Raw genomic sequence first — 72,089 nt, 5'->3', positions numbered from 1 at the left:
GATAACGCCTGGCAGACGTTTAACCGGAACTTCAAGCTTTAGGGTTTGAATCTCCTACCAGAGCAATGATTAGATTGTCAGCTCACGTTGGCACTTCACAAATAAAGTGTGATAATAAATAATAATCCCCCCCCCCCCGCCCCCGCTGAGAAGGCAAACCTTATTTTGGATTGTTTTGCGATTTTCTGGAGGTCAGGAGGCCGGCGCTCGAAGGGTGTGAGTGAGCGAGCCGGTACGGTGAGGCTGACTCAGAGCGAACACTCACTGAGAAACACTTTGCTTTATCCCTCCCCTGCTGCTGGCAAATTGTGACACGTTCGAAAACAATTCCACTCTCACAACGACGATCCGCGGCGGGAAGCGACAGCGCGTCAGAGCCTCGGGGGGATATGTGGCGCCCTGGAATGTGATTTTATTAAGTGACGCACAGAAAAAAAAATGCAAGAAAGCCAAAAATGTATATATACTTCCCAAGTGTCCCTGTTCAGGATGGCCAGTCCCTCTTTCCTGCTCTGATATCACAGCGAGGGGATTAAACATGCGCGGGACAGACATACGGCTCCTGAATCTAAGACGAGACCAACGACTGAGTCTTTACAGCAGGAGAAACGGGCGACTAGACGGGGGCCGGATGGGGCCGATCTGCCTGCAGGTTCTGTGTTTCTATGTAGAAGTCATGCGGGCGGCTCGTGTCTCGGGAACCGCGTGTTCTCTGACGTCATGTATGCACTCGTCATAAACGAATAACTCACCTAGAATTATATTAATGATAGAAATAATATCCCGTTCTGTTACATTGGGGGCCGCACATTAACCCTTTGTGAACCACGTTGGACGGCTTTACTATATATTTGGATGTCGATGTTATTTTTATGGGGGATGGGAAAGTGTCCCCCCCCTCCGATACTAAACTAACCCATTGGGGGTGGTCTGCCTCCTGTCGCAACGTAGAGCCCCCCAATACACCCACAAGAAAAGAGTCAGGGGGTGTGCGGGGGGGAAGGGAGAGATACAAGAGTGACCCCGTCACTTTATTTGCAGCTGCCCCCCAGGATCTGCCCTGCGGGGGGGGGGGGTTTCTTTGTAGAGACCCCAAGCGCATGATCTCAGAAGGCCGGGGCGTGCAGCAGAAGAGACCCTACGGAGGTCTCCGTCGGCCATAGACCACCCCAATGTAACTGAGCCGGGTTACGCGGGGGTCTCTCAGGGGGGCTGATGTGCCAAATTATAATCTTTTTAATAAATATACCCCGATCTTCTATGACGTTCGCCGGGGGCACTATTACCTTCACGGGGCGTCTTTATAAAGAGAACCTTTTAATATAAAGTTTCCACGATTTGTTTCGAAACGTTTCAGTGGTGACGGAATGAAGAGATACATTTTATCCTCAGACCGCGCGATGCAGGCCGGACAGGCTCTTCCCAGACACAGGCCCGGGGGGCCGGGGGGGCCGGCTCTCCTCGTTTAATGTATGTGTCCTCGTAGTATAGGAGCGAGGCTGAATTAGCAGGGTGGGGGTAGCCCCCCCCGTGAGCGTCTGACTCGGCAGAGAGAAGGGGGGGCTTGGCGCGTTACCGGGGGTCTCCTCTTCGTCGCGCCGGCCGTCCTTTTATTATAAGCAGATCTTTTAATCATTTTCAGGATGAAGCCCCCCGCGCTCGGCTCTGGGGGGGTTTCACGGAATTTCACGGCATCACTTCAGGTGAATGAATTCTCTCTCGAGGCAGGAGTGTGAGCCGCGCGATGTGACTCACCCGCCGACTGTCACGGATTTCAGCTCCTGGGATCGATATTTGCCGTCTATTTATAGAGCTCGTCGTTTTAACTCCGAATGCCCCGAATGTTTCCGTCCCCGCAGGCCGTCTCGCCACAACGGTCTCTCTAATCAGGAGAAAAAGGGAAATCTGACGCGAACCGGGGGTTTCTGTGCCCCGGACCTGCGTACGGCTGTCAGCGTCACCGCATTTACAGATTATCTGCATACCATAGGAGCAGCTATCTTCCTATTCTCAGGATCTGCATGATTATTCCTCCTCATTACGTTATTTCTCCCCTGTTGTTTACTTGCTGATAGTTGGACTTGGCCAGATAATGCTGGTTCTGCCACAGGCTGCCACCGATCTCAACTGATTCGAACTAAATGGTGCGCATCTCTTTAGTAGTAGATGCAATGGAATGCGTCCAGGCGGCGTCACGCGGATCGTAACGGGTAATGTTCCCGATAACCCGGAAGATCTTTAACAAGTTCTACAAACTCCTTAATGTTATAAATATAATATAAATAACACGAGAAAGCCAAAAAAGGACACTTTTGGTTCAGTGGGCGTGGCTAGGGGCAGAGCTTTCGCTTTTTTTATGAGATTTATTTAGATTGATGCACTCATAAAGTAGGAAGTTTAGATTTTAACCAATTTCCTGCTGTTTCTATACACATTATCGGGGCTTTTAGGGCCGTAGAACCCTGCGATCCCCTCATACCCAGCAAACACTCTGACATCAGGGGCACAGGGGCATCGGGGGGCGAGAGAGGGGCATCAGGGGGGGAGAGGGGCATCAGGGGGGGAGAGAGGGGCATCAGGGGGGGAGAGAGTGGCATCAGGGGAGGAAAGAGGGGCATCGGGGGGAGGGGGCATCAGGTGGGGAAAGAGGGGCATTTCTTTCTTTCTTTCTTCTAAAATGATTACAGTTTGTGAAATCTGACAGCCCCAACATGCGCAGCACAGCGGCCCCCACGGAGAGAATGTGCGAGGGGCGAGCGCGGGGGTCACGCACGCTCCGGGTTTTCGCTTCTTTGCTATTTTTAGTGTTTTCCTCGGTATGATTTTTTTTCTGAGGAATAGTAATTTAGAAACGTCTGCGGGGGGGGGGGGACAGAAAGTAGGTGGAATTTCATCAGATTTGTGGCGCTCCGTGTCATCCGTCTCAGGAGATTTTACTACAGCAGGAATGTTTCGCAATTCCGGTGGACAGTTCACTTCCCTGACGTTTTGTGTTTTATTGCAATCACTTCCTACCTGGGAAAATAACTCATAAAGTGTTTTTTAACCCCAAAAAAGAGTATCCAGATTTTGGATTTGTACTAAAGATCTGATGAAAACAATAAAATGGTGAGTTGTGAACAAGCAGTTTATTGATTGCGTTATCGGGGATCTATTATATTCCCTTTATCGGAATCCGTGTGGGCGGTCCTGCTGACGAGGGTGGGAGGTTCCACTGACAGCTACCCGCCCCGTGGGCGGGAAGTGGGACGCGCTGTTACCCGCCTCCCGCGACCTGGAGCTTCCCGGAGGTGACCCAGAGACCCCGGAGAAGCGATGCTTGCACTCGGAGCCTCCGGGGAGACCGGGGAGAGTTCGCAGGTACGGTACCGTATTTATCAACTTTTATTTATCCTTTTTACCCAAATATTAATAAAAAGCTCTGCAGTGCTGTATGCGGGGGCCACCATCTTGCTGCCCCCGTGTTTAAATGCCCCGTCTCGCTCTAAGATTTGGGAGGGTTTGTTACTGGGGGGGGAAATAGTTATGGCAGCCTGAACCCCGTTATTAAGTGATATTTAATAACGAGGGCCCTTTAATGTTCATTATACAGCTGGCCATATGCGGCCCTTCGAGTCCTAAAAGGCCATCGTTCTCCCGAGGGCCGCTCTGGGTCTCCGTATCTCGTTCCGGGGGGGGGGGGCAGCCTTTATTCTCCGTGTGACTTCAGGGTAGAACTATGTGTTATCTCTTCCCCGGAGCCTGCTTATCAGCCAGCCCTCCTCCGACAGCTCACCAGCCCCCGGCAAGACCCTTTAAGTGATGAGAGACCGTGGAGATCTCACTCATCTGGTCCACTCGCACTCGCACATTCTACAACCGCCGGAATTCCTGCTCCTGCGTTCTCCAGCCCCGCGGAACGCGTTGGTTACTAAAATAATAGATTAGATTATTAATAATTTATTCATTAATATAAATAATATGTTAATAAAATGATCTGTTAATTATCGGCTAATAAACGTTAGCGGAAGAGGAAAAGCAAAGATCAACATTTTGTCTCCACTTTCCCTGCTTCTTTCCAGGAACTTAATGCCCGGGACGGCTCTTGAAATGTTTGCGTCCTCTGCCCTTGCATGGGGCAATTCTGCCGGACCCCCTTTCCATATCCACGTGCCGAGAGTCTTTATATCACCGAGGGCTCTGAACGCGGCTCTCGAGATCCCTGTTAATAAATAACCTCGTGGCAGAAGGACTGAGTCACAGAATCAGGTGATTTATCCCCACACGGCTCCGGCTACAACCCCCCCTCCCCCGCCACCGGCCTGCGCTTCACCCGCGGAGTTAACGGTTACTCGGTTACATGTCACACGTACTGACGGCGCCAATGGTCAGGAACATGTAAAATCTATACAACACGTACCGCCTGGAGGAGAGAGGGGATAAGAGAGTTTTTACTTTACAGAGTGGTCGATAGATAAGTGGAACCGCCTCCCAGCAGAGGTGGTAGAGGGCAATACAGCGAGGGGATTTAAACCTGCATGGGATAGACGTACGGCTCCTGAATCTAAGACGAGGGCTAATGTTTCTATTGCTGTATTTGATTATAATAGTGATATATATGATGTTAACCCTTTGCCCACCGATACTTTTCATACTGTATGCGTCCCAGCGTCACTTATAAAGTATCGTTTATGAAGATCGGCGTCGCCCCGGGTGATGCGGCGTGTGGAGCCTGTCATGGTTAGCCGCACGAAGGGTTAAATAGGATTGATTGAAAGGCGATTAGCGAGCAGGTTCTGTGTCCCGGGGATTTAACACTAAAAATAGTCGCAGGTGACCTGCTTTACTACAGATACCTCGGCTCTTAGTCTACAGAAACCGGTGATGTCACGGCTCAAACCCTCATCATCGCGGCTGACATCACCGGCATTACCAACCTCTTTGTCTGAGAGACAAATTAACCGATCCGAATGCCACACTTTTCTGGTTTCCAAATCATGTTGTCGGGGGTGGCAACCGGCCCCCGAATCAGGACTGTCCTACAAAAACCAGGTCTGTTGGAAGGTATGAGGGTGATAAACTGTGTGTGTCATTTCAGGAGCATCAGCTGCGTGGATATTTCCGGGACAACGGATTAAATAGATGCGTAATCTAACACAAGAGGGCCAGTTTTACTTTACTGAGAGGGTGGTAGATAAGTGGAACAGCCTCTCAGCAGAGGTGGTAGAGGGTAATACAGTGAGGGCATTAAACACGCATGGGATAGACAAACGGCTCCTTAATCTAAGACGAGACCAACGACTGATTAAGGTTCTCTCCCTTTTGCCCTTTAACTTTTAGGGGTTTGGGGGAGACTTTGAGTTTCTTACGAGGGGCGACCCCCCCCAGCCCTGTATAATGTATAATGTATAGTTTAAACACTGAGATGCGGGAGAAGCTCTCGTTGGTCGATTCTCAAGCTGTGAAGCCAGTGAGTGACAACGTGCAACAATCTTGCGCACTCTATCTTTACACCAACGTCCTCGGGGGGCCGCGGGAAGAGAGGAAAAGGTGGACCCCCTGCCTGCATTATGATGTCATGGCTTAAAGTGACAGATTGATGGAAGGCGTCGCAGCGTTCGGCGCGTGGGGTCCTCGCTCACGGATGGAGAGCCAATGCCACGGATGACGTGCCACAGACGGACGACTCGCATTAACCCCTTTCCTGCCAGAAACCTATTATTATCTGTATATCATTAACCCTTTACACGCCGGTGGCTCCCAATCTGGGCGCGAAATCCACATCACCCAAAATACGACGAGAGCCACAATACGTAAGGATCTAGAGCTTATGAGATGTCATTGGCACTGAAGGCGTTAACTCTTTGCATTGTGTTAACCCTTCGCAGGGCAGCGGATTATGTTTTAATCACCCCCATCATTTTATAAGGGACAGTTTAATGTCCCGGGCACCCCCTCTAAAGAAGAATTCATATACTCTGCGAGTACTTTAATATGCTTTCTTCAGAAATACTATACACATGCTTATTCCTCCCCACTATCTCCATGCGCTTGTTATGTTGCTGAATGTTGTTGATTGGTTCAGGCAGCGTGGGGTTAGGAGAAAGAAGAGAACTTTGGTACTTAATTAGAAAATGCTGGATCTGCCACCGGCTGCCACTGGTCTCCGCTTCCTTACGTCACAATGAATCTCTTCATGATAAAAGCCGTAACTATAAATCCCACAATCCCCGGCCGAGTCTGGTTGGGGATGATGGGCATTGCAGTCTTGGTTACCCATGCATTTGGAGCAGCCGGGAGCCGGGCTTTTTTTTATAACCCGTTATAATCTCTTATCGCTTCCTCCGCTGCCAGCCAGATCAGGAAGTTTGGGCTCCGGCCAGAGGGAGACAGATGAGGCCTCTCAGACGCCAAGAATTCTCGGTCTGAGCGTTTATTTTGGATGCAGAACCAACAGCGACAGCTAAATGTTGGAGCAATAAAAGTTTGCGCGTTAGATGGAGGGGCTGCTCCCGTTGGGGGTCCCCGGGTCATATAATACTGGGGCTTCTATACACATTATCGGGGCTTTTAGGGCTGTAGAACCCTGCGATCCCCTCATACCCAGCAAACATTCTGACCTCCTAGAAAAGAGGGGCATCAGGGGAGGAAAAGGGGGCTTCAGGGGAGGAGAGAGGGATAAGGAGGAGGAAAGAGGGACATCATGATGGGGAGGAAAGAGGGGTAAAGAGGAGGAAAGGGGGGCATCAGGGGGAGGAAAGAGGGATTAGGAGGAGCAAAGAGGGACATCATGATGGGGAGGAAAGAGGGGAATAAGAAGAGGAAAAAGGGTCACAGACATTTGGAGATCAAAGAGAGACTCTCTCTCCTAAATAGGGGCAGTTGGGAGGTATGCCCGGTCAGCCATGTTTAATCCCCATACGGCGGTGGGAATGGGGGGCATTAAGATTCCTGTAACAAGATGAATAAATTTAACGTGTAACCAGCCCAGCGCGGCGGCCTCGACCACGGCTTCATATAAATAAATATATAATATCTCCTCACCGGTAACTCCGATTATTATATGCTGCGCGCTACGTCCGGTCCACCCGCTGTACTGCGCTACGGAATATGCTGGCGCTACATAAAATAATAATGATATATATAAGGGATACTCCCAGCACTCCCAGACAGCCAGCCCATCGGATTCCATACTCCGCGGTGAGTAACGACTCCCAGCCAGCAGGGAGCTGCTTCCTCTTTAACGGCCGGGGCTGTGAGGACGCGATGATCGTTATTTGCCACGTCTCCGGTTGGGCCGCTGATTGTCATCAGGTGGTGAGTAATAAATCAGAACAGAAGCTGCTGTGACCGTTTTATTTTGATTCATGCAGCGAGAGGTTCAGTCCTTTCCGCGACTTTCCTGGCTGTTCTGAAAATGCCGGATCCTCCTCCCAGCCGCAGTGGCAGGTGGCTTAATTAATTGGTGGTAAGTATACGTACTCTCTATCCGAGTGCCCCCTATCTGTGCCCTCTAAATACCACCAGCCATAAAGACACCCAATCTATTGTCACCGACTGTGTGATGTCATGCTGTGATGTCACACGATCATACAGAGTTTCTCGTAATGTCGCATCTCCCTTTTTTATTGTAAAATATTGGCGGGTGGGCCACCATACCCACTTAACACAGATCCTGCCGGCAGATCGGCCCCATTCGGCCCCCATCTCATCGCCCGTTTCTCCTGCTGTAAAGACTCAAACCTTAATCAGTTGTTGGTCTCGTCTTAGATTCAGGAGCCGTATGTCTATCCCGCGCATGTTTAATCCCCTCACTGTATTACCCTCTACCACCTCTGCTGGGAGGCTGTTCCACACTTGCTATCAGAGTAAAGGCTTGCGAGGGCCTCTTCCCCTCCCGTATCTATCTGTGTTAAGGGATGTTGCTGTTATTGTCGGTTTGTATATTGCTAATTTTATTGTAAATGTTTATTCTCGCTAATTGTAACAGCGCTACGGTGTCTGCTGGTGCCATATAAATAAAATGACTGCAAACAGCGAGAAGGTCTCTATTTTTAGCTTCTTTGTTGCCAAGGAAACGGAAGAGATTATAAAAGGAATTCCGACTTTTTAACGCGACTAACAGGTTCGGGGAGATAAAGTGTTATTTCATTAAACTGAAATTACTCAGCCGTGATCTGCCTCGGCCCCCGGGGGCCCTTATATCCGGAGGGCTGAAGAGGTGACGTTCCAAAGAGAAACCCCCGGGAGCCGTCAGAGAATAAGTAACCCCCCCCAGGTGCCTTTTACAGAAACAACAACAACGCCGGACGTTACAAAATTACAGAATCCCCCCCCCCCCCGAGTCTTCGGGTTTTTGCCCCAATCTTAGGGGCAGATTCTCGGCATCACGCGGTCTGCAGATGGGATCATATTTAAGACTCGCATTTGGTGTTCTCCCTCCCAGTATGTTATGGTGGATTTCCCTGCTTGAATGCAGGTGATTTAATTACGTGTATCTTTAAACAATGACAAGTGACGGTTTCCATGACGACCGGCATTAGCATCATTTGGATACCACATCAGGCAAGTCACTGCATGGACTCCTCACGACGATGGGCAACCCGCTGTCACATAAATTAACCCCCGATATCACACGACTGGTGCTGGACTTGGGAGAAAGGAGGGCGGGAAATATTATAAACATTAACATAATAATAAAAACATCTCAGAACCTTCTAGATTTATTGGACGGATCATTATTTTTTAATTCACTACTGAACGACATAAAGGACCTGACAGGAAGGCGAACATAGACTCTGCCCGCAGATCGGCCCCCATCCGGCCCCCGTCTAGTCACCCGTTTCTCCTGCTGTAAAGACTCAAACCTTAATCAGTCGTTGGTCTCGTCTTAGATTCAGGAGCCGTATGTCTATCCCATGCATGTTTAATACCCTCACTGTATTACCCGCTACCACCTCTGCCGGGAGGCTATTCCGCTTATCTACCACCCTCTCAAAGATGTCAGAAAGAGTTCAGTTGCATTTTTTTGAGGATTTCCTAAAAGTTAGTTATTTTTAGGGTAGGACGGGATATAATTTCCATGCCCCCTCTATCCACGAAATACCCCAAGCAGTTAATTGCAGTGAGTTTTCTTGCGCTCGTCACAGATTTCCCGTGAAGCAGAGATCTCCCGCCGCGTGTAACGAGACGGCTCGAAATCATCCATCTGCAGAAATAACCACCGCAGAAAGCGAGGGGGGTTACTCTGATGCCCCTCTTTCAGAGACGGAATAATGAAGGGGGGGGCAGTCGGTGGCCCGGTGAAGGAGCTCATTGGGCAACTTTTTCCGATTTCATTAGAAATCTCTATCGTTACTCCCCCCCCCCCGTGTTCGCTCGTTGAACCTTTTCCCCTGTAAACTACATATTCTTTTTTTTAAGCTTTCTTTCATGTTTAGTCGAAAACTTAGCATGAGTCATTTATTAAAAAAAAAACCTTTTTTTGTATGTAAATTCTTATTTATTTAGCAATTCACGCATTTTGAGCGATTTTAGGGCACATAATAAGAATGCATCGATCTGAATTTGCAGGAAGCTCTCGTGCTGCGCTTTCGTTTTGGGGAAAACCTTTTTGGTCGGACGGGCTGGGCTGTCAAATAAATAACTCTTGGTTTTGTTTTTTTGGGGTTAGTAATTACCTTCTCGGATTTGGTGGCCTTCATTCAAAAATGGCAGGAGGGGGTCCCACGCTGTTTGGCATTCAGGGGGATTTAGGTGACCCCCCCCTTGTATATCCTGAAGGACGTTATACATCCCGTCCGGCTTTCACAAAGTTTGTAGAACTTTACCCCAATATCTCACTACGGCCATCGTATACACCTTAATACATATTATAGCAGCGCGGTCCCTTTACATTTTCATGGCGTCTCCCTTGCATATGGCTCTTTTGCCCCCTGCCCCCGCCCAGCTATTTTCCATGATATTTTTACCACCGCTCAACTCCAGCGGAGCCAGCGGAGGGGGCATTTAGACCCCCATGTGCACCTATGGAAAATGGGGGCCCATAGAAAGTTCCAGAGTATCCACATATTCCACATCTGCCGCTTTCACCGCCACAGATGATAACTCACCGGCAACCGGCCGAACTGGTGGCTCCCACGAGAATTCCATGGGGGTCTAACAATGACAAGCTGCCACTCAACTGAAGAGGGGCTTTATTTGCCGCTGATTGGCAAGGAGCCAAAGTGCGTTGTGAAATCGGGATCAGACAGGGACTGGCGTGCTGCAGCTTCTCCTAAAATACCAAGTGCCTTAATATACATTCTCCATCGGCGGGGCTGCACGGAACACTAGAATATCTATTTACTTATAACGCGCTGATTATTATCAGATCCTTTTCTGGCGCTCACCGGGTACTACGCGGATTTTTGTTGGCCTGAGTATCATTTTATAGACTTTTCATGCGTAAAAGCCCAGTTTGGGGTGGATTCTCCCCACTCTGTGGGTTAAACGTCCGGGCCTGCGAAGATAAAGCACCGGTGCAGGCGACGAGTCGGGGCAGATTTCTGCGGTTACTTCCTGTGACTCAGAACAGCAGATTCATCGAATTTGGGATCGAATGCATTCAGCGGAATAATCGCTCTCTGATTCTGATATATTTGGATTCCGTTTAATGCCCCTGACGCCCCCGACTGTAGGAGGATGGATGTTAAAGACCCTTTGAGTGACCCCGACCCTCTGTGAGTCCTTTCATATGCACTCACACTCCTGAGACAGAAGAGGCAGCCCTGCTGCAGCAGCTGCCCTCCTCCTCTGTGTTATGACTATTCTTGCCACTGATTGGCTACTTGAAGCAGCCAATCAGTGGCAGGAATCCGCACCCATTGCAGTCAATGGGAACCCTTTCAACACCAGCTCACAGAGGTCAGAGGTCGTATCTCCTATAATCCAATGTGAAAATTCTTTGGAATCCTGGATTCTGGGACTTTTGGGTCATTCTGAGTGACGGCCCCTCATCGCGTGACCCGCCCCCGAAGAAAAACGCCATTCCCTTTAAAATCATTTAGTAACTGAAAAAGTCAATTACGTTTCACCTTCCTAAATTCAGAAAATTGCAAAAAAAAATCCAAAATATAGGCTAACATTTTGTTTAAAGAGAAAAAAAAAAAAAAGATCCGGAAAGTTGCTAAATGTATTCCCGGATTAATTGTTGAACATTTTCTATAAAAAAAAATAAAAAAAAAAATAGTTTCTTCCTTTTCTTTTTTTTTCAAAATTGATTTAAGAATTCTCCATTTATTAACCAATTCTGTAATTATGTAATGGATCCCCCGTTTTATTAACGTCAAATCCGCAAGGATTCCTTTTTTTTGTTTTTCTTTTTTAAATATATATTTTCAGAAAAATGATCATTCTCAGCACAAAGATTTACCGAAAGCCCCAAAAAATAAAGACGCTGAATATGAATCCCTGACATTTTTTTCGTCGTTTCCATCGTTTTGCTCGCGGCTTCCAAATTTCTGGGAATTTTTTTAAATGTCATTTTTCAAACCGATAACAATGTTTTGATATTCGTTTCGACTTTTGACAAGAATTTTAGAAAAGCAGGCGGTGGAAATAGCGAGATCCCGCGGGGGGCGAGTAGAAAAGACGCGCCCCGCGTCACAGGCCCGTTAGAAGGAGCCGCGCATGGACACGGTGAGCGTTCCCATTTACGTCAATGCGGTGACTCTCGCTGCCGATCCGCGTCACGGCGCTGGAAGCCGCTTCGTCTTCTTTCATGGTGAGAATTGAAAGGGAATGAAGTTTTTTTTTTGTTACTCGGGGGAATTATCTGCTTTGCGTTCGGCACGATCTGCCGCGCCGGACCATTAGACGATTACTGGCTGGACTGGGAGAGAGCTCGGCGTGACTCACTCAATCGACGGAACCCGCACTTAGATCTAAAGACGAGGGACGCGGCACTGGAAGGCGCTCCAGCAAAGGTCAGGGGTGTAATTAATTTCCGTGAATTGGGGGGGGATTAACCCTTTCCCCGGCAACAACACTTTATTATGTGCGCTTCTGACTCTTGTTTCCATAAAATAATAATAAATATGACACAGTCACGCTATATATTTATATATACGCTATTTGAAAGCAGATGTCTTTGGTTTGGCATGCACGGAGTTAATGCTACAGTCGCCCCCACACCCCCCCAGTGCATCATGACGGCTCTGCGGGGAGACCCTGATCTCCTCAAGGACACCGAGCCGACTCTTCAAATATTGATGGAGAGAGGAGATTTTGGGATGAGGCTCACGTCCTGGGAGCGGATTTACAGCCGGCGCTCGCCGAACATCCTTCCTCCGTGAAATATTTATGTTCTCTGTACATTTAATAAACAGTCCTTCTTCCTCCCCGAATCGGAATTAAATCTCCCCGCTCTCCTCTCCCGGCGATGAGAATGGAACGGCACTCGGCTGCTCCGACACCAGCTGGAAACCACGGGCCCTGGTGTGAAAATTGCCCCGGGGGCCCCAACTTTACAACTTGTCTGTGCCTGCTGCCCCCCCCCGTCCAACATACAATCTGGCACAAATATGTAAACAAATATATAAACAAACACAAATTACACTCACACTCACTCATACTCACTAACACTCACATACACATTCATTCTAACACACACTCCAATTCACCCACTTACACCTCCATGCTCACACCCATACACACTGACACACACACACATACTAACACACACACATACATACTGACACACACACATACATACAGACACACACATACATACTGACACACACACATACATGCTCACACGCACACACATACTGACACACACGCACACCCATACACACTGACACACACACATACATGCTCACACACCCATACATACTGACACACACCCATACACACTGACACACACACATACATACTGACACACACACATACATACTGACACACACATACACATACATTATCCCACACAATTACACAGGGTAAAGCGTCGCTTCACCGGGTCATCACCGAGAAACGCCACACCGATTCCCCTACCCCTAGCCGGGAGACCGCCGACCGCAAGCGGGGGTTCCGGGAAGCTTGAGCCTGGATGTTCCCCGGTATGAGCTCTCCTTTTCTTGTAAATCGCTACAGGGGGCCAAAACTGGATTCTTTCTGTGCTCCTTTCTAGGACAATTCTCATCATCACAAAGTGATGGGTTTGGGGGCTGCTAGCCCATTGGGCTTTTAGAAACATCCCTGTCCTCCTTATTACAAAACGCAAATTGTTTTATCAATAAAGACAGCAGCCGCCAAACTATCTCACGCGTTTTTTGCCTATTTTGGGTTATTCGGAGTCCTCGGCCCATAAATCGATGAATCATAAAGGTGAGCGCGTTTTGCCTAAAATGTTTCAATTTGACCCCTGAGTCACCCCAACGTCACTTCTCCTTTCAAAAGTAACAAAGTGAAAGATTAAAGGGAAGCGTCACGAGATCCGAATGAATTACATATTTCTGTATAGTTTTCACTTTCCTCAAAAAATGCATTCCCTTATTTTAGATTGTAAGCTCTTTGGGCAAGGCCCTCCTTACTTTTTGTTTCTATAAATCCAAGGAGTTTAGCGATGCACTACTTGTCCTGCTTATCCATTGTACAGCGCTGTTGAATATGATGGCGCTATATTAATCACGATATAATATTAATGCGTTCAATAATTGTTGTTTCCGGTATTGCTTTTCGACGTCTGAGACGGGAAGAGCGAGGATTTCATACAGAACACAGGAAAGGAATGTTTGCAGAGAGGGCAGTAAAGGTACAGAATCCACTGCCGAGAGAGGGGGTTCTATCAGATACACCGGATGCCCCCCAAAAGGGTAAAAGCAGAACATACAGGGGTGAAAATGACAGAATAAACATTAATATCTTAGAGCTTCTCCATCCGAGGAGGAATCGGCCATTTCTCGCACTTTATGTAATCCCGTGAGATATTTTTTCAGGGTTCCGTCTTCCGGGGGGTCAGTCGGTGAGAAGCGGTTTGGATCAGGAATTCCCAGCATCAAAGAGGAAGCGAGAAAGACAGAAACCGAAGGAAGGAAGTGAAGAGGAGGCAGCCGGGGGACGGAACGGAAGAGACCCGCTTTCCGGCTGCGAAAAAAAAAAAAGAATAAATAAAAAAGAAAAATAAAAATAAATAAAAGAAAGCTGCAGGCGCTGCTCGCGTTCCACTGAATGGAGAGGCGGCCATTGAGAGCTTTTAGCGGCTCCGGTGAACGAGGCGGATAATTCTTATCACTCAGCAGCAACCAAAGACAATCACCCAAGAAATGACTGATAACACCGATTTATCTATACATTATACAGGGGCCGGTCACTGATTTATCTATACATTATACAGGGGGCCGGTCACTGATTTATCTATACATTATACAGGGGCCGGTCACTGATTTATCTATACATTATACAGGGGGCCGGTCACTGATTTATCTATACATTATACAGCGGCCGGCTCGCTGATTTATCTATACATTATACAGGGCATCTCACTGATTTATCTATACATTATACAGGGGCCGGCTCACTGATTTATCTATACATTATACAGGGGCCGGTCACTGATTTATCTATACATTATACAGGGGCCGGTCACTGATTTATCTATACATTATACAGGGGGCCGGTCACTGATTTATCTATACATTATACAGGGGGCCGGTCACTGATTTATCTATACATTATACAGGGGGCCGGTCACTGATTTATCTATACATTATACAGGGGCCGGTCACTGATTTATCTATACATTATACAGTGGCCGGTCACTGATTTATCTATACATTATACAGGGGCCGGTCACTGATTTATCTATACATTATACAGGGGCCGGTCACTGATTTATCTATACATTATACAGGGGCCGGTCACTGATTTATCTATACATTATGCAGGGGCCGGCTCACTGATTTATCTATACATTATACAGGGGCCGGTCACTGATTTATCTATACATTATACAGGGGCGGCTCGCTGATTTATCTATACATTATACAGGGGGCCGGTCACTGATTTATCTATACATTATACAGGGGCCGGTCACTGATTTATCTATACATTATACAGGGGGCCGGTCACTGATTTATCTATACATTATACTGGGGGCCGGTCACTGATTTATCTATACATTATACAGGGGCCGGTCACTGATTTATCTATACATTATACAGGGGCCGGTCACTGATTTATCTATACATTATACAGGGGGCCGGTTACTGATTTATCTATACATTATACAGGGGGCCGGTCACTGATTTATCTATACATTATACAGGGGCCGGTCACTGATTTATCCATACATTATACAGGGGCCGGTCACTGATTTATCTATACATTATACAGGGGGCCGGTCACTGATTTATCTATACATTATACTGGGGGCCGGTCACTGATTTAATACATTATACAGGGGGCCGGTCACTGATTTATCTATACATTATATACAGGGGGCCGGTCACTGATTTATCTATACATTATACAGGGGCCGGTCACTGATTTATCTATACATTATACAGGGGCTGGCTCACTGATTTATCTATACATTATACAGGGGCCGGTCACTGATTTATCTATACATTATACAGGGGGCCGGTCACTGATTTATCTATACATTATACAGGGGGCCGGTCACTGATTTATCTATACATTATGCAGGGGCCGGCTCACTGATTTATCTATACATTATACAGGGGGCCGGTCACTGATTTATCTATACATTATACAGGGGCCGGTCACTGATTTATCTATACATTATACAGCGGCCGGTCACTGATCAAACTATACATTATACAGGGGGCCGGTCGCTGATTTGTCTATACATTATACAGGGGCCGGTCGCTGATTTATCTATACATTATACAGGGGCCGGTCACTGATTTATCTATACATTATACAGGGGGCCGGTCACTGATTTATCTATACATTATACAGGGGCCGGTCGCTGATTTATCTATACATTATACAGGGGCCGGTCACTGATTTATCTATACATTATACAGGGGGCCGGTCACTGATTACACTATACATTATACAGGAGCCGGTCACTGATTTATCTATACATTATACAGGGGCCGGTCACTGATTTATCTATACATTATACAGGGGCCGGTCACTGATTTATCTATACATTATACAGGGGCCGGTCACTGATTTATCTATACATTATACAGGGGCCGGCCGCTGATTTATCTATACATTATACAGGGGGCCGGTCACTGATTTGTCTATACATTATACAGGGGCCGGTCACTGATTTATCTATACATTATACAGGGGCCGGTCACTGATTTATCTATACATTATACAGGGGGCCGGTCACTGATTTATCTATACATTATACAGGGGCCGGTCACTGATTTATCTATACATTATACAGGGGGCCGGTCACTGATTACACTATACATTATACAGGAGCCGGTCACTGATTTATCTATACATTATACAGGGGCCGGTCACTGATTTATCTATACATTATACAGGGGCCGGTCACTGATTTATCTATACATTATACAGGGGCCGGTCACTGATTTATCTATACATTATACAGGGGCCGGCCGCTGATTTATCTATACATTATACAGGGGGCCGGTCACTGATTTGTCTATACATTATACAGGGGCCGGTCACTGATTTATCTATACATTATACAGGGGCCGGTCACTGATTTATCTATACATTATACAGGGGGCCGGTCACTGATTTATCTATACATTATACAGGGGCCGGTCACTGATTTATCTATACATTATACAGGGGGCCGGTCACTGATTACACTATACATTATACAGGAGCCGGTCACTGATTTATCTATACATTATACAGGGGCCGGTCACTGATTTATCTATACATTATACAGGGGCCGGTCACTGATTTATCTATACATTATACAGGGGCCGGTCACTGATTTATCTATACATTATACAGGGGCCGGCCGCTGATTTATCTATACATTATACAGGGGGCCGGTCACTGATTTGTCTATACATTATACAGGGGCCGGTCACTGATTTATCTATACATTATACAGGGGCCGGTCACTGATTTATCTATACATTATACAGGGGGCCGGTCACTGATTTATCTATACATTATACAGGGGCCGGTCACTGATTTATCTATACATTATACAGGGGCAGCTCAGTCCTTCATAATCTGTGGGGTAACAAAAAGCTCCTCCTTCTAGAGGAACAAATTGTTTAAAGCGGTTACATTTTCTCGCCACACTGTATGCATTTAACAGACGCATGGGATGCGCCGAGCTGGGTGCATAAAGGGTTAACGTCTGCTCTTGTAATGTGAAAAGTGGAAATTGATTTCTAGCGGCAGGAACTCCGGGGGTTAAACGAGCCGCTGAGTGTCACAGATGGAGATGAAGCGTCAGCGTCTGAGTCACCGAACGCCCCCCGGGACTCGAAAATCCTCCAGATTTCTCTTTCCATAATCAATGGCGGAGCTTCAAGGACGCGCTGCAGACTCACGGAGCGCTGGGGGCGCATGAGGGCACGCGGGGTTAACCCACCCTGCAACTACCCCCAAATCTACCCCTCCAGAAATTACAATATCAAAGCTTCAAATATTTTATTTATATACAATGTATCGCACAATTATTCCTGCTGCATTACCACATCTCCCACGTGTCCCTGTTTATTCTCACCAGTCCCTCTTTGTACCCTGAATCCCTGATGCCCCCCCCCGATGCCCCTCTTTTCTAGGAGGTCAGAATGTTTGCTGGGTATGAGGGGATCGCAGGGTTCTACAGCCCTAAAAGCCCCGATAATGTGTATAGAAACAGCAGGGAATGGCTTTATAAATTATTATTATTATTATTATTAAACCCCATTATTCTTCTTCTAAATGCCCCGCTCAGTAACAAACAGCCCCAGCCTAGGGAAAGGTTAATTTAATTTAATTTAGAACATCGGGGTGTGCTGGGGAGTCTGGCCGCTCTGTTCCATTTATTAATGATTTAATGATTTATTCCTAATTGTGTAATTAGCATACAGTATGATGTAATATCAGGAATTACACCGCGGGTCCAGCAGGGGGGGGGGCGATTGTATTCAGGGGGGAGAATCTACAGCAACGTTATAAAGGAAATACCCAATTACAGATAAGTAATATTTATATAAATAAATATATTTTCCTTCCATATCAGTATGCATTGTTTTTGTTCAGATTATTGTTAATCCTAATCGATATAGCACCATCATATTCTGTAGCGCTGTACAATGGGTAACAGGACATAACGTAGTATATAAGCCAATTTTACTGTCACTGTTATATTATCGCTAACTTTCGGCATTGTTCCTTTTAACCCCTTCACGACAAAGGTTTAAGGACAACTCATTGTCATTAAGGGGTTAATTCTATTGTTACTTTTGTATATTGTTATATTTAATGTTATTAATTTTTAGATATTGTTATTTGTAACGTAATATATTTTTGTATATTGTTTTTACTTTTTTATATATTGTTACATTTAATATAATTCATTTTTATCTATTGTTATTTTTAATGTCATTGTTCATTTTTTTTTTCTTAATTTAATTGCTATTGTTCATTTGCCGCTCCCCTCGTATCTTTATGGTATCTGCTGTGCTCTATAGATAAAGCAGCGTGACACGGGCATTAATAAATCCGATTGATCATATAGAATGGCGCAGCGCGGGATTAACCGGTGACCAATCAGCTTTTAGCGATGGTTTTTCTGGCCGATCTCCACGCGCCGTGATGAAGGAGGTGTGACGGCTCTCCTCGTTTGGGAAGCCGGTGTTACTTTTTACGCGTGGGTGCCGGCGGCACGTTATGGGGTCACCTCCCTTTAACGGGTCCCGGAGGAAAGGAGAGTCTCCCGCAAACAATTTATTAAAGCGTAACAAGACGTGATAAACAAACGGAGGGTCTTCCTACAAAAGGCTGAGACCCTCTAATGAAATTCACACTCAAACAGCACATCGGGGAGGAAACAGGCAGTGACGTCTGATGCGGGGGGGGGGATGTCTCTCACCTTAACCCCCTGAGTTTTTTGGTTTATTCGGAAATCTGTTGACTAAAATCACTTGATTTAACCGATATTGACGCCCAACGAACAAATAGTCTCGGGGGAAAAAAGAAGGGGTTAACTGTAAATTTGTTACCTTGCAGGAAGGGCACGAAGACCCAAACCCGACGCCAGGTCTGTAGCATTGGATGGTTCCCTGTTTTTGTTCAGATGTGAAGTTCTTTTTACTTTACTGAGAGGGTGGTGGATAAATGGAACAGCCTCCCAGCAGAGGTGGTAGAGGCTAATACAGTGAGGGGATTAAACATGCATGGGATAGACATACGGCTCCTGAATCTAAGACATGACTTGTAGTTCACGTCAGCCCAGGGTACAATGGCTTCCAGGACCTGAGAGGGTTAATTGACTTACTTTGCGGCTGCTTCCTAAAGGAAATGCAGGAACGGGAGGCTAATTTGCATTTTTACCTGGAATACACACCTGGACGGGTATGCAAATCGCGGTCCGTGTGATTAATTTACCTGCTCGCACTTTATCTTGCTGCGACTTGGCCAAACTGAACAAATTCCTCAGGATTCACCCCAAAAGAATTCAATATATATAAAAAAACCCCAACTGCCTGCCAGATTTACCAATCTCTCTCTCTTATCTTCAATAAAATAATCGTCTCTGTGAAAGACAAACTTCCACCACCTTAAAACAAATAAAGGAGTCATAAACATGCACGGCGGGTTCGTCATGCGAGAAAAATCTGTTCGCTGCCCGTGTCGCAGGGTTAAAACCGAGACCCTGAAATATATTAACCCTTTAACGGCCCACTGTGAAGATTCTACGAGTGACTCGTCAAACGCGTGACCCAAATGGCTCTAATATCGGCCCTCATGGACACCTTGACTTGTCGTTATTTAAGGATACACTTAGTTGAGTCACCTGCATTCAAGCAGGGATATCAACCATAACATACTGGGAGCAAAAGCACCAACTGGGGGTCTTATATATGGTCACGGGGGGGGGGTAGGTTTAGGAAGGAGTCAGACTGTGTGACCGTCAGAATCTGCCCCTTCATTGGGGATTGGGGTGAGAGAGTGCCCAGGTATTGGTTATCTGGCCCAGCTGCCCCAGGGCAGGGCAACCCGCGGTCCTTTTCGTACAGAACACATGTAGTTTCCGAGTGTTCCCGGCCCGTCCGTGTAAAGTGCTGCCCCCTGTAGGATGCAGTCATCAATTACCGCTTCATACAAACTGAATTAAAGGGGCACTGCGGCCGTTAGATGCCTTTTAATGCGGTGTCCCTTTAAATGGCGGAGTGCCCACTGTGCCCACTGTGCCCACTGTGCCCAAATCCTTTTATTACAAACGAGTTAAGAACTTATGTGTGAAACTTTTTGCTAAAAACGTGCGCAGAACGCAGGAATGTTTTATTTCATGATGATTAACGCCGTTTATTTTTATTTCTAATCTTTCAGTTATCTCCACAATGCCACGTTTTAGGAATCTCAGTGGATTAACGATTTTTAACATCATTTTCTAAACACCCCTAGGACGCTTTTGTTGAGGGAGCTGCTTGGCTGGAGAGTGGCTGAAACTCGGGACAGTTGGGAGGTATGAGAAGCGTGTGTGTGTGTGATCAGCTGTTGTCGTGGAAACCACAGTGTCACCTACGCGGTGATTTCCACGAGGATTTCCAGTAACCGTTCGGTACGCGGGGGAAGTCGGCCCCCTGGACACCCAACTTTTTTTCTACCGAGAAGCCAATTTATCGGAGCAAATTCCCCGCATTTGCCCGGCGTCCCCCGCGTGACTGCAGCCACCATATCCCCTCGTCCATCGCATTATCCGTGTCCCACGAAGGACGCTAACTTTTTCATTTACAAGGAACTGAGTCCCAAATTATTTTTGCCCCGGAGTCTCAGGGTTTTTGCCCCAATCTCTGGTTGAAGGGGCAGATTCTGGAGGTCACACACTCTGACTCTTTCCTATTCTCCCCCTGCTGGGATCATATATAAGACTCCCAGTTGGCGCTTTTGCTCCCAGTATGTTACGGCTGATATCCCTGCTTGAATGCAGGTGGCTGAATTAAGCGTATCTTTAAATAACGACGAGTCAAGGTGTCCATGAGGGCCGCTATTAGAGCCGTTTGGGTAACACGTTTGGTGAACCACTGCATAGAATCTTCAAGGTGGGGTATTAAAGGGTTAATATTAAGAAAGTTGTTGATCCGGGGATTACTCGGACGGCCCTTACGAAATATTTGGGTTTTCTTGCTTCTGAGCAGAATTTCCCAATCGTTGGCTTTCGCTTTTTCTTTACATCTCGGCTTCTGCATTTACAATAAATCAGAAACGCGGTAATTCGACCAGGAAAATCCCGTAACTCGGAAATATCCAAGGTGTGTAAACAAAACAAAACAAAGACAATAACAATAAATAACGATAAAAAGAAGCATTTCTACCCCCATAGTGAAATATAGTTAAACGGGCCTAAAAAGTATCATTCTTCATGTTTGTTAGAGCTTTTTAGTGGGTTATATACCGCTGGCAATGAAGGGGTTACAGCGGGACTGGAATACTGTGTAAACATGCGCGTCCTCGCACCCACTCTGAAAATTGGGCGTTTTAACTCTTGCACAAATATTTCTATATGTGAATAAGTTTTACCCGCAACACTCCCTGTGAATCATGCGACTGCTCACCCACCCCACCACTAATGTGTAATGCCAACGGCAGCTGCGGGGGGAGCAGAGGATATTAACCATTACAGTCCCGCAAGCAAATATATAGATATCTGTGTAAAGGGATCCACATACACTATATAGATATATATTTTATATTTTTTATATATGTATATATACTGTATATACACACTTAATTTTATACATATATATTGCATATTTTTATATATGAATATTATATATATATATATATAATATTTTTTATATATGTATATTTTTATACATATTTTATATATTTGTATATACTGTATATATATATATATATATATATATACACACACAATTTTATACATATATATACATAATTCTCTCTCTATATATATATTTTTATATATTATATTTTATATCTATTATAGTTTTCTTTATGTATATTATATATATATATATATATTCTACACATCATTTAAATTTCTTGTACTTGAATTTACTTGAAATCCAGAGGAATTTCCACACATTTTTTTCCCGGCAGTAGTTAATAATTATTTCGCTTTTCTTGCTAATTTACAGATACAGTTAAACTTCTGAGGATAAATGCAGTTTCCAGCTAATGCAAAAGTTTGCCTCATTTAACCCCCGGTGTACAGTGCATTTGTTAATTAATTACTTATTAGTGCTGGTTTCCAAACAATATGTGAAATATCTAAAAAAAAAAAAAAAAAAAAAAAAAAAAAAAGAAAAGGAAATGGTGAGCCAAATGGACCAAAAGTCTGTGAATTCTAGTTCTGGTAGGAACTCCGCGAAGAGAATGTCTGATTATTATTATTATTATTATAATTATTATTACTATTAATTACATTATTATTATCTTTTATTTTTTTGTATTTCGAGACATAATCTGTGCCTCAAAAATAAAAAAGAACTGCGCATAATTATTTTTGGAAACACCCCGGAATGCTGTATTTCTCTGTTATGTTTGTTTTCCCTAAAGGGGAATATTTTAGTGAGAAAAAAAGCATTCTTTACATGCATTTACTAAAAAACACAGTAAAATTCTGAGTAATGTATTTCTGTTTTTCTGAAAATAGATTGTTTTTGACATCATTCTATAGTGATTTAGAAGATAACAGAGGGGTCTATTCACGAAATGCCATCTCAACTCGAGTCGGCAATGGAGTAGAATTTACATGGGAATACACACGCGGGGGCCACGGGGGCCGTAATGAAAAACCTACATATTCAGGAATGTCAGATGAACGTACAGCTCGACAAAAAAACACAACGTAAATCAACCTAACGAGGAGGACCCAGAAACTCACCTGTCCAGAAGAAGATGAGTCACCTAGATCATCGCGTTCTAAAACATTCTCTCCTTCAGCATAAACCCCAGCGCTGTATACAATAATATTAACCCCCCAGCGCTGTCTACAGTAATACAACCCCCAGCGCTGTATATAGTAATATAACCCCCAGCGCTGTATACAGTCATATAACCCCCCAGCGATGTATACAGTAATATAACCCCCCAGCGCTGTATACAGTAATATAACCCCCAGCGCTGTATACAGTAATATAACCCCCAGCGCTGTATACAGTAATATAACCCCCCAGCGATGTATACAGTAATATAACCCCCCAGCGCTGTATACAGTAATATAACCCCCAGCGCTGTATACAGTAATATAACCCCCCAAGCGCTGTATACAGTAATATAACCCCCCAGCACTGTATACAGTAATATAACCCCAGTGCTGTATACAGTAATATAACCCCCCAGCGCTGTATACAGTAATATTAACCCCCCAGCGCTGTCTACAGTAATACAACCCCCAGCGCTGTATATAGTAATATAACCCCCAGCGCTGTATACAGTCATATAACCCCCCAGCGATGTATACAGTAATATAACCCCCCAGCGCTGTATACAGTAATATAACCCCCAGCGCTGTATACAGTAATATAACCCCCCAAGCGCTGTATACAGTAATATAACCCCCCAGCACTGTATACAGTAATATAACCCCAGTGCTGTATACAGTAATATAACCCCCCAGCGCTGTATACAGTAATATAACCCCCAGCGCTGTATACAGTAATATAACCCCCAGTGCTGTATACAGTAATATAACCCCCAGCACTGTATACAGTAATATAACCCCCAGTGCTGTATACAGTAATATAACCCCCAGTGCTGTATACAGTAATATAACCCCCAGCCCTGTATACAGTAATATAACCCCCAGTGCTGTATACAGTAATATAACCCCCAGCGCTGTATACAGTAATAACCCCCAGTGCTGTATACAGTAATATAACCCCCCAGCGCTGTATACAGTAATATAACCCCCAGCGCTGTATACAGTAATAACCCCCAGCGCTGTATACAGTAATGCCGCTTGTTCCAATAAACTCTCTTTATCTGCAGATCTGGAGCCGCCGTCGCTGTCAGTCATGTAATATTTGGGTGACTTTCCCGGCTCAAACACCACACTGAGCTGATGCTTTATGGCGATGCTAATGAAGTCCATTCCTCCATAGACTTTCATTAGTCAGAGGTTGTGGCTGGGTGAATAAGACTGAGCCATTCTATTGTTCCCCACAGGCAGTATGATAAGGAGTCGGGGTGTTTAGTAGATCGGGGGTCAGATAACAGAGCGAGAATCATACAAACGGCTGATATGCAGCTGCCTGAAAACATTATATTATGGGGGGGGCAAAAAAACTACAACTATTTTCAAAAACAAAACAGCGGAATATTTTTGTTTGGTTGAGTGCCGAGTATCAGTTCTGTAACTCACCTGACTAGTTAGCACTCCCTTTTTTCAGTGAATGTGAAATGTTGCCCAGAGGCCGCATTACGGTAAATATGTTATTTATCAAACCCCACAAATACCGCTATTTCAGGAAAGGAAAGGTCACGCACTGTAGCACTTTGGTCAATAATCACAAAAAGTGCTAATAAACATAATAAAGCCGACATTAACTCACAGAATGTTATTCCTCCTCATTTACAGACATTTCATGTGATGTGAGAAGTCACGGTAAGTAACGCAGATTTTCTATTTTCGATGCGTGAAATTCCTGACCGATCCTCCGAGGAAATCAGGAGACGGCGGCTAAACTTGTGATCGATAAACAAACAAAACTTTGTATTTTTCCAGATTCTGTGCTACGTGACTGAAATATCGTGGGCTAAAATAAAAACAGGGACTGGTTAATAGTGGTTTTTATCATGAACCCCCCCCCCCGTCCTTACAAAGGCTGCCCGATCCAATCAGCAACAATCAGGAACTTAACAGCAGGGCAGGGATAACGCGACCAAATAATAATAATAATAATAAAAATGGAAAAATCTGCCCAGAAATAAATTCCCTGCTTAATGTCACAGAGAAAACATATACAATATATTAAAATAAAGAATGCATTGTAATGAAGTTAAAAATAGGTAACTAATTGTTGTGTTGTCATCGTTACATCATCAGGGGCGTGAGAGATCCATGAGATCTAATACGGCAACAGGCAAAAGAAAACATTAAAATATGATATTTAAAAAAAATGGAATTAGATACAGGTGACATAATTCAGAATATCTCTAACTCCGGACAAGTCGCGGTTTCCATAACGACCATTATTAGCACCATCCATTGGCTGCCACCATTTACGAAACTCCGCAATAGAATCTCTGTGATGAGTTGGACCGTGTAGGAAGTTATTATTATTTAATATTTATTGTTGTATATAGCGCCACCAAATTCCGTAGCGCTGCACAATGGGGGGGTTATCTGCGATACAAGAAGGATACATATTATGGCTCCACGAGTACTACGTTCACTCGCACTCCTCCTGCGTTTCATTCTGCAGCGACTCTCGTTCTCGAAACTTTGTTCTTTCTTTGCCTTAAATAACCTTTATTGAGATTTATTCTCGGCAGTCTTGAGTTCCCAGCAGCCGCTCGCCCCGCCGATATCCCCGTCACGGCGGCGGGGCGGCGGGGCTCGTTTATTGGGGTGAGCAGCGAAGTCGTAGTGGCGAGTCGCGCAATGCGGAGGTCATTCCGGATTCAAAGAGCGTCTCTGTGCAAAGAACTCAATTATTAGATCTTTTCATGGGAAGAACCCCCCCGGGGCTTTTTCTAATAAAAATTCACGGTGCGTTAGATATCAAAATCTTACAATTATGGAAACGTAGAATTGTGTTTCTCGAAACCAAACTGAAATAATAACTTCTGCTGGAAACATTGGCTGCATGGAACGGACTCGATGTGATGGATCCAGGCCGGGTCCTCGCGGGGTTTTAGGGCAGGCTAAGGTAATAAATACAAAACGCAAACTATGGAGAGGCGCGTTATAATAAAATATATATAATAATAATAATAATATATATAATAACGCAAATACAATCATAAACTTAAAAATAGAATCAAAGTAAAAACCCAGACTAAATTAATCTAGAATATTTGCCTCAAGATTTGCATTTATCGCGGTTTTAATCCATTGAACAGAGAAAAAAAGAAGAGACTTTTCTCCCAAAATATTAAAAAGGAACCACATTTCTGCAGGTTTGACCCAAAATATAAAGTGTGTGATGCAATAACAAGCCGAAGGTCAGCGCTGGCAAAAATTGATAATGAACCAAAATATTTCTTGGGATCATATTACTGTATACAGCGCTGGGGGTTATATTACTGTATACAGTGCTGGGGGTTATATTACTGTATACAGCGCTGGGGGTTATATTACTGTATACAGCGCTGGGGGTTATATTACTGTATACAGCGCTGGGGGTTATATTACTGTATACAGCGCTGGGGGTTATATTACTGCATACAGCGCTGGGGGATATATTACTGTATACAGCGCTGGGGGGTATATTACTGTATACAGCGCTGGGGGGTATATTACTGTATACAGCGCTGGGGGTTATATTACTGTATACAGCGCTGGGTGTTATATTACTGTATACAGCGCTGGGGGGTTATATTACTGTATACAGCGCTGGGGGTTATATTACTGTATACAGCGCTGGGGGTTATATTACTGTATACAGTGCGGGGGTTATATTACTGTATACAGCGCCGGGGGTTATATTACTGTATACAGCGCTGGGGGTTATATTACTGTATACAGCGCTGGGGGGGGTTATTACTGTATACAGCGCTGGGGGGTTATATTACTGTATACAGCGCTGGGGGTTATATTACTGTATACAGCGCTGGGGGTTATATTACTGTATACAGCGCTGGGGGGGGTTATTACTGTATACAGCGCTGGGGGGTTATATTACTGTATACAGCGCTGGGGGTTATATTACTGTATACAGCGCTGGGGGTTATATTACTGTATACAGCGCTGGGGGGGGTTATTACTGTACACAGCGCTGGGGGTTATATTACTGTACACAGCGCTGGGGGGTTATTACTGTATACAGCGCTGGGGGGTTATTACTGTATACAGCACTGGGGGTTATATTACTGTATACAGTGCTGGGGGTTATATTACTGTATACAGCGCTGGGGGGTTATATTACTGTATACAGTGCTGGGGTTATATTACTGTATACAGCGCTGGGGGTTATATTACTGTATACAGCGCTGGGGGGTTATATTACTGTATACAGCGCTGGGGTTATATTACTGTATACAGCGCTGGGGGTTATATTACTGTATACAGCGCTGGGGGGTTATATTACTGTATACAGTGCTGGGGGTTATATTACTGTATACAGTGCTGGGTGTTATATTACTGTATACAGCGCTGGGGGTTATATTACTGTATACAGCGCTGGGGGGTTATATTACTGTATACAGTGCTGGGGTTATATTACTGTATACAGCGCTGGGGGTTATATTACTGTATACAGCGCTGGGGGGTTATATTACTGTATACAGCGCTGGGGTTATATTACTGTATACAGCGCTGGGGGTTATATTACTGTATACAGCGCTGGGGGGTTATATTACTGTATACAGTGCTGGGGGTTATATTACTGTATACAGTGCTGGGTGTTATATTACTGTATACAGCGCTGGGGGTTATTACTGTATGCAGCGCTGGGGGGTTATATTACTGTATACAGCGCTGGGGGTTATATTACTGTATACAGTGCCGGGGGGGTATATTACTGTATACAGCGCTGGGGGGTTATATTACTGTATACAGCGCTGGGGGGTTATATTACTGTATACAGCGCTTGGGGTTATATTACTGTATACAGTGCTGGGGGTTATATTACTGTATACAGCGCTGGGGGTTATATTACTGTATACAGCGCTGGGGGTTATATTACTGTATACAGCGCTGGGGGTTATTTCTGTATACAGCACTGGGGGGTTATTAATGTCATTATTTAATGATACACTTAATTGAGTCACCTGCATTCAAGCAGGGATATCAACCATAACATACTGGAAGCAAAAACACCAGTTGGACGTTTCACAGTGCGTGTGTGTGTGTGTGTGTGTGTGGGGGTAGAATATGAAGAAGTTGGCTCCAGGCTGTATGGTTCTGAGAATCTGCCCCTTCACCCTGACACTGGGGCAAAATCCAGAGTATGGCTATTCTTACCAACTCCAACGACGGCCAAGATCGTGTAACAAAAGAAAAAAATAATCTACAGAAAAAAGATTTGTTTTTTCTTCGTGTTTAATCCATAACGCTCGGTGATTCGCTGTTTGGATAAATAATAATAATAATAATAATAATAATAAATAAATAAATAAATTAATAATAATAATAATAATACATGTATAATAATAAATATATAATAATAATAATAATAATAATAATAATAAATAAATAAATCATTCGTTGCTCTCGTCTCAGATTCCCTCTGTGGGGGTACGAGCCGGAGGGCCGCCAACTGCGCATACACCTAAAGGGTTAAATCCCAAAGAGCTTTTCTCTGACAGACGATGGTGAATGCGCAGCAGAGAGAGCCGGACGTCTCCGAAGCCCAGCTGTCTAAAAGGAAGTATTAAAAGTTAATTCGGTTAGAGAGGAACTCGGCGGTCTGAGCGATTCGAGGCTCGAAAACACGAGACGTCACCGACGTTCATTCTCCTCCGTCTCAGACAGGACCACTAACCCCCCCCCGCCAGTAATGAATAATACACGGGAACACGGAAACAGATTTACCCACCCCCCCATCTCAAATCATGTCATCAGCGTCAATGTAAGGAAGTTTTACTTCACTGAGAGGGTAGTAGATACGTGGAACAGCATCCCAGCAGAAATGGTAGAGGGTAATACATTTAAACATGCATGGGATAGACATACGGCTCCTGAATCTAAGACGAGACCAACGACTGATTAAGGTTTGAGTCTTTACAGCAGGAGAAACGGCGACCAGACAGGGGCCGGATGGGGCCGATCTGCTGAGAGGTTCTATGGGAGTAATATCTAACATAACAATTTGACTTACAGAAACAACAGGTGAGGGGGGGGGTCCTGCTCATAAGAGCTTACACTCTAGTTTTACGGGTTTTGACAATTTCTCTAACATTTTGTTAAAATGCAAAAATGGGGAGAAAAAGTAAGAATTCCTGCAGTTTGCAGCGATAGCTGGCCTTTGGCTGTGGCTTGGGCCGTGTCCGCCGTGGACGGTCCTCGTGCGGCCCGGGGGTTCGCTTCGCGGTCTCTCCGGATCCTGGGCGATTAGTGAAACGGGGGCGGGAAATAAAAGAGCGTAATGACCGCAATGTAATGATTTCCCCAAATAAACGAGGAGCCGCTGCGGCTTCCTGCCGGGACGAGCGCCTCTTATATAAAAACCCAATTTTCCGAAGTCAATGGCTGCTATTGTAAGTCGCCCTCCATGCCGGGGGGGGGGGCGTTATCGTTCATACAGAGCGCAGGGCGTTATATAAGAGCGCGGCTTGTTGTGTGACTGTCATCAATGGAAGAAAAGAGACGTTTATAAAAGACGCCTTTGTTCCGTGCCCCGTGGCAAGCGGCAAAAATTATTCTCGACGTAAGAAACGGCAAACGGCATACAATAAATAAATAAATAAATGATGTTTGGTACTCGGGGGGGGGCTTCATTCACAACATCTCCTCTTGATTTAGCCATTTATTTTCCCAAAAACTACATTTTAAAGTATAAAATAAACCTGTGTTTACATGTTAGTATAAGCAACGTATATATATATATAATCTACGGTTATTCCTCCCCGGTTCATAATGTCTAGGGGCTAATCATGGGCAGAATCTGAAGGAGTCATCTTTGGATTACATTGAAATATATAATGCACATTTAGAGTGTAAGCTCCTTTGAGCCGGTTATGCGATGCACTACCTGTTACGTCCCCGTTTCCGATTGTACCGCTCTGCGGTATATGATGGCGCTATATACACCTATAACTCATCATATATAATAAACGTTTATAACGGGAGCCAGCAAGTATCTCTGCCTTTGCTGATATTCAGCATCAATTATTCTTGCAAGTATTTGGTCCCCTACGGCTGACCGTGCATGATGGGAGTTGTAGTCAAACGGAATACGATTGTTTTTTTTTTTGTACGAATGAAGGTTATTTTAGGTAAACGATCAGAAGGAGGGTTTCAGGGAAGGTTATATTCCCGTTAGCGTCCACGATTATTGAATGATGGAAGGAAGCAGGAGGCGATGATCTCCGCTCTGTTACAGACAGAATCTTAACCCCTTAATGGCTTCGTTTTTTTTTACACTACAGGACCAGAACATTTTGTGTGTGTTTTTTAGTGAACCCACACAAATTATATCATGTTCTTTTCGAAGAAAAAAAAACCCTATATCTTTTTATAATTAAAATTTTAAAAAAATAGGATTTAAAAAAATATATATATTTTTTTCAGTTGTATACATATATAAATGATACACAGGAAGTATAAATGGGAAAAACACATTGGTTAAGCTGATCTGGAAACCACCCAGTGATTGCGGCGGCCGCTGACATCGTTGGTCCTGTAGGGACGTCTTTTCATGATGCACCAGGCACGTCATCGGTTGCGAAGGGGTTAATAAAACTACAGAAATACTTACCAAATGCCCTACTTTACCAAGGATAATATTTTAACCCCCTAACACTTTTAATTATATACTTTCTGGTATGTGAGAGAAATCATATATTATTACTTATTGATTTATATTGCGCCGTCAAATTAAGCTGAATAATTACATTATCGGTAATTTATCAATTCTGAATGACATCATTTAAATCAAAGCAATGTCTTAGTTACATAAACGGCTATTAATAGGTAATAATGTTTCATTATGAGTCTGCATAGCCCCGCCCCCAGCCACACCTCCTGAAACAAAACAGGCCTTTTTTGGTATGAATTTGCTTTTAACCAGCTGAGTGCCAGACCGCTGCAAACGGATTAAACTGATTCTGAACGGATTCATTTGGTTTTATATTCACTTTGCTTCTTGTAGCGAAAAATATTCTGTTAATTTATTCAGTCTGTGTTACAAAAATCTGTTACTTACTGAGTCTCCTGTACTGAGTTCTAAATAGATACTGTATTTTGGGTAAATTATGATATATTTTACTGCTGTAACATGCTGAATGATTTATAAACACAGACTCTGCCGGCAGATCGGCCCCATCCGGCCCCCGTCTAGTCGCCCGTTTCTCCTGCTGTAAAGACTCAAACCTTAATCAGTCGTTGGTCTCGTCTTAGATTCAGGAGCCGTATGTCTGTCCCATGTATGTTTAATACCCTCACTGTATTAGCCTCTACCACCTCTGCTGGGAGGCTGTTCCACATATCAGTAAAGTAAAACTTCCTTGCAATACAGATATCTAAACCTCTGACCCTCTACTTTTAGATTGTTGTAACTGCTCCCCTCCTGTCCTTTGTTAAATAATGTATATAAACGTTTCTCGGGGATGTTCGCTGTGATTCACTGCGTCTATAAAAAAAAATCTCAGATAATTCATGCCGTTCTCTGCGCTATTAACGTTTCGCTGAGTGCTTTAGGATCACAGCTGGGGTTATAGATACTACAAGCTGTGATCTGCATTTTACTCACTGATGCAAATCAAACCAACTGTTAACTTATTGGTGAAACTTATTTTTTAAGAAAAGTTGTCTGAGTGAATTAAATAAAGTCTGGGGAGAATTATATACAATAATAATATGTAATATGTAAAATGAGGGATATAACGGGTTATAAGGACGGGATTAGTTATACGGGGGGAGAGTATATAATATATAATATGAGGAATATACAGGATATAACGGGTTATAAGGATGGGATTAGTTATACGGGGAGAGTATATAATATATAATATGAGGAATATACAGGGATATAACGGGTTATAAGGACGGGATTAGTTATACGGGGGGAGAGTATATAATATATAATATGAGGAATATACAGGATATAACGGGTTATAAGGACGGGATTAGTTATACGGGGGAGAGTATATAATATATAATATGAGGAATATACAGGGATATAACGGGTTATAAGGACGGGATTAGTTATACGGCCGGAGAGTATATAATATATAATATGAGGAATATACAGGGATATAACGGGTTATAAGGACGGGATTAGTTATACGGGGGGAGAGTATATAATATATAATATGAGGAATATACAGGATATAACGGGTTATAAGGACGGGATTAGTTATACGGGGGGAGAGTATATAATATATAATATGAGGAATATACAGGATATAACCGGTTATAAGGACAGGATTAGTTATACGGGGGAGAGTATATAATATATAATATGAGGAATATACAGGATATAACGGGTTATAAGGACGGGATTAGTTATACGGCCAGAGAGTATATAATATATAATATGAGGAATATACAGGGATATAACGGCTTATAAGGACGGGATTAGTTATACGGGGGGAGAGTATATAATATATAATATGAGGAATATACAGGATATAACGGGTTATAAGGACGGGATTAGTTATACGGCCGGAGAGTATATAATATATAATATGAGGAATATACAGGGATATAACGGGTTATAAGGACGGGATTAGTTATACGGGGGGAGAGTATATAATATATAATATGAGGAATATACAGGATATAACGGGTTATAAGGACGGGATTAGTTATACGGGGGGAGAGTATATAATATATAATATGAGGAATATACAGGATATAACCGGTTATAAGGACAGGATTAGTTATACGGGGGAGAGTATATAATATATAATATGAGGAATATACAGGATATAACGGGTTATAAGGACGGGATTAGTTATACGGCCAGAGAGTATATAATATATAATATGAGGAATATACAGGGATATAACGGCTTATAAGGACGGGATTAGTTATACGGGGGAGAGTATATAATATATAATATGAGGAATATACAGGATATAACGGGTTATAAGGACGGGATTAGTTATACGGCCGGAGAGTATATAATATATAATATGAGGAATATACAGGGATATAACGGGTTATAAGGACAGGATTAGTTATACGGGGGAGAGTATATAATATATAATATGAGGAATATACAGGATATAACGGGTTATAAGGACGGGATTAGTTATACGGCCAGAGAGTATATAATATATAATATGAGGAATATACAGGATATAACGGGTTATAAGGACAGGATTAGTTATACGGGGGGAGAGTATATAATATATAATATGAGGAATATACAGGATATAACGGGTTATAAGGACGGGATTAGTTATACGGCCGGAGAGTATATAATATATAATATGAGGAATATACAGGGATATAACGGGTTATAAGGACAGGATTAGTTATACGGGGGAGAGTATATAATATATAATATGAGGAATATACAGGATATAACGGGTTATAAGGACGGGATTAGTTATACGGCCAGAGAGTATATAATATATAATATGAGGAATATACAGGATATAACGGGTTATAAGGACAGGATTAGTTATACGGGGGGAGAGTATATAATATATAATATGAGGAATATACAGGATATAACCGGTTATAAGGACAGGATTAGTTATACGGGCAGAGAGTATATAATATATAATATGAGGAATATACAGGATATAACGGGTTATAAGGACACTGCAGTTGATTGTGTTACTATTATGGGACAGTTTAATGTCGCCGACAATTATCAGCATGAAAGTGCTGTCACTGAAATCAATGGGCGGACGTCCCACAGATGCGGGGCATTTATCCTGGGCGCGTGGAAAGGGACCACGCAGCTGACATATGGAGCGTCCCTTTAATTTTCCAGCAAACCATGAGTTTCAAGACTTTTTAAGTTTTCAACAATTAACAAAAATATATACTATGAGATGTCCCTGAATTGTTATCAGTGTAAAACATCTTCTCCCGGGGCTGGTAATAAGATATCGTATCATTTAAAACCCCAAATGACCTCAGCTGTCCGTCACGCTAATTATATAACCTTGCCAGACTCCGTGTCATCCGAGCTTCATGCTTTCATCTCGTTTAAAAGGACATCGCTTCCGGCTCTACATCCCTCCTCGCTGCGCTTTCATCCATTCTGCTCCGGGGATTATTCTGTCTCCATCGCTAGGTGGGTGATAAGTGCGGAGTGGGGGTCCTGGAAATACCGGCGGATAACAAGTCATCTTCAGTATCGGGTTCTCATCAGAATAGTCCGACTCAACTGGTGTTCTTCAACTGGGAGCCACTCTGGCTTTCATACAAAAAGAAGTACATGATGTGGCACAGTTTGGTTCAAGTGGTTGGTTTAATTAAGAAACATATAATCTGCCAGCAGACCGGCCCCATTCGGCCCCTGTCTAGTCGCCCGTTTCTCCTGCTGTAAAGACTCAAACCTTAATCAGTCGTTGGTCTCGTCTTAGATGTCTATCCCGCGCATGTTTAATACCCTCTCTGTATAGCCGCTACCTCTTATGTTACATTTAATTTGGCATCACTTTGCTCTAAATAGATGTTCCTCAGTCCTCTAAAAATATACTTTCCAGAATTGTGCCCATTTTGCCATTAAGATCTCGTCCACACGCGCCTGTGATGGAGTCATCGGATCCAACGGTCACTTGGACACCTCTCAGAATGCAAAAGGGGAAGCCTTTGTGCCCTATTGTGGGGTATTTGTGTAACTGGGTGGGGCATTTAGGAGAAGAATAATGGGGTTTATTTCCCCCGTTTAATTTATAAAGCCGTCTCCTGCTGTTTCTATACACATTATCGGGGCTTTTAGGGCTGTGGAACCCTGCGATCCCCTCATACCCAGCAAACATTCTGACCTCCTAGAAAAGAGGGGCATCAGGGGAGGAGAGAGGGGCATCGGGGGGAGAGAGGGGCATCAGCGGGAGGAACACAGGAGGACAGGGAAGAAAAGGGGAGTATCAGGAGGGTGAAGGGGGCACAGGGATTTGGGGCAGGTACAGGGACTGCCCCTCCTGGCTTATTTTTAGGGGCCACGCTCCCACAGCATTATGCTTTATGCCAGTAGATTAAATGCCCACACAGCTCCGCGGTTCAGCAATAAAGAAGTTAAAATGAATTTATACATTTATCAAAAATAAGTAGATTGCCTTCAAATACTACTGGCATTTTTTTTTATTGAATACGCAGAATAATCGGGGGTTAAAATGGATTGAGTGAGTCACGTGAATGCGTAAATGTTTTTTTTCCATGTAATCTGTCCGCAGTAGCTGGTGAATGCGAATGCCCGAGGCTCGTAGAATGCGGATGGCGATGCAGTCTGACTCATCCCTCGCAGTCCTGGAGCGCCATGAGAATTATTGCAGCTCAGTCCACCGGGGAACACTTTATTTTTTTTTTTATAGTATATTATATCATGTTATAGAAGCAAAAACAGGGTCTGTGTATACTGTCAGGGGAAATGTATTAATCGTATAGAAAACCACGGTATATACGCTGAGATCTGGAGAATATAGTTATTTCAAATAAAACCATAAATCAGAACTGATTAAATAAAATAATTAATAGTTATTTTAACGGCCACGTCTGTCCTTGAAAGTGCTGGTTTAATGCAGAATTATTGAAATTATAAAATATACTTATAAGAGTAAATTAAGCTCTTAGAAGAAAGGGTTAAGAAATTTCTATTTGAACAGTGTTTTTCGTAGTTGTGAATGTAATACACTTTTTTTATTGCGCTTTTCTTCAAAAATAGCTATTTTGTCGAAATTTATGATGAAAATATATAACATATGCATTCTCTATTAATCCAGTCCTGATGATGTCATCATGTCAGTTGACTTATTTTACAAGGCAGTAATATAGTGAAAATGTCATCACCATCATACACTATTTCCTTTCCCTAAAGGCCATCTAAATTGCATTCTTCCAGCAGGGGGCGCACTTGTTTCATACTGTAGGGGCACTAACTTGCATGCATTAGAAAAAACACATTATATATATATATATATATATATATATATATATATATATAGATATATCTATCTATCTATCTATCTATCTATATATATATATATATATATATATATATATATATATGTATATATATATGTATACATATATATATACCTATATAAATATATATCATAAAATAATATATAAATATATATATATATATATATATAAATGTTCCAAGAATAATATATATATATGTGTATATAAATGTTCCAAGAATAATATATATATATATATATATATGTATATAAATGTTCCAAGAATAATATATATATATATATATATATATATATATATATATATGTTAAGGATATCAGAATTGAGCTAAACCATGGTTGGCAAAAAGCTTAGATTTAAAGTAGCAATAATGAGCAGAAATTCCATTTAGCCCTCTAGATTGTAAGCATGCGTGCCAAGCCCTCCTCACCTAAAGGTATTGGTTTGTATTCGTCTGTCAGCTCTAGTTTGGTCAGACCCTTCGTATGTACGGGCTGTAAGAAATTGTTGGCGCTAAAATATTAAAAATATACTACTAATAATTTTATTGCACCAAAAAGATTTATGATATTCTCTATATTAAGTACAGAATCATTTAAAAGTAAGATATAGAGCAAGGTATCCAAAAACATTACTATTGACTTTGCTGCCATCTAGTGTCGGTGTCTGTTATGGCTGCTCTTTAAAAAGAAGCTGCAGTTCCAGTTTATCCTTATTAAATCATTTTATAAATGTATCCTTAATAAATCATTTAATAAATCATTGATTTATTAAACAGAAATAAAACATGAAATCATGTCTTTTTATTGTTTAATCTAAAGTAATTATGTATACAACGAGCAGCCATCTTACTTTATAAGATGTATATATTGTATGTGTTAAACCTTAATGCCTTGATGGCCCGAATCTGTGACAGGGCTCAGGCGTTCATTAATGCCCCAATATTTTAATTCCGAGCACTTCTGTTTTAAGGGGTGTGGCTAGAGGCTAGGGTTGCCACCTTTTCCTCATAAAAAATAGCGGCCATAGTTGTGGGTCGGCAAGGGCAAAGCCACAAAAGGGCAGGGGCATAAATGGGGTGCAATGTTGCACGATCCTATGAGATTGAGCTTCAGGTCCCTTGGTACATGTACTCCCTAACAGTGGTATACCAAAACTCCCATCATTATATACTGAGCCAGACACAGACTGTTGTACAGCATGACTCTCATTACCGTCTATACTGAGCCAGGCACTTAAAGTGGTACAGCATAATTCCTATCCCTGTATACTGAGCCAGACACAGACGGTGGTACAGCATGACTACCTACAGTCAGGCATTGCTGTAGGTACCCCATAATTGGCATGGTGTACTAAGCCAGACATTGAGTGGGCACAGTATAACTCCCATCACTATATACAGAGTCAGGTTTTGATAGTGGTACACCATAACTCTCAATAATATATACTGAGTCAAACATTGATGGCAGTATACCATAACGCCCATCACTATATACTGAGCCAGACATTGACGATGGTACAACATGTCTCCCATCATCATTGTCTTTTGCATTTTATTGCTTTTTCACTCTCACTCACTCTCTCACACTCTTACACTTTCGCTCCTACTCTCTCTTAAGCTTAAACTACTCATGCTTTCATGCTTAATTTATAAACCCATATCCTGTTGTTTCTATGCACATTATTGGGGCTTTTGGGCCGTAGAACCCTGCGATACCCTCATACCCAGCAAACATTCTGAGCTACCATGTATGAAAAATATATATAGGAATAATATAACTATATATAATGTTCTAGGTAAGTAATTTAAATGGACTAAGTAATATATATAATTGTTTAAGCATATGGCATTCGTTACTGTAGCAACCCTAGCGCATGACGTCATCGCTCTCGCGGAAGCCGGAAATCTCGCGAGAAGAGAGCGCGACGGCCGGAACTGAGAGAGGCACCGAGACTCCCGAAGGTACGGCGCGGTGAGAAGGGGATAGAGAATGAGCGCTGGAGTACAGAACAGAGCCGGAGGGAGTCAGGGGGTGGGTGGATATAGCTCCGCGATAGAGGGAGTATGAGCGGGCTCACACGGCGGCATCAGGCCGAGGCTCTGCGTGCGGCCTAGCTGGCTTTGACCCGAGGCCTGGTGTCTTTCATACCAGGAGCCCTGCTCGTGTGCCGGGGTAATCTGTGTCACTCGGGGGGCAGACCACGTAGGGGCCATGGCCAGCCCTAGTCCACATGCCTGCCCCGGCCTCCTCAGGGAGGGTATTTGGTGCCATGGGTAGATATATGCTAATGGCTCCTCCCCCTTCCTGGGCATCCATGGTGGACCCTGGGGGCAGCTGGTGGGGCAGACATGGGAGAATGGTGTGGCCCTGGGGGCTGTCTATATTATGATGAATCTTACACGTTATCAGCTATTGATATATTTATGGCGGTTTTATATCTTCCCTGAGGTGCTGACTGGCCGGTGACCGTAACTCCCCGCTCGTTTTATTTATTGGCAGATGGCAGAAGATCTTGCAAAACAGCTGGCCGGCTACAAAGCCCAACTCCAGCAGGTCGAGGCGGCTCTAACGGCCAACGGCGAGAACGAGGATTTACTGAAGCTGAAAAAAGATTTACAGGTGAGAATATCGTTCTACGGGGATGATGCGTACACGGCTGGTCTGCTTTACTTCATTCCCATGGAAACAATGACGGTTTGGGGAGAGCATTTTGATTTTCGGTGTTCTCACGCGTCTGGTAACGGTTACGTTTTGTTATGAGTCGAAAAGCGTCCGTGTGTCATCAGAGAAAGTTAATTTCCTTCCAGTTTTCAAGCTGCAAGTCCTTGTTCTGCTCTTGAAGACCGAGGAGCTTTCGAAACAAGGTAGGTATAGATGCTGTAGACCCGGCTAAAAGGGGCCAAGAACGCTTTGCATCGATGTCCACCGTTAAGAATTTAAAGGGTTAACCACTGTCTCTGAACGTGAATTGTTATTTCCTTTTTCTGTTATAGTACAGCAGATTTTAAAGTCATTTTTTTGTCTTTTCTTTTATTAGTATAAAAGAATTTCCATTAAATGGGGGGGTTGAATTGGTCGCTGTTTAATAAGTAACCGTACACGCTACGCGCCATACACATATCCCCCGGCATACACGACCCCACCCTCTGAATGATGGCAAGTGAGACCGGCGCTGTACCACCCAGCCTTAGCCCTCGGACGCAGTGTTTTGGGTTTTTTTATGTTTGAGTTCCTTCTGTTTGGGTTGATATTGAAGCGACGTGATCCTGTCGGCGGCCACCAGGGGGAGCCAAGTACCTCTTACACCGCTATGAATGTGAATTCAGGCTGTAATCTCCTTAGCAGACAAAGTGACTTCTTTCAAGTTTAAAAAAAAAAAAAAAAAAAAAAAAAAATATTTCTTTCATGAAAAATCCACATTAAAAAATTGCTGGCAGTCACCTGCTGGGGTTATACAAGAATTACCTGCTAATTACACCTTCAACTTCAGGAACTGTGTGGAAACACAACCCTAAAATCACATGAAATTGAGTCTTTGGATGGCCCCGTAGTCAACATGTTACAATGTCCCTTATTTTCTTTTATATCCTATAAGAATTTTTCCTGATAAATGCATATATTGTATTTTATTGGAGGAATATAACTGCCTTTGGAAGGGTGATCATGAAGGAGCTGGGAGAAAAGGAGTTTAATGCCCCCCCCCCTTGATCAATGTATAGCTGTGATTTCTATAAAGACTGTCTTCCCTTTTCTTCCAGGATGTTATAGAATTAACTAAAGACCTTCTCTCGTCACAACCCTCCGAAGCCCCTGAGAATTCCGACGATCCGGCATCTTTTGGTGGCAGCCATTCATGGAAGGTTGGAGACAGATGCATGTCGGTCTGGAGTGACGATGGACAGTAAGTGCAATGAAAGGCCTGTTTTATGTACTCTGAGACAATGCAACGCCACCGACGGATGGTAAGAGCGCGCAATTCGACGTGGTACGAGCTTCTGGACATCAGACTTGCCTATTAATGTTTTAGCCCAGATATAAAATATTTTCTGACTGATACGAGACCCACGCGGATATGAAAGAATCCGGCTGGGTTCTGTGTTCTGATTGGCTATAATGTTTCGCAATATTCTTTCATTCGCAGTGAATGGTAACGTTAACATTCTGTACAGCACAGCATCTTCAGACCAGAAGTCATGAGATTAATCTACTAAATGTCTTTTAGTGAATTAGGGGGATTGCTTTGGGTAAATAGCGTAGAAACAACCCTAATTATAGTCTGCGTGTGTCGCGGTACCCCGGGGCCCTCTGTATATTTAATATAACCACAAGTTTTCCCGCTATGGGAAACAGACCGGAGTTCTATACGGTATCGGGCAGTTTATCTTTCGAAAAGAAAAAACAGAAGGTAGAGGAATACGCTGTACATGACGGTCTGGTTATCAGAAGCCTCTTCTAGGATTTAATCAGTAGATTTAAGTCCTATCTGCTTTATAGTAGCGATACTCGCCATTTTCATACTCTACAGATAACATTCCCACACGTTATCTTTACTGGGGTGTAATGAAATAAAATGGGTGGAATTAGCCCTCTTATATCTTTAAAGTCCCGGTCCGCACAGCTCTCCCAGACATCTAGAGCCTACACCACCGACGGTCTCCGTTATCTCTCGCTAGCAAAAGCGCCGGTTTTTGTAAGCGGCCCCTGAGCCCGTTTTGCAGGACTTGTTGCGTTTATAAGTTGTTAGCATTTGCAGTGTTGTCTTTCAGGCCTTTACTCACATGCTTACAGCCACGTTATCTTTACAGGTGGTACGAAGCCGAGATCGAGGAGATAGACGAAGAGAACGGAACAGCCGCCATCACTTTTAGCGGCTACGGCAACGCAGAAGTAACGTCCCTGCTTAACCTGAGACCCGCGGAGGAAGGGAGGAAGAGCAAAGAGGACAGCGGGAGTCTCCCAATGTCAAAGTTAGTCAAACCGTTTGTTTTTTGTTACTAGTATCGGATTCAAAATGTTTCCGCAAATATTCTGCATAATACTTCAATCGGTAGTTTTTGCCTTATAAAGTTTTCAGGCAGTTGCATATCAGCCGCTTGTATGATTCTCGCTCTGTTATCTGACCCCCAATCTACTAAACCCCCCGACTCCTTATCATACTGCCTGTGGGGAACAATAGAATGACTCATTACTAATTACACACCTGGGCACTCTAATGAAAGTCTATGGAGGAACGGACTTCATTAGCATCGCCATAAAGCATCAGCTCAGTGTGGTGTCTGAGCCGGGAAAGTCACCCAAAATATCACATGACTGACAGCGTCAGGTCTGCAGATAAAGGGAGTTTATTGGGGCAAAATAAGCTAAAACCAGGTTTTTGTCACCAACCGACATTAGTGTATACAGTGCTGGGGGGGTTATTACTGTATACAGCGCTGGGGGGGTTATTACTGTATACAGCGCTGGGGGGGGTTATTACTATACTATAACAACAGGTTTGCGTTAGTCTGTTTCAGTTTTGTGAGACCCTTTTTTATATATAGACTGTTAAAAAAACAAAACCCTAAATCAATGATGCTATATATTTAGAAGATAATATTAAACGTCATGTTTGGACTGCCTTTTAAATGCCGTGGTTTCCAGAAGCAAAAGGATTTTACGGGTTTTTGAAGTCACATCTGTTCCTATTGTTGATATTTACTTTGTTTTGAAAGGAAAGAACTGATCGCCCATCAGAGAGAATATAAAAAGAAGAAAGCACTTAAAAAGGCTCAGAGAATAAAGGAGCTCGAACAGGAGCGGGAAGATCAGAAATCCAAGTGGCAGCAGTTTAACAACAAAGCGTATTCCAAGAACAAGAAAGGACAGGTAGGGCTTGTGCTGCCCCAGACCCCAAGGACACTTCGAAACTGTAATGACCCCGGGGCTAACAATAAATCCATGATGTCATCACAGCGAAGGCAAACCTACCACTCTTTACCCTAAAGTATTTTTAGAGCTCCTGCAAGCAAAGGTTGTGTGTGTGTGTGTGTATATATATAATTATAGAGTTTTTTTTTCTTTTCATCCATATATACTGTATTGGCTCGAATATAGGCCGCACTTTTTTCCCCTCACTTTAAGTCTTTAAAGTGGGGGTGCAGCCTATATTCAGGGTCTAGCGCCCGACACCCGGGACATGCAGTCCCGGGCGCCGTGCAGGCAGCGGGGTTAGGATACAGATCCCCCGCAGCGGTGCAGGGACCTGCATCCTACTCTCCAATACGCTCAGACAGCCTCCCCTGCCAGCACTTTCCACGGGGGGGTGCCGGCACGGGAGGTTGTCTAAGAGCATCGTCCGAACGGTCACCGGCTGCGGCGATGCGGGTAAACATCCGCCGGGTTGTTTACCCGCATCGCCGCAGCCGGTGACCGTCCACACGATGCGTTTTACCTCTGCCCCCAAGACTTACCGGAGCAGACTCCCGGGTGTCTTGCGGGGCCGGCGGGGGACATCTACGCAATACGCGTATACAGCTTCCGGTTGTATACGCGTATTGCGTAGATGCCCCCCGCCGGCCCCGCAAGACACCCGGGAGTCTGCTCCGGTAAGTCGGGGGGAGCAGAGTGGCAGCATATCGGGGGGGGGGGGGAGGACAGTGGCAGCATATCGGGGGGGGAAAGTGGCAGCATATCTCGGGGGGGGACAGGGTGGCAGCATGTTTTGTTTGGTTTTTTTGGTGCTTTTGTAAAGAAAAAAACTTTTTCTTTAAAAAAGCACAAAACTTTTAGGGTGCGGCCTATATACGGGGGCGGCCTATATCCGAGCCAATACGCTATATATATCTCCCGCTGACTCCAGTATGTAAACCTTTGTCTTGCTAAGGGGTCGCTGGTTTCGCTTTTATTGAAGTTAAAACAAACCCAGGCCTTGTTCACTACCGAGCTGTTAATGCCCCGATGTGCTCTAATGCTGGCCAGTGGTCTACGTGACCTGCGCCCGCGTCAGCCTGCTGGTATCGAGTGCTTACATTCTCTTGTTCTCCATCAATCTATTTTTAGGTGAAGAGAAGTATTTTCGCCTCTCCCGAGAGCGTGACCGGGAAGGTCGGAGTCGGCACGTGTGGCATTGCAGACAAACCAATGACACAATATCAAGATACTTCCAAATACAACGTCAGACACCTTATGCCCCAATAACCAGCCGCGGAGCGGAAGGAATCAAATCTCATCTCTGCAGGGGCTCTACGTTTCTTTTATCATTCTATTTTTCTATAATTAAATTATTTGCTGTCATATGAGGAATAGCGAGGCGTTGCAATCATTGGTTGAACTTCTTTGTCCTCGTTTTTCTGTTGAATGCCGTTCAGCGCGTACGTCCGGCGAATTATCGTTTTGTCGCACGTGGCTCGTCGTCCTTGCCGTCCGGCAGATGGAAGTGTTCTGGAGTTGGTGTCTTATTAAGCAAGATGGGTAAATTTTGTTTTTAGTGTACACTTTGAGAGCATCCCTGATTTCCCCCCCCCCCCCGAGATCTGAGCGAAGCTTACATACAAACAGAAATAGCCCACATGCTGTCTGTATTACAAAGAACTTAATAAAGTAAGGACGCTTCCAAGGCTCCAGAGTAGCGGATGATTCTAGAGTTTTGGTGGGAGTTATAAGCAGCGTGCGTATCGTTGGAGAAGGTCTGCCTCGTGTAGGGCCCGAGTCTGCGCAGGAGCGACTCGTCTCCCCCGGTTGTGTTAGTCGCTGTCGATTGCAGTAAACCCTGGTGCTGTGGATAATTTGCTCCTTGTGTCCTTGCGAGACCGTGCTTCTTCCCGCTGGTTGTAAAATCTCACCACCCTCTCCCCAATATTTTATGTTACGTATTCTTAAGAAACTATATCGGGTTAAACGTAACCCCTTGTGCACCGGGGTACGAGCAGAGAGTTGCATAGGATGCAGCATAAGCCGTCTTTTGATCTATACTCTGACAAAGCGTGATGTCTGGAACAAATGTGAGCTCCACCTGAAACTTTGAATTAATTCCAATGCTTTCCATTTAAAGGTAATTTTTTTCCAGCAGAAATCCTTCCGGTGTTCTCGGGTTACAAGAGCCCCTCTTTAACCCCCCAAACCGCACGTATTCCTCATATACAGCTGTAATTTCTGATAAGACGGCAAAGTCTGATGTGGAAATGTAGATAGAATGTTTGTTTGTAAATAAATGTTATCTAGGAATGTTGACAAAATATTTCTTTATTTTTTTCTCTCTCGGATTAAGCGGTTCCCGCCATAAACCTCATAGGAACACAATTATAGACTGTGGATTAACACTTTCAGTGCCATTTTTTTAAAATTGGAATTAAATGGATTAACCTTGTGTTAAAAGACAATGGCTCTGTTATAGAAGACCCTATGACGATACTGACCCCGCGGTCCTTGCTTCTGCCCTTTTGTTGGATTGTGGAATGTTAGGAGTTAAGTTTCTCAATTTGTTTTTTTTGTACCAATTAACATCTATATTTAATGATAGGCAAAGGTCACAAATCTGACCCATTCGCTGCCCTGATCAGTGGCCCTCTGGTGACATAATGTGGGTATTAATAGGAATAATAAGACCTTAATACTATTAAGTTCCTTTCCTGCATCTTCCGATTTTATAACGACCCAAAAACACACGTTTTTACCATAGGGGCTGTAAGTCTTCTCTCCATAGGGGCTCCGTCGTGTCTCCAGCAGAGACGCTGTAATATGTGGTTCTTGTTTTTTTTTTTGTATAACAATTGTGAATTTCTGTTTTGTATGTAACTTTTTAAGAAATAAACTTATTTTAAAAAGCGACGAGCTGTGTTGGCACGTGTGGACGGTAAATAGACTGGAACTTGGTCCGTATTCTTGACACCAAGACAAACGGCAGATGTGGGTGTTCGAGGAAAGATTTTAGAAACTTTTAAATTATTTCAGAAATTAGTATTAAAATATTTTATTTATACAACGCCAACAATTCCCGCAGCGGTTCTTGCGGTCCATACATTCAAAGGGTCTGACAAAACCAGAACCGACAGTAGGCTTGGCTCGCAAGCTTACAATCTAGGTGGAGTAGCGTATAGAGAAAGAGGGAGAGAGTGTGCCGTGGATGTGGGGGTAGCAGATATAAGTTAAGTTTATTTCTATATATATATATAATTTATATATATATATATATATATATATATATATATATATAATAACCGTACTTTTTGTGAATTCAAACACTGTGTTAGAAGGGCTGCTCCCCCCCCTTCTCCTTTGCTATTTCTTTGGCAGCGTTGAATGAGTCTCGTGTTCTGTTGCTGCCAAAAAAAAAGCACATGACTGCAGAATAATGGGCACTTTGCGGGGTAATTATGCTTAAGACCTGTTTGTTAAGTTACTCTTAGCTGCTCTGACCTGGCAATTGTTTGCAGATCCAGGATCCATGGACATTAAATCATTTTCAGCGTGTCCGAGTTCTGCAATAAACACCTCTTCTTTAAAGTTATATTTCTATATACGTTACATTTATAAAGCGACCGGAGATTCCGGGGCGCCAAATAGACGTCGGAGCTGCAAATAGTAATTGCATAGAGGGTGCATCTCGTGTTGCAGTTACCTGTTCTGTCCTAAAAGGTGACGCCATCAAATGTAACATTTTTATTTTAAGAAAAGGCGTCTAAAACACGAAAGGTGTATTTTAACCCCGGGTTTTTTTTTTTTACATTTTTTTTTTATTTTCAGCACCGCAGAGAATTAGCAGAAACCTCTGAGCCCAAAATAACCCAAAGTACGGCGTTAAGCTAAGGATTTGCGCTAATCTCATAAGAATTTGTGACGCAAGAGGAAATAGCTGCGTGCTGCTAAATGGTTATGCAATATTGCTGGTTTTAACCCAAATGTGGTGTCCTTGACTCACCCCGCAGGTTCCACCGCCGTGCATCCGCAGGAATCGGAAAGACAAGTAAGAGTCCGTATTGTGATCTCACGCATGTAATGCTTTGAGGATCTCTTACATGTTAGGTGTGCTAGTGATATCACAATTACATCACTGAGCTCACTGTATTGGTTATTTTTATATTTCTTTTTTTATTAATATTTCATGGGGAAAACTTTTTTCTACTTTTACAATTTGTGTGAAGAGGAAGAAATGTTTCTTTACTCTGATCGCAGTATGTGCGATCATCCAGCAGGTGGCGCAATTGGAGATCCCCGCAGGGTCTAGACAGACTGACGGGAGCGAACAGGAAGCGGCTTACAACTTCCTGCTTGGAATATGATGGAGCTATAGAACACTTATGGCTCACTTTGTATGAACACGGATCACGCTTTACGTAATCTGGCAATTTTTGTGCGGTTGCCGTCACAGCCAGCTCACCCATTGGTGGGGAACAAAACATGTAAAAACCCTGTATTGGCGCAGTTTCCTTTAATTTAAATAAATATTTGTAAAAGGAAAACATGAAAATTCCAAAAGCGAAAGAAAAACAACAATTAAAATGTTAACTGAATGGAACGTTGCTATTTTTTTCTGTGGGAAAAGAAACTTTGCCTTAAGGAATGAAAATTAAATTATTTTGATCCTCCAAAACTGGACAGATTATTCACGCCGTTAGGAGGGAGGGGATGCAAAAAAAAAAAAGCACCCACGGGTTTCTCATGTAGCTGATGTGCTCTGATCCAGTAGCCAATTTAGCTGTGGGGAGCAACTCCCATCATGCTCAACCAGCAACTGTTATTTTATCAAGTAATTAGGGATTATTTGGAATCAATTAAACTAATAAGCCGTATAGCAAGGCAGTCAGTATAACAAGGTCTGTAAGTGATGCTGCAGCTGCCTTTATTCCCGGGTCGGTAAATAGCGTTTGTTTATTTGTTGGTTCTGTACATGAAATAATACAGATAAACAGATTAACATAACAAAAAAGTATTTACATTATATATTATATATATATATATATATATATATATATATATATATATATATATATATATATAACACTTTTTTTCCTATATGTATAATTTTATATATTATATATATATATATATAACACAAAGTACAATAAACATAGTATATATTAAAAATAATAAAATCTAAATTTATTGCCAAATTAATCAGAGGATCTACTTTAGCAACTATTTTGCATTCTCCAAAGGACGATTTAATTCACAGAGCTTTACTAAGGGGTGAGAAGGAAGGTCACTTATAGCATCTCTGTTGAGGCTTGTATTTCCTAACATCTATTTTCACATTTTTTTATTATTATTATTACTACATTTTATATATATATATATATATATATATATATATATATATATATATATATATATATATATATATATATATATATATATATATATATATATATATATATAAGGCACAAGCAGATTCTACAGCGAAAATACAAAATGAACAATAAAATTAAAATTTTAACTTTTCCCAAAAAAAAACAAAAAAAAATTATATTGTGAAACAAAACCCCCCCAAAAAACCAATAAAAACACGGTATACGTAGTTTTGATAAAATGTATTTAATGATTTGTAAAGCTGTATAGGGGACAGGTCCACCTTAACAATGAACACAATACACACCCTATACATTCAAACTGAAATCACACCGCGATGTCACACAACTTACAAAGTTGAACGTTTCATAGTTTGACCGTGCCGCGTACAGACAGCATACAGACATATACGTACACATGCGCGCTCATACATTGCCTGCCAAAATATTTCCAAAAGCAGGATCAGTTTTCAAATTTCACCAGAATTTTAAAATTTCTGTATTAATTAAAAAGGTTTTTTTTTTCTCCTGATTTCCAGGATTGCTGACATTACTATACTTTCTCCTCCACAAACAAGTGTATTAAAATTTAGGGGTGAGGCCAGTGATACTGGTGAACCTACCTAAAAAAAAGTGAGCGTTGCGTGCAGAAAAGCATTGCGGGGGGGGGTAGAAATCATATAAGTTAAAATAATTAAATTAATATATTATTTCCTACAGAAAACTTTATTTTTTTTTACTAATATAGGAAAAAGAGAAATAAGGGATAGTTAAATTAGAAGTAAAAAAAAAAAAAGTCGGGCGTCTGACGCGTATTTTTTAACTTAATAAAAAGTTAATCCTATCGAAACATGTTCACAAATATAAAACATGGTGCCTTTAAAGGAATCTAGAATGTTTCAATATGAAATTCATGTTGTCTTCATCATATTTTTGTCACAAGGCTCGTTGGACCAAAAATGGTGAATTTTCTGGACATTGTACCCAACGCGTTTCTCAGCCAGAACTTCTAATAGCACCAAGTGATTTTATTGTCATGGACGCCTTCTTGATGATTTGCTTCTCATGTTCCACGAGCTCGTAATACCCTCTAACGATCTTAAGGTCGGTGCTTGGGTTTCCGGTGCTTTCCACAAGCTGTGCGATCGACCGAATGCCCTCGCTTTTGTGGGTTGGGTGGGAGAAGGTCTTTACAAGACGTTGGGTTGAAGAACGCACCTCTCAAAAGAATTTTGAGATTCAGAAGAAGTTCTACTTTGTACTGAACGTTCTTTCTACTTGGCATTGAGGAATGACCCAACGGCCCGTCCGGTAACCCAAACGGTGTATTCCCTTAACATTTTTTAGAAGAAGTAGGATTTGTGAAAGACGAGTCCAGGGTTGTGTCTGGACTCCTGCAAGGCATGCTGGTAACACTTGATTGGTGTCATCTTCATAGCAGTCTGAAAACCCAACGAGAAAGCTTCACGAGAGAAGGCAAGCACAAGCGAATGGAAGCATACGTTACCATCACGGGTTCATATCGGCGTTAAAGATCCTTACATTGTAGGGAAGTTCAAATATGATAAGGAAGCACTTGGGTCATACCAACATCTAACAACGGGGGTATCGCATGATTTTCGTGGACCAACCTATGAATTTGGACACCAAGGATTGGGAAGAGTTTTTTTTGGTCCACCAAGCAGAATGATAATTCCCAACGACGACCCAACACGGGTCATAATGACGACATTACAAGGACTAAGGTTGAACTCCAAAGCAGCTCTCGTGTTCTAGATCCAAACTGTCTACCAACAGGAAGTCCGTTTCCTCCGACTTCCTGGATTTGTAGACGGGTCAAGGATGGATCTACGCTGTGAAGGCAAGCCGTAGGCTGGAACTGGCGTAACCCTCGTCAGAGCCCAGACTCTGCAGGCTACTGTGGTCATCCAAGTCACTGATACTGGTGCTACTATTGCTGTCCACGTCCAAGTGGGAGAATTCTGTGCTTTCTACGTCCACCTCGATCTCCTCTGTAAAAAAAAGAAAATAATCAAATAAACATTTTTTATTGAGGTTCTTTTTCGGTTTTATTTAGGTTGATACTAAAGAATCAATACGATTTTGGAACAATAAGCCAATCCTAGCTTGTACCCCTACCCGTCACCACATTTACACCTTAACCCGAGAAGCGGCACGCACCTCGTTCGGAGTCCGATCTGTCGGAGGAATTGTTCGATCCGATGCTATCTGTTCGTGTCCGCTCAGACTCCGGACAGCCTTGGAGCTGCTCCAGTCTTCTCTTAAGAAACCTCTGCTCTCGCTCCAAGATCTCCAGCTGGTGTTGTCCCCGGCGAGCGGAATCTTCAAGTTTCTGCAGGACAAGAAGGGGAATTATAACCCACCACAAAAGAAAGGTCTCCCACCAGTACAGAAGTACTGTATCAACCGTATCGACGTAAGTCACTTAATAATACCTAAAAAAAAGTATTCTTATCACCATAGCAACCCGTGAACCATACCATGGGTTGCTATAATTATATAAAAAACATAATCACTATTAAAAGCGTTTTCTTTATAATTGCTGAGGGTTCCGGCACGTGCCGATGTGTGGCTGAGGATCGCGAGTTGTCCGCCGGATGGTAGGACCGACCCAACCGCGAGATAAAAGCGCTCTTACCTTGATGTGCGACTTGGCCTTGTTCAGAAGTCCTAGCGTGGTGTGCCGGGTGTTGTCGGATTCTAGGGGGATAAGGTCTTTTAAACGTTCTAAACACAACCGTAGATGAGCCCTCCTGGAAAACAGCGAGCAAATAAAACGGTTTAGGTTACACAACCCGGAAGCCTCTTCATGAATAATACATTGAAGGTGGTGTTTAATGGTTGAGCACCTAGATCCCCAGATGTATTACCTAGAACAATCAATTAAAAAGGAACGGCAAATGGTTTAAGTTACGCAATTCCGGCTACATTCGCTTTTCCTGTAGGAGTAGTTGATACTGTTACCAACTCAGAGACACTTGGGAGCAGGGAAGGGCCACACGGTTCCCGTCTAATGTTATAAGCTCCGGTATCAAAGCTCATACTGTTAGATTTTATGGTTTGCAAAACATGGAGCTCTCCAGTTCTCCGTAACTACAACTCCTTTCCCTGGATTATAGGACTGGTAGTCCAAGAACAGCTGGAGAGCCCTCAGGTTTTCTGTTCTAGGCTTTCAGCCATCACTGACTATTTGGATAAAAAGACATAGAATCCGAACGAAGCAGCTCGGAACCGCCATCCATTATTTTATCTCTTTAATGATTGTATCCAAGTAACTCTCCAGACAATGTTGAACTACAAATCCCACGATCCTTTGCCAGCCTACCTAACCATGTATCTAGATGATAACCTACTAGGGGTTCTTTGTGTGCCGCCCCCCCCCCCATGACTACAGGAACAACATTCCGGATTTACCTTAACTTTAATTTGGCAAATTGCTACATACTGTATAATCACAAGTTACACAGAACCCGCAGGCAGATCGGCCCCATCCGGCCCCCGTCTAGTCGCCCGTTTCTCCTGCTGTAAAGACTCAAACCTTAATCAGTCGTTGGTCTCGTCTTAGATTCAGGAGCCGTATGTCTATCCCATGCGTGTTTAATACCCTCACTGTATTACCCTCTACCACTTCTGCTGGGAGGCTGCTCCGTACATCTATCCATATGCCTATCCCATGTGTGTTTAAATGTTTTTTTAGTTTACGAGTCTAGCCCAGAAATGACTCTTACAAAGTGCCGATTTGTTAATCTGGGTTGCCACGCCGACTAAACGCAGCTAAAACAACCGATAAAGACATTATCTCCTCATTGCACGTAATCTGCAGACACGAACACTCCGTGACCCGGGATACCCCGTCCTGACGGCACAACGTGTTTCACATTATTTTTGGACTAACCGCATTTTTCTATTTTTACTGAGATCACAAAAAACCACAGGGGAGAAAACAAAAAAAAAAGTTCCTCCCCTCCTGACTGCTCGGGATTTGCTGCCGGGACACCGAAAATACTGAGTAATATAACCCCCCGCGCTGTATACAGTAATATAACCCCCCAGCGCTGTATCCAGTAATATACCCCCAGCGCTGTATACAGTAATATAACCCCCCAGCGCTGTATCCAGTAATATACCCCCAGCGCTGTATACAGTAATATAACCCCCAGCGCTGTATACAGTAATATACCCCCAGCGCTGTATACAGTAATATAACCCCCAGCGCTGTATACAGTAATATAACCCCCAGCACTGTATACAGTAATATAACCCCCAGCGCTGTATACAGTAATATACCCCCCAGCGCTGTATACAGTAATATAACCCCCCAGCGCTGTATACAGTAATATACCCCCCAGCGCTGTATACAGTAATATAACCCCCAGCGCTGTATACAGTAATATAACCCCCCAGCGCTGTATACAGTAATATAACCCCCCAGCGCTGTATACAGTAATATAACCCCCCAGCGCTGTATACAGTAATATAACCCCCAGCACTGTATACAGTAATATAACCCCCAGCGCTGTATACAGTAATATAACCCCCAGCGCTGTATACAGTAATATAACCCCCAGCGCTGTATACAGTAATATAACCCCCCAGCGCTGTATACAGTAATATAACCCCCAGCGCTGTATACAGTAATATAACCCCCAAGCGCTGTATACAGTAATATAACCCCCAGCGCTGTATACAGTAATATAACCCCCAGCGCTGTATACAGTAATATAACCCCCCAGCGCTGTATACAGTAATAACCCCCAGCGCTGTATACAGTAATATAACCCCCCAGCGCTGTATACAGTAATAACCCCCAGCGCTGTATACAGTAATATAACCCCCAGCGCTGTATACAGTAATATAACCCCCAGCGCTGTATACAGTAATATAACCCCCAGCGCTGTATACAGCAATATAACCCCCCAGCGCTGTATACAGTAATATTACCCCCAGCGCTGTATACAGTAATATAACCCCCAGCACTGTATACAGTAATATAACCCCCAGCACTGTATACAGTAATATAACCCCCAGCACTGTATACAGTAATATAACCCCCAGCGCTGTATACAGTAATATAACCCCCAGCGCTGTATACAGTAATATAACCCCCAGCGCTGTATACAGTAATATAACCCCCAGTGCTGTATACAGTAATATAACCCCCAGCGCTGTATACAGTAATATAACCCCCAGCGCTGTATACAGTAATATAACCCCCAGTGCTGTATAAAGTAATATAACCCCCAGTGCTGTATACAGTAATATAACCCCCCAGCGCTGTATACAGTAATATAACCCCCAGTGCTGTATACAGTAATATAACCCCCCAGTGCTGTATACAGTAATATAACCCCCAGCGCTGTATACAGTAATATACCCCCCAGCGCTGTATACAGTAATATAACCCCCCAGCGCTGTATACAGTAATATAACCCCCCAGCGCTGTATACAATAATATAACCCCCAGCACTGTATACAGTAATATAACCCCCAGCGCTGTATACAGTAATATAACCCCCCAGCGCTGTATACAGTAATATAACCCCCCGCGCTGTATACAGTAATAACCCCCAGCGCTGTATACAGTAATAACATACAGTAATGTTACAAATTGTTAATTAATTGCCGATGTGTTATAGAAACAATGGTCTATTGATGACCCTTTGAAGCACACAGCAGTGGACATTCGTCTGGAACCCAAACAGTTAATCCAATCTGCTTTTAAATGCCTGTTTTTTTTTATGTCCCCACAAAAAAGAAATGATTCTGAAGTGACATTAACCTGCTGTTATGTTATTAAGGCATTTCAACCAATCACTGCATTGAAGAACTCCCTCGATGGACCTTTAACCCCCGACCCCACTCCTAATTCACCGTCCCACACTCTGCCCCAGACCCTCACAGCTGGGGGCTGTTATTTTTGTAATAGACAATGTTAATTGTTTAAAGGTGCTGTTCCACCAAATCTGCTTAATTAAAACACAACATGGGATACAAGGCGTTAGATAAGTGGAACAGCCTCCCAGCAGAAGTGGTAGAGGGTAATACAGTGAGGGGATTAAACATGCATGGGACAGACATACGGCTCCTGAATCTAAGACGAGACCAACGACTGATGAAGGTTTGAGTCTTTACAGCAGGAGAAACGGGCGACTAGACGGGGGCCGAATGGGGGCCGATCTGCCGGCAGATTCTACGTTTTTACTGTGAAATCCCCCAAAAATAATTATTTCATCACATAAAATTCCACCTCATTAATATTTTCAGGGTGTGTTTAACAGTCACCGATAGGCTGCTGCCAAAAAAAAGGTTTGCTTAGAAAAACAAAATTCAAATTGTGTCCAGAGGATAAAATTACTTTGAAATTTTCATTAATTTCAACATTTTACAAAAAAAATACAATGTTAAAGAGGCAAACCCACGCAAATAACAGCAATTACCCAAATCTAAACAAAACTGTGCCTACAGGACCGCTCTGAGGTTTGTAAAAGTCACTTACCGATTTTTTTCCAGCTCATTGTGCGTTGATCTGAAATTACAAAAATATAAAATAAAAAACTTCAATTATTAGTTTTGCATTACAGGATATGCCTCAAAAACTTAAAAAACAAATCATACGCATAAAATCATTTTTCTTCTTTAAAGATTAATTTATTACAAAATGAAAACCAATAAAAATTAGAAATAATTTTAGAATTACATATTTAGTAAAAAAAATAAATTATATTTAGTAATAATTTTAAAATATTCAATTAATGTAATATTTTATTATTAAATTATAAATGAAATTTGTGCTTAAGGTTTCTTTTTCCAGTTAAAGACGTTAATTGGAAGTAGATGGCTGTTAACGGTTTGGGGAGGTTTTTTGTTTTTGAGAAGCTGAATTAGTGTAGTAATCACATTTTGCAGAATAAAGTTCATTTGAGGACAAGAATACTCCACGCGGGGGGGGCGGGGGATACGGAGTATGTTCTCAGCCTCCACGTGCATCACCGAAAATAACTCTTTTAACCTTCACCGCGAGACTCCTCGGGCAAGAAAGTGCCGAAATTACATAAATCAAAATAATAAAATATTTTAAAACCCCCCCAAAAAACACTAGATTTCTTCTTGTAGAAAAGCGAGATTAATTCCAAATCTCCCATCTGGAATTTAATCCCCCCCCCCATGAGTTTTCCCATTAACCCCTTAGATACCCAATATATTTAAAGAATCCGAGCCGACACCAGCGACCGATTAAGGTTTGAGTCAAACGGGCAGACCAGACGGGCCGAATGGGGCCGATCTGCCGGCAGGTTCTAGGTTTCTCTCGGTGGAAGCGCCGCGGAATGTCATCAATAGAACGATTAATGCGGGGAATTTCAGAACGGCGCAACTGTGAAAGGATTCTGGCAGATATTAAATCACTAAACAGTTGCCAAGAGAATCCCAAAGTCTCCACATGTGGGGCGCCAGCTGTATTGGGATTTAGCAAAGAGCAATTGTCCTTCATTCATCTTTTTTTTGGTCCTTGTAACCCTTTAAGTCCAAGGCTCACAGCACAGTACAGCACAGCACATCACTGTCCCATACTGCGCAAAGGTATACCGAATAACGGCTTCCCCCTGCGCCCCCGGAAAGCAAACGGTTAACACGCAAAACATGGCCGGGCCCCTGAAACCATCGGATGACGGGAAAAATAAAAAGTCCTTTAATGTCACCACCTTAAAATACCCTGAGATCTGAAACCCAAACAAGGACGGGATATCCTCTTCCTACTGCGGTGCGGACACAAAAGCTTTCGCTCTAAAAATAAAGGCCCCCGAAGTACATGCTGATTATAGAGTTCTGCCCTATATATACATACATACACACACACACACACACACACACATTATATATATACGGTCCCAATAGATTCCTACGTTGGGAAAGAAATACTCAGCAAGCAGACTAGATGCCCAAACGGGTCTTTTCTGCCGTCGAATTCTATATTTCTATGCAGAGTTAAGCGTCAGGGTTGATTTACAGCCCCCAAAAAGACATAAAACAACGAAGACAAACTCAAAATGACAGAAAGGGGTAGGCAGCGGTAACATTTTAGGGGTAAACTACATGGGTCTCATCTTAGACCCAGCAGCCAATCATCTGCAGTCTAATTTTATAAAGTATTGTTTGTTAAGCTGTTACACATTTTAAGCTTAAACAATAGTGGATTTGGGCTCTGCTACTGAAAGGGTGGTAGATAAATAGAACAGCTTCCCATCAGAAGTGGTAGAGGCTTATGTGCATGTGACCAGGCAGACTAGATGAGCCAAATGGGCCTTATCTATGGGTCTATGTTTCTATTTTGTGGTTAATGTATCAATCACACAAGTCCTTAGCTTACTGTGTTCTGGAAATTAATGAAATAGCCGGTCTTAGTCTCTAGGAAGGCACATCTGGCCAAAAGATCTTTACTGCTATGGATTCCAGACAATAGGGGCAAATGAACACCCTGAATAATGCGTTTATCCCAAGGTGAACGGGTATCACCAGTCATGTAAAAAATACATTTTACATGTTTATTCTTGAAATAAGTTTGAGATCTGCTCAGGAAGATTGCTTTTTTATCATTTATATCGGTTATTAAGCTTTCTTGGGTGCAATACCTTTCATGGCCTTTACCTTAAGGGTGGCGCTACAGTTGGTTTGCCATTGGTTTCTATGGACATCTTTAGCGATTTAAACAAGTAACAGCACTACCTACAGGCTGGGAGGGGTACTGCACCCACTGCGCTGCGATCATTGTTGAATGGCATATTTTGTAGAATGACCGACATATTCGATTCATGAATATATTTTATTTAACCCGTTTTAATAGGCTTTTAGAGTAAGGTACCTGTTGGAGTTATTTCCAAGGCTGCTGTTGCATCGTTTGGATTTTATCCTTTTGGGTTTTAGTCTCAGCAGGTCCGGGCTCTCGGGGGATGGGAATGATGAAGCGTATCCATGTTCACACTCTGAGAATAAAAAAAAAAAGTATACATACGGAATTAGTGATATCTCTGAAATCATCTGTCCGCAGAACTCTTACAGTAACCCCTTCTGCTTGAAGAAGATTCAAGATTCATACTGCCATGTCTGGAAAAACCCTTTTAAAAAAAAAAAAACTAAAAATCCGCCAATAGAAACATTAAAAATCAGACGATTATTAAAATACGTATAAAACAAACAAAGAACCCAAAACAAACCAAAATTGTTGCACAGAACTCACAAGCACATGTACACAGGGGCGGCATTCTCCGGTCACCATATACTAGCCACATATACTAGACACGCATACAGCGTCACCAAAATCAGTCCCATAAACAATCGCCCAATTAACCCCTAATGAGTATAGCCAAGATCATCAATAATACAAATTTACCAATTTAATGATAAACTTTATTTCCAGAGCATCTTGGCCCCATCAGGGCCACTGACCCCCAAATACTCCCTGGAACGCCACTGAAGAGACAGAAGGAGCCAACCCCCCCGCCCCCTCGAATTTAACATATTTCTACAAACTCAGTGCCAACCAGGAGCAAACAGCAGGAAAATGTAATTGGTTCCCATGGTAACTGCACCACATTTAGACCTCTTCCCAAGGATCGCGCTCTTTCTTTAATATGGCCCACAGGCCTTCAGATAGCGTAAAAACTTTAGTGTATTATAATAATTCCACGCCCGGATAGGTTATATTATATATATATTTAATAAGACAAGTGGTCTTATCACCATAGCAACCACTGGAACGGAATGGATGGAATGCAACTGCTTCCTGGACCATTCCGCTGGTTGCCATGGTAATTAGACCACCTTTCAAACTTTGCACCAGAAGCACTTTTCATACATAATCCCCGTTGCGTCCAAATTTATAGAAAATTAATTTACGGAAATCACAGATTTTTGATTTATTGATTTATATAGCGCCGTCACATTCCACTGCGCCGAAACCCTGTCGCTTTAAAGCGTCCCGAGAATCCCCTTATTCAGCATCAAAATATTTGTAATGAATCAATTTGAAACATATGTAACAATTTGTATTTTTTTTTAGATAGATAAACAAAAAGAAAACTAAATCAAATGGGACACTTTGTATCAATATGCTCATTGTGCTGGAGATCAAAGGGTTAATAAGAAACGCTAAGGCCACAATAGGCATTTCGCACAAAACGCAAGACACGACGGGGCGATCTGCAATCCATGCGATCAATTATTTCGCTAGCAACGTGCGGGACGAGCAAGAAGGATCCAGACGGGTCGGAAGCGAGCAGAAAAGTCAGAAAAAAAACCCCAAAATGTTACAATAAAATAAACAAGAAAATTGTTAGAAATTACCTCGGTCTCTTCTCTCCAAATACTCAGCCGCCTCTAACAGCCTCTGGATATTTAATAAATGCACGCCATCCATGATCCCTTTTTATATATTAAAAAAACCTAGTTTTTAATTAATTTAAAAACAATAAAAAAAAATATATAAAAATTTAGAGCAAAAAAAAGGAAAATAAAAAATAATTACTAAATTCTCAACAAAATGTTGACGTTTGGGGAAAAAAAAAGACTTTAAAAGGGTTCTAAGTTTGGCAGCTACAAGGGCCGTGACGGGGGTTCGAGAGCTTTTTAGGGTTGGGGGGAAAAAAGGGCAGGAAATACTAATCTAGGATTATTATAAGCATATTAGAATTGATTTTGTGGGGGGAAGGGCAGATAATTTGTGCTAAAAAGGCAAAAAAAAAAAAATCAGGCAGGTGACATTGAGTTGTAGAAGAGCTGGAGAGTCGGCTGCCTGTACTGAGAGTGAGAGCTACTTTGTTTACCTCTTGCAGCAGATACAAGGGGCGGGACCCACAGACAGCCGCAGGGGCTGCTGGGAAATGTAGTTCTTTCCACCCATCTGCAGTATTCTGGCTTTTAACCCTCTCTCTTCCAATAGATACATAATAATTTGGACTTTTCCCCGTCACAGATGCCAGATTATAAATTTGGCTCATCCGTGCCATGTGAGTATTATAAACAATCATCGGTGGACTGGGGATACTGGACCCTGCTCTCAAGAGCTGACAATCTAAAGGACGGTCTAAAGCAAAGAGGCTTGTTTAGTTGCTTGCACGTGCAACAAGTGCTGTAGTTGGACTTGCGCATGCACAGAGAGCAGCCCATGGAACTCAGCTAATGTATTCTAGAGGAGCTGCACACCAGAACAGAGGGTCATGGGTCACAAACCAGGACTGCCTTGGGGTCCAGGACACTTGGCAGGTATGGAAAGTTACCTGCTGGCTTCCCATGCTCTACAGGATGCATTATTATCACGCATCGATCACATATTCATGACTGTATAGTATCTCCTATATACTGCACCGTAGCACGTACAGTGCCGAGTACACATTGGCTCCTAATGAAAACAATACACTTAAAGAATATGATGGCGCCCTAGAAATAACACTTTATGTATCATTTTGAGCAAAAAGTGGCAATCCAAAGCCAAACGCAGAGGCCCCCAGCGTCTCCGGGTCCTGAAAACTTATAATAAGCCTCTTGTGTTACTTTGTATCAGTTCAGTGTTTTCCAAACTTCCGCTGATGCCACTAAACTACAATGACAAATTTGCTACAATGTGCATAAAAAATAAATCATATTATTATACATTTACACTTTCAATGAATAACAAGTAAAATCCATATTTAACCCTCTATTCCACTACCACAAAGGGTTAATTGCTAGCCTGGATTGACACTGTGGCTTTAAATGACATCACCAGACTCCAGCGATCAGAATGATCAGGACACGCCCCTCCAGCGCTGGGCTCAGCAACGCATGACATCATCCTTCGGCACGCGCTGATTGGTGGATAGGCGCATGGTTTACCACACCTTCTGGGTAGCCGCCCAATAGCAAATAAGAGATTGTCTACATGTGGAAACCATGTGTGTGCCCAGGAAGTGCAAATCAGGTGATGCAGCAGCTGTGTGTACCCCGGCACATCCGCACACACACTCGTTACACGCGTGGGCCAGGTCACACGTGTCTGTTTACACGCACCGGCTATTTAATTGGTTTTTTTCTTTAAAACAATATGTGTTTTCTGCAAATCATCAAAAGTTTTTAAACAAAACCACACGTTATGAGTCACTAAATCTGTAAAAAAGCTGAATTTGTACATTTATTTCTATAGCGCCAGCAGATTCCGTAGCGCTGTTACAACATTTAACAAACACAATTTAAAGTGACAATAACAAGAACACTCAAGACATACGAGTACAGAAGAAGAGGGCCCCGGTCTTATGAGCTGACAATCTATTGGTTTTGTAGACAGTAAACAGTATGTTGCTATGGGTTACCCTTGTTGTGTCACCCTGGGGTCTCTATCTATGTTTACTGTAAATGCGTTGATTTGAAAATAACCCTTCGTTATCTGGTCGCTGTTATACTGTCCGGCCAGCTGTTTGGATAGAATATTGTCTTGTGATATATCGCTATGACAACCGGGACATACACAGCAATTTTGGTGCTAAAAGCGGTGCAATTGCCAATGGAGAGTCCTGGGCTTCAGCACTTTTACCGCTCCGAATACGTGAATGTGACCCCCCAGAGACAGTAACCGGGGTGATCACAGGGCAGACAGCGTCACGTGGCAACATCTGTGCGGCAACAACTCCCAGCACTCTTTGCCACCACTGAGCTTGAATTCCATGAAATGGAAGGAAACGGGTCTCTGGATAATGTTATAGGTTCAGTTTTTTAACTTTATTTGGCATGTACAGATTGATACATACGTGTAAAGCCATGTGCATTCACTGATTTACATGTGTACAGTACACGGGATTAGGATGGGGTAATCTGCTGATACCCCACGATCAGTAGCTAAGTATCACCTCATCTGGTTGGCTGCTCAATGTACTCACAGTGTATGTGAGCTGAATATGTCACGTGAGTTATCCTTGGTAAGTCTGAGGAGGCCTGGTTATTGTGAGCCGGCCCTGGGTCAGGGGGAGCCGGCCCTGGGTCAGTGTCCCGGGTCAGGGGGAGCCGGCCCTGGGTCAGTGTCCCAGGTCAGGAGGAGTCAGTCCTGGGTCAGGGGGAGCTGACCCTAGGTGCGTGTCCCGGGTCAGGGGCAGCTGGCACTGGGTCTGTGTTTCGGGTCAGGGGGAGCCGGCCCTGGGTCTGAGGGAGCCGGCCCTGGGTCAGTGTCCTGGGTCAGGGGGAGCCGGCCCTGGGTCTGTGGGAGCTGGCCCTGGGTCTGTGTTCCGGGTCAGGGGAGCCGGCCCTGGGTCTGAGGGAGCCGGCCCTAGGTCAGTGTCCTGGGTCAGGGGAGCCGGCCCAGGGTCAGTGTCCCTGGTTAGCTACTTGCCTCGACTTACTGTGAGTGACCCGGGCTCTGCAGGTGTCTGGGGCAGACAGCCCCCCCTCCAAACCAAGCTCTCTTTGTTTTTGCCACATTGTGCAGTTATTAGCCCCGGCCTCACACATCACTAATCCTTTGTTACACAAAATGAAGTTCCCAGAAACCTCTCAGCAGGGAGACCCCCCCTCACCCCCCAACCAGGAGATCAGCGACTCCCATCACACAGGAGCAACCTGCGCACATCAGTGCCGAGTATCACCCTGCGGCATCACACAGCAATACAAACCACATCCAACATCTATGTGTGCGAGTCCTGCCCCCCACACACCCCGCGGACTGCCCCTAGCAGCCCCCTCAGCACCTGGCAGAGTGCCCCCTAGCCCCCACAGACAGACATGGGCAGACTGCCCCCTCCTTGCCCTGTCTGGCTGGCATCAGACTGACAATAGCCCAGTGTTCTCGCATCCCTCCTACCCCCCCTCACTCCTTTGTTTTACCCCTTGCCCCGGGCACCGTGCCCCCCCCAACCGATCATCGGCCCCCCAAACTTACTTTTCCTGTCCTGCTCCGCTCGCTCCAGGTACCTGGCGGCCTCCAGCAGAACCTGCACGTTGTCCAGGAAAGTGGTGAAATGCCCCAGGGCATCCTCCTCCTGCCCCAGGAGCTGTGTGAGGGGGCATCGGGGCACCTGCGGGTGATCAGCGCATGTGTCCATGAGCTCCTCCCGGGGTCCCGGCTCCCTGCTCAGCCGACCTCTCATCACGCCTGCCGGGGGTGTTCTGGGGTCTCCGTGGCCCCTCCGTGCACTTTATCTGCTGCTGCCGATGAATAGAGCCGCGGACTCCGCACCGGTCCTAGCGCCGCCGGATTCCTCCTGCCCCCCCCAGCACACGATTACCGCCAGAGAACTGGTTTAACCGCCTGTTGCCCAGTAAAGCAGTCAGTTCCACCTAGCAACCGGCGCTGGAGATTAAATGAACGCAATTAGTCATTCAGCAACATCTTTTATCCCCGGGTTCCTATCAATACTCCGCTGAATACAATGTAACACGTTTCGCACACTTTTCCTGCCTTTGGCCCTTTAAACATCCTGTCCCCGGTGATGTAATAACTATATGACATCACGATCCAGCGTATCAAGGGGGATCTAGTCAGGGCAACGGCTCCCAGATTTTCATACATTTAAGCAGCCTTTAAATATCTATTCATGTTTAAAATTAAATATCGATAGCTATAAATCTAAAAAGTCCTTTTCTAAAATATAAAATGAACATACGCCGTTTGAGTGCCACCAGTGGAATAAAGCACTAATAAATGTATTATATTGACATATATATATTATATATATATTATTGTATATAATAAATAAATAATATATCTATATTTTTTTTAACTCATTTAAATACTTTAATAAGAAGGTTTGGAAAGATATATTTACTGCGGGATGTTTTATTACGATAATTCCTTATAATCTGATCCTCTAGGTTTAGATTCCGGTCTCTCGCTGTAATTTTTCTCCCCCTTTGAAATAAACGTCCCTCCTTTGTTTTGTTAAATCTCTTTATGTATTAAGCTTCCCTCTCCTCTCTCCTCCGAGCTTCTCACGTGGGCTTCGAGCTGAAGGTCCAGATGCTGAGTGGGCTTCGGATATAACTTAATGAAAGACCCCCGCAGTCCTGTAATCATATCCATATTTACTAAACCATGAAAAAAACCCGGGCCCCCATCAGTGGGGTAAAACCCACCAATGGACCCCGTCTGCATGCGGCCCGTGTCTTCTGTAACCGGTGCTGGACTCGTGTAACGTCCGCAAATGTCTGTTCAGAATGTTACTTATCTGCTCCATTTTGACCCCATGAACAGAAAGACAATACGCCGCGCATGTGTTTTAACCCCTAAAGTGTTAGAGATTCGACAAAATATATATATAGAATAAGTAACAGAACATCAACTTCTCAAGAAGTTCTGCATCAGCTTCGGTCGTTCAGTTTCTCAAACTGCTTAGTAAATCGCGTTCTCCCCGGAGCTCCCGTCATGTGCAGAGGATTAAACTCTCACATGCACCGTTTAACCCTCTCATACCAGAAGCCAATGAGGGATGTTTTAGTCATTTTGCTCATAAAGGGTTAAGTCGGTCAGAGCTTTTCTCTGTAGAAAAGCTCATTACTAATCCTTTTGTAGAAGGCCTGTCATCTCCTTCTGTACAGTCTGGAGGGACAATGCCGGCAGCGCACAATGTCCCGCAACCCGCCGGAATCCCTTCCAACTCACGCACAGCTGCCGGGTCCCTGTAACCCCCTCCCCCGAAAGATTTCTATATAGAAAAAATACATTTTTGGGTCAAACGTACAGGCGCTTCGCTTAGTCTGTGGAGTCTCGGGAGTTTGGATGCAAAAAAATGGTTTATGATTCCAAAAGTAACAATAATCAGCTTATTTTGTAAGGAATATTTAGGTTTATGGTTAAGAAAGTGTTAAATTGTAAACGTATTCTTACACAAAATATGGATAACGTTGGATCAGCCGAGAGAGAATGGCGTCTGTAGTCAGGGTTCAGAAATTTTAAAAGATGTAAAGTTGCATAAGCTTTGGGGACCTCGGAGGTCTCTTCGTCGACTATTTTATTAGGAGGGTAGTAAATCGCTAGTACAACTTCCCAGCAGAGGTGGTAGAGGGTAATACAGTGTGGGAATTGAAACATGCATGGGATAGACATCCGGCTCCTGAATCTAAGCAGCTCATACCAACAACCTCTCCTGATTTTTTTCCCTGCATGGATTTTTGTCGCAGCTTTAAAGTGGCATCTGGTAAGAGAGGCCGGTGCGCACTACTCAGCAGGTCGCTTCCGGTGACGCTTGGGGTATTCTAATATTATGTTAAATAACGCCGGGGATGACGCCCTTACCCAGATCTCCACGGTGCCGGTTATTACTTGGGTGGGGTGTCAGCCTGCAGCCCTGCGTAGGCAGCAATTGGGGCTCAGCAATGAATGGGTTAAAAAAATACATTTTTTCATGATTTCAGTCCCGACGAATTTACTTGTTTCTTAAAAATACAGAATTTTGTTTTTGCCATTATTATTATTATTATTGTTATTGTACTATTATTGTTATTTATTTATTATTATTATCATTATTATTATTATTATTATTATCATTATTATTATCATCATTATAAGTATTATTATTATCACTACTACTACTAATAATAACAACAATAATAATAATAATTTGTATCATCTGGCATTTTTACTTAAAGTATCTCTTTAGGGGTGCGGGGGAGGGTAGTGAGGTTGGGGGGTAGATATTAACCCTTTTGTCTCGTGTTCTGTTGAGACTATACAACACTCCAAAGAAAATACTTTTTTGGGGGTTTCCAGGGCAACGGTAATGCTTGTGTCTGGGGCTCCCCTTTTCTGATAATTGTCCCAATAAACATACATGATGCTCAGGAAACCGGGGGGCGCGTCCGGCAATCGCCACCATACACCTGGGGACTTATAATATTATTAACCCTTTAATGGCCCACCAAACAGATCCGATAGCAGCAGTCAAATGGTTCTAATAACGGTTGTTATGGAAACCGTGATTTATCTGGAGGTAAAGATATTCTGAATGAAGACACCTGTATTCAAGTAGGGATTCCAGCTGTGATATAGCAGGTATATCATTAAATCAGAGGAGAATATAAAGGAGTCGGCTGTGTGACCCCGGAATCTGCCCCTTCACCCCGAGACTGTGGTAAAAAACCCTGATGATGTCATAAGCGGGCCCGTCTGCTCCCCTTTTCCCGCAGTGCCCGACAGTTGCTAGGACTGCCGACAGCTGGGACGTAAGCCCAGTGAGGATGGCATTTGCCTGGAAATTCAGGAATGTCAGGCGCTATGGATGAAAAACCCATTGTACAGCGCTGCGGAATATGATGGCGCTATATAAACAATAAATAATAATAATAATACATTTTGTACTGCGCTGCGGAATATGACGGTGCTATATAAACAATAAATAAATAATAATAATACATTTTGTACTGCGCTGCGGATTATGACGACACTATATAAACAATAAATAATAATAATACATTTTGTACTGCGCTGCGGAATATGACGGTGCTATATAAACAATAAATAAATAATAATAATACATTTTGTACTGCGCTGTGGAATATGACGGTGCTATATAAACAATAAATAAATAATAATAATACATTTTGTACTGCGCTGTGGAATATGACGGTGCTATATAAACAATAAATAAATAATAATAATACATTTTGTACTGCGCTGTGGAATATGACGGTGCTATATAAACAATGAATATAAAATAATAATACATTTTGTACTGCGCTGCGGAATATGACGGCGCTATATGGACAATAAATAATAATAAATGAGAAGATAGCGCCGGCGTTATTAAGCTGCGTGAATCTGTCGCGGTTATTTGGCGATCACAGAACGTTCCGGCTGCTTTCACCTCCGTCAGGTGTCCGGAGCTGCCGTCTGTGCCGCACCTGCTCCAGTGTCCTCCTTTCTTCTCCCTTCACCTGCTCTCCCCCCTCTCCACTCCCTGCCTGAGGCCGGACCGGTGCTCGCCATCTGCCAAAGGGTAAATATTTAAAGGGACACGGAGCTGGCGGGCGGCACGGGGGGCCACCTCTGCACCCACCTGCTGCTCTGTCCCTTTAAGGAAGATCTCTCCTGCCCCCACGGGTGGAATTTCTGCCCCCAGACGGGGTATTTACCCCAGGAGAAAAAGCATCAGAATGGAACCCTCCCTGCTAATTCACTAACAAATTAATATTATTATTGATTCATATAGCGCCATCATATTCCGCAGCGATGTACAATGAGTATTATTATTATTTATTGTTTATTATTATTTATTGATTTATATAGCGCCATCATATTCCACAGCGTTGTACAATGGGCAAAGAGGTGCATCAGATAACTATTTGGCCTCACAGAAGCTAAAGGATAGGAGGGTCCTGATCAAAGAGCTTACAATCTAAGGTTTCGCCAGCGTTCAGAGCTGTATCAGGTAACGAGGTAGGGGGGTCGTGGGATCTCATGTTATATAGAAGCCGTCTGGGACGTCTGTCTGATCCTCGGACACACGGCTGGCTTTGCTGGGAGAAAGTGCCCCGTTTTAACTACTCCGTGGCGGACAGGTGTGACGGCGGTTGGTGATCAGATAAGAGGTTAAAATTATCTTAAAAACCCTCTTTATTCCATGAATTCCTTAATCTTGAGATAAATCCAGGATCCCAAACACCTGCCCACCATTCCTCATCTGCTGCAGTCAGGGACTCCCTGCCATTGTACAGCGCTGCGGAATATGATGGCGCTATATAAAACAATAAATAATAATAATGTGATTATCTTTTACTTATAAAGCACCAACAAATTGCGTAGCGCGGTACAACGGGTTATGCAGACATTATCACACAGATAGTGGGGGGTGCATTTGGGATTTACCCCCCAGCAGGGCCATTTTTATTGTACTTTTCCTCGTCTTTCCTGTTGATTCCGTGAACTCCGTCGTATAACAGGTATGAATCCTGGACGTGATGCGGACTCTAAAGCCTCTGGTGCGTTCTGACCTCGCAGAGAAGTCACGGTGCGTGATGACATCATCGGCAGTCAGTCATTGCTCATGTCATACGGAGTCTGAGAAATATTAAAGGGCCGCTGCGCCTCCTTCCCCCGCGGCGAGGAAAAAAATGCAAGGAGCAAAGAAAATTCTCAGCCAAAAAAAGGTGATCCCAGAGAGGCTTCTGCGATAGAGAACAAGAAACGGCCCCCGGGGTCAGCTGAGGACGCAGCGCTTCTCATACAGACCATTCAAACACATTTTTTAAATAAAAAATTCATTTTTCCATAATAATAAATCTCAATCTTGTTCTGGAATGAATTCAGTGGATATGGATTTCTTTTTGCCCATTTTCCCCTTTTTTTGCCCATTTATTATTTTAAATGGTTATGCAGATATTAGTTATTCAGATCACCTGTGTATAAGGCGCCCCCCGGGGTGACACTTAATGCTTTTTTTTTTATCCTCGTGAAATTTCCCGTACTTGAGCTGATTCTGAGACTTTTCAAATATTAACTCTTTATTAGCCCATCACACAGATTCCATGGCAGCGACTCTCTTATGGAGGCAAATAGATCCGTAGGAAAACCATGACTTGTCAGGAGGTAAAGACCTCACCTGCATTCAAGGAGGGATTCCAGCTGTGGTATAGCAGAGAGAAAGGGACAAAACCCCTAAGGCTTAGGGGCAAACCTATTAGATCACGTTATAAATATTTCTGTGTGAAATGAACCCTTTTCTATCAGAAATCTCTCCTGCCTCATGAGTCCTGCACCAGTCATACTACAAGAACGCAAGAAGATGAAATAATGACAATACATTTTTTTTTTCAGTAGATTTCAAGTTTTCTTAAAAAATAATAAACCATTGAAAATAATATTTACTTAGATTTTGAAGATCTTTCTGGAAATGTATTTTTTTTAGAAATGACCTGATATATCTAAATTATTGAGAATTTTTTTTTTGCAGAAGTGAGCGCCAGGAGATATTTAAATGTTTTCTGAAAATGTTCTAGAACAGAATTATTTATTAATCATTGAATTGCTTATATAATACGGGTGGATATCAGGTTAATGTCTGGATGAGGAGATTCATATATTTTTTTCTGCATTAATATAGAGAAAAAATTATTTGAGAATTATATATAGAATGCAATAAAAAAAAATAATAATTCAATGTATTTAAGACAATAATGTTATTAATTTAATGGAAAAATTCTATATACAGAATTTAAAAATACATAAAAAAATGCACTGATATTGTGTAAAAATAATAATAATAATAATAATATTGTAAAAATAGGAAAAATAAGAATATTTGTATTTATACCAATGATTTTTTTATGATTTTATTGAATAACTTTTTATGTTTTTTCCCCATGGAAAATCTAATAAAAATGTATATAAAAAAAAAAAACGTGTAAGAAACCGAGGCTTCCAAAAATTTGGCCCGAGACCCTGGAAAAAACAAACATTTCTTTCCGCTTGTCTTTGAAGCGAGGTTCAGGAAGAGGGGGAACTCCTCGTTCTCAGAGAGGACACATTGTGACCGGTGGAAAGAAAAACATAAAAACATCCCCTTTGGCCGCCTCGTCTGAGCCGATCCGGTCCGGGTCTTCAAACTGATCACTCGGCGGCCATTGTGTCAAAAAACCCAAAACAAATGGAAGCCAGAAGAAAGGATCTGAAGGTTTTATCACCCAGGGGACGTGAAAGAGTTAAACCACTTCCTTATAGATTAGAATTCTGATGAGAATCAGTAGCCCAGATGGCCCCTTTGAGAAGGGACAGAAATGGGCAACTAGTGGCCCTTTTTGAGAGCCTTAAATAATTAAAATGACATTTTTTGCAGCGATGAGGTCGAATGCCCCCCCCTATCACCAAGGCAACCGGCATCAGGTGGTCTTCTGTGACCAGGACCACCTAGCGCAGGAGAAACACTTAGTGGTCACCAGGTTGACATGGAGAAATGGCCACTTGTCCTTGGACAGAAAATGAGGGTGAGTGGAGGCAGGAGGGCTTCAAGGAGAGGCCGGCCTCGGAATATAGAAGCTGAGTTCCTGCGATGATGTCATAATCTATAACCCCTACCCCCAAAACACAAAAGAATTTACAAAAGAAAGTTCTCCAAGAAACACAGAAGAGCCGATACAGAAAATCCAAAGAGTATCCATGAGCTCGGATTCCTCCGGATCCAACCATTGGTGAACCAAGAACCCGACGCTTAGTGACATCATGTTCCAGCATTTTGATGATGTCATTTTGTCACCCAACCAATGAGCCTCGGTCCACATATTTCAGGTTCCTCATCTGTCGCAGCCCATTGATGAAAGTCCAATCATTTTCCTGATCTGGATTCGCTCTCGGCTCATTACAGCGACGGAAAACCACCAATTCTGTGACTTGAAACAATGTATCCAGAGACGCAGCGTCTGTGAATAAAGAATAACCCTTCACTGAAATATTTACCAACTGCTGAAAACTGCTGCTAAACCTAAATTAAAAAGATACATTGAATACTCTGTTGGCATTTAGATATAAGGTGGGAAGCTTTACTGAGAGGGTGGTAGATAAGTGGAACAGCCTCCCAGCAGAAGTGGTGGAGGGTAATACAGTGAGGGTATTAAACATGCATGGGATAGACATACGGCTCCTGAATCTAAGACGAGACCAACGACTGATTAAGGTTTGAGTCTTTACAGCAGGAGAAACGGGCGACTAGATGGGGGCCGAATGGGGCCAATCTGTGTCCTGGAGTGTAGGATCTCCCCTCACCCGCAGCCCCTAGAATTAGAGACAGAGCAGGGAATTTTTAGGACCCCCTCGTTTACGTGTTGACCACACAAGTTGTATTTTGTTTTAATTATTTGCCCCCCACCCCCCCATTTAACAACTTGTTGCCGAGGAACGCAAGCTGTGTTTATAGATCCACGCAGGGCAGTTTACTCTCCGCACTCCCCAGGTCAACGAACAGAACTCGCGGGACCCCCGCCTGCATGATGTGGCCTTTACACAGAGGGGCTTCGGGTTTAGAGCAATTCAGGGTCCCACCAAAATGGGCTGGTGTTAACCCACGCAGTGCCAGAAAGGATGAGGGCTCAACACTTTGTATTGCACACATCATGGGCACTGAGAGTAATAATAACCCCCAGCGCTGTATACAGTAATATAACCCCCAGCGCTGTATACAGTAATATAACCCCCAGCGCTGTATACAGTAATATAACCCCCAGCGCTGTATACAGTAATATAACCCCCAGCGCTGTATACAGTAATATAACCCCCAGCGCTGTATACAGTAATATAACCCCAGCGCTGTATACAGTAATATAACCCCCAGCGCTGTATACAGTAATATAACCCCAGCGCTGTATACAGTAATATAACCCCCCAGCACTGTATACAGTAATATAACCCCCAGCGCTGTATACAGTAATATAACCCCCAGCACTGTATACAGTAATATAACCCCCAGCGCTGTATACAGTAATATAACCCCCAGCACTGTATACAGTAATATAACCCCCAGCGCTGTATACAGTAATATAACCCCCCAGCGCTGTATACAGTAATATAACCCCCAGCGCTGTATACAGTAATATACCCCCCAGCGCTGTATACAGTAATATAACCCCCAGCGCTGTATACAGTAATATAACCCCCAGTGCTGTATACAGTAATATAACCCAGCGCTGTATACAGTAATATAACCCCCAGCGCTGTATACAGTAATATAACCCCCCAGCGCTGTATACAGTAATATAACCCCCAGCGCTGTATACAGTAATATAACCCCCAGCGCTGTATACAGTAATATAACCCCCAGCGCTGTATACAATAATATAATCCCCCAGCGCTGTATACAGTAATATAACCCCCAGCGCTGTATACAGTAACATCACCCCCCAGCGCTGTATACAGTAATATAACCCCCAGCGCTGTATACAGTAATATAACCCCCAGCACTGTATACAATAATATAACCCCAGCGCTGTATACAGTAATATAACCCCCAGCGCTGTATACAATTATATAACCCCAGCGCTGTATACAGTAATATAACCCCCAGCGCTGTATACAATAATATAACCCCCAGCGCTGTATACAGTAATATAACCCCCCAGCGCTGTATACAGTAATATAACCCCCAGAACTGTATACAGTAATATAACCCCCAGCGCTGTATACAATAATATAATCCCCCAGCGCTGTATACAGTAATATAACCCCCAGCGCTGTATACAGTAATAACCCCCAGCGCTGTATACAGTAATATAACCCCCCCTGCACTGTATACAGTAATATAACCCCCAGTGCTGTATACAGTAATATAACCCCAGCGCTGTATACAGTAATATATCCCCCAGCGCTGTATACAGTAATATAACCCCCAGCACTGTACACAGTAATATAACCCCCAGTGCTGTATACAGTAATATAACCCCCAGCGCTGTATACAGTAATATAACCCTAGCGCTGTATACAGTAATATATCCCCCAGCACTGTATACAGTAACATAACCCCCAGCACTGTACACAGTAATATAACCCCCAGCACTGTATACAGTTATATAACCCCCAGCGCTGTATACAGTAATATAACCCCCAGCGCTGTATACAGTAATATAACCCCCAGCGCTGTATACAGTAATATAACCCCAGCACTGTATACAGTAATATTACCCCCCAGCGCTGTATACAGTAATATAACCCCCAGTGCTGTATACAGTAATATAACCCCCAGCGCTGTATACAGTAATATAACCCCCAGCGCTGTATACAGTAATATACCCCCCCAGCGCTGTATACAGTAATATAACCCCCAGCACTGTATGCAGTAATATAACCCCCAGTGCTGTATACAGTAATATAACCCCCAGCGCTGTATACAGTAATATAACCCCCAGCACTGTATACAGTAATAACCTCCCAGCGCTGTATACAGTAATATCCCCCAGGTCTGTATACAGTAATATAACCCCCAGCGCTGTATACAGTAATATACCCCCCAGCGCTGTATACAGTAATATACCCCCCAGCGCTGTATACAGTAATATAACCCCCAGTGCTGTATACAGTAATATAACCCCCCAGCGCTGTATACAGTAATATAACCCCAAGCACTGTATACAGTAATATAACCCCCCAGCACTGTATACAGTAATATAACCCCCCAGCGCTGTATACAGTAATATAACCCCCAGCGCTGTATACAGTAATATAACCCCCAGCGCTGTATACAGTAATATAACCCCCAGCGCTGTATACAGTAATATAACCCTCAGTGCTGTATACAGTATAATATTTTGGGTGACTTTCCCGGGTGATAAAGTATCACCGCACTGAGCTGATGCTTTATGGCGATGCTAATGAAGTCCGTTCCCCCATAGACTTTCATTTGTCAGTGGCTCTGACTGGGCAATTAAGACTGAGCCATTCTATTGCCCCCCCACAGGCAGTATGATAAGGAGTCGGGGGGTTAGTAGATCGGGGATCAGATAACAGAGCGAGAATCATACAAACGGCTGATATGCAGCTGCCTGAAATCATTATATTATGGGGGCAAAAACTACAACTGGGGTAAAAAAGAAAACAGAATATTCTGAAAATGTATTTTTAATAAAATACTGGACGTTGCTCTTTAATCCCCGCTGTGTGAAAGGCGTATGATGTTGGTCTGTAGATCTCCGAGAGGTGGAGAGGATGAGCGATACGTTGCACCGTCCACCCCTCTGGCACTTGAAGTGTTAAGCACACACTTAAAGGTTAATAGAGGTCATCCAGATGTTCCCCGCGGCAGCCGCTGGATTCGGGAGTCGATGTTCAAACAGAAT

General features: G+C 43.2%; 2 protein-coding genes across 3 annotated transcripts; one reads left to right on the top strand and one right to left on the bottom strand.

Annotated features, from left to right (window-relative positions):
* Positions 1–37,943: 37,943 nt before the first annotated feature.
* On the top strand, positions 37,944–43,328 carry SMNDC1 (survival motor neuron domain containing 1). Of its 2 annotated transcripts, none has more exons than XM_053450127.1 (6): positions 37,944–38,006; positions 38,545–38,664; positions 39,804–39,946; positions 40,851–41,012; positions 41,757–41,910; positions 43,084–43,328. In XM_053450127.1, exons 2-6 carry the CDS (start codon positions 38,545–38,547, stop codon positions 43,219–43,221), a joined length of 717 nt encoding a protein of 238 aa, XP_053306102.1. In that variant the 5' UTR covers positions 37,944–38,006; the 3' UTR covers positions 43,222–43,328. The 2 variants fall into 2 exon arrangements, with proteins under 2 accessions (XP_053306102.1, XP_053306103.1); XM_053450128.1 differs by having other exon boundaries at positions 37,945–38,016.
* A 5,315-nt stretch (positions 43,329–48,643) lies between these two features.
* On the bottom strand, positions 48,644–57,745 carry MXI1 (MAX interactor 1, dimerization protein). Its single transcript, XM_053450304.1, has 6 exons — positions 57,666–57,745; positions 56,185–56,305; positions 53,824–53,853; positions 49,966–50,080; positions 49,488–49,659; positions 48,644–49,318 (listed from the first exon to the last, which is right to left on the bottom strand). Exons 1-6 carry the CDS (start codon positions 57,736–57,738, stop codon positions 49,155–49,157), a joined length of 675 nt encoding a protein of 224 aa, XP_053306279.1. The 5' UTR covers positions 57,739–57,745; the 3' UTR covers positions 48,644–49,154.
* Positions 57,746–72,089: the final 14,344 nt, after the last annotated feature.

This window comes from Spea bombifrons, chromosome 11 (assembly GCF_027358695.1).
Source record: "Spea bombifrons isolate aSpeBom1 chromosome 11, aSpeBom1.2.pri, whole genome shotgun sequence".
Taxonomy (NCBI): Eukaryota; Metazoa; Chordata; class Amphibia; order Anura; family Pelobatidae; genus Spea; species Spea bombifrons.
This window is presented reverse-complemented; position numbering and strand designations above follow the sequence as displayed.

What these genes read in the sequence shown, in the direction of transcription:
- MXI1 (XM_053450304.1), bottom strand. Translation starts at nt 57,738, where the DNA reads ATGGATGGCGTGCATTTATTAAATATCCAGAGGCTGTTAGAGGCGGCT. An exon ending in TTTGGAGAGAAGAGACCGAG is followed by an intron (nt 56,306 to 57,665) that starts GTAATTTCTAAC and finishes TTTTATTCTCAG; the next exon opens with AGTGTGAACATGGATACGCT. An exon ending in CAGATCGGACTCCGAACGAG is followed by an intron (nt 49,319 to 49,487) that starts GTGCGTGCCGCT and finishes TTTTTTTTACAG; the next exon opens with AGGAGATCGAGGTGGACGTA.
- SMNDC1 (XM_053450127.1), top strand. Translation starts at nt 38,545, where the DNA reads ATGGCAGAAGATCTTGCAAAACAGCTGGCCGGCTACAAAGCCCAACTC. An exon ending in AGCTGAAAAAAGATTTACAG is followed by an intron (nt 38,665 to 39,803) that starts GTGAGAATATCG and finishes CTTTTCTTCCAG; the next exon opens with GATGTTATAGAATTAACTAA. An exon ending in GGGAGTCTCCCAATGTCAAA is followed by an intron (nt 41,013 to 41,756) that starts GTTAGTCAAACC and finishes TTGTTTTGAAAG; the next exon opens with GAAAGAACTGATCGCCCATC.